The 72,089-nt window shown below is 34.4% G+C and overlaps 1 protein-coding gene, 2 long non-coding RNA genes and 3 pseudogenes across 3 annotated transcripts; 2 read left to right on the top strand and 4 right to left on the bottom strand.

Annotated features, from left to right (window-relative positions):
* Positions 1 to 4,030: 4,030 nt before the first annotated feature.
* Positions 4,031 to 9,702, top strand: LOC126733075 (uncharacterized). Its single transcript, XR_007659616.1, has 4 exons — positions 4,031 to 4,327; positions 4,912 to 4,972; positions 5,336 to 5,456; positions 7,519 to 9,702. It is a non-coding gene; the product is annotated as an uncharacterized LOC126733075 (long non-coding RNA).
* Positions 9,703 to 12,314: 2,612 nt separating this feature from the next.
* On the bottom strand, positions 12,315 to 18,054 carry LOC126704546 (protein NRT1/ PTR FAMILY 2.3-like; annotated as a pseudogene).
* A 319-nt stretch (positions 18,055 to 18,373) lies between these two features.
* On the bottom strand, positions 18,374 to 28,080 carry LOC126704434 (protein NRT1/ PTR FAMILY 2.6-like; annotated as a pseudogene).
* A 9,328-nt stretch (positions 28,081 to 37,408) lies between these two features.
* LOC126733071 (protein NRT1/ PTR FAMILY 2.6-like) lies at positions 37,409 to 40,884 on the bottom strand. Its single transcript, XM_050436197.1, has 4 exons — positions 40,731 to 40,884; positions 40,427 to 40,644; positions 38,954 to 39,495; positions 37,409 to 38,394 (listed from the first exon to the last, which is right to left on the bottom strand). Exons 1-4 carry the CDS (start codon positions 40,804 to 40,806, stop codon positions 37,554 to 37,556), a joined length of 1,677 nt encoding a protein of 558 aa, XP_050292154.1. The 5' UTR covers positions 40,807 to 40,884; the 3' UTR covers positions 37,409 to 37,553.
* Positions 40,885 to 42,603: 1,719 nt separating this feature from the next.
* Positions 42,604 to 44,431, bottom strand: LOC126714153 (uncharacterized). The gene is made up of 2 exons (XR_007651555.1): positions 44,124 to 44,431; positions 42,604 to 42,920 (listed from the first exon to the last, which is right to left on the bottom strand). It is a non-coding gene; the product is annotated as an uncharacterized LOC126714153 (long non-coding RNA).
* Positions 44,432 to 48,407: 3,976 nt separating this feature from the next.
* LOC126704358 (ribosome-recycling factor, chloroplastic-like) lies at positions 48,408 to 68,045 on the top strand (annotated as a pseudogene).
* Positions 68,046 to 72,089: the final 4,044 nt, after the last annotated feature.

Genomic DNA, 72,089 nt, shown 5'->3' with positions numbered 1-72,089 from the left:
GATTTCTTCACACTCTTTCACACACTACCCTTACATGATTCCCACCTAAATACAGGGTATCTAATTTCTAAATTACAAGAAAATTTGGTATGGAATAAAGCCAACACATGATTGAATAAATTCAACCTTACAGGAAGTGTAGAGAATCTACTTTTGATTGATTAAGCTGTGATAGATAGGCTATCGAAAATACAAATTCGATTGAACAAGCATTGGAATATATCGAAGGGTTGTTTTGTGGGTATAAGGGTATTTATAGTAGGGTGTATGAGCAATGCGAAGAGTTAGTTGGAACGAGTCGCGAGTTTGAGTCACGAGCTAATTGCCTGACTAGATTGGAAGTTTTGTCCTGTAGTGCTCTAACAGGCGTGACCCTTTAGCTCTCCCTTGAATTGCACACTTCTTGAGATTTCTTCACACTCTTTCACACACTACCCTTACATAATTCCCACCTAAATACAGGGTATCTAATTTCTAAATTACAAGAAAATTTGGTACGGAATAAAGCCAACACATGATTGAATAAATTCAACCTTATAGGAAGTGTAGAGAATCTACTTTCGATTGATTAAGCTGTGATAGATAGGCTATTGAAAATACAAATTTGATTGAACGAGCATTGGAATATATCGAAGGGTTGTTGAAAGATTCAGTTTCTTTCTCTTTGAGCTGCTACTTGGATTCTTAATCTTAATCTTTGATCACTCATTACAGATTCTATTAAGATTACAATGTAATAGAATTTGCAAATCTAAAACCTAACAAGTATATATACACCCTCTCATATATATATATATATGAGATCCATATATGCATCAATCCCACATATATGTGAGATAAATACATATATTTTTTGATACCGGATTTTGGCCGGCCCCGATTCACGTGTAAAAGCAAATGCCAAAATAAAAAAAAAAAAATTTGAAAAAAAGGAGCAAAATTACAAGTTTCAAAGCCAAAAGGGTAAAAAATAAATAAAACATGATCAGATAATGGATCAAAGGGTCATAACATTTAAAATCCCTTTTGATAGCAATTGAGGCCAAGACCCTAATGGGTATGGTAAAAAATTTGACTTTTTAATTTAACCGTCGGATCAAGCTGAATTTTGGGCCGTTTTGTAGGGCATATTTTTCCCTTCAAAAAGATATTTTACGAGCCAAAATCAGAGTCGAAACGGATGAGATGTCACCAAAATACCAAAAACCCTAATAAAATTGCACAATAAATTGTACTGATTAGGTAGGAATTGAAGCAATTCAGCTAAAACAACTTGAAGAATGAGATAGCTTGATCCCGATTAACTAATTCAATTACCCAAGTTGATTAATTAGGTTTAATGGATCAAAGGGTCATAACATTTAAAATCCCTTGTGATAGCAATTGAGGCCAAGACCTTAACTGGGTATGGTAAAAAATTTGACTTTTTAATTTAACCGTTGGATCAAGTTGAATTTTTGGCTGTTTTGTAGGGCATATTTTTCCCTTCAAAAAGATATTTTACGGGCCAAAATCGGAGTTGAAACAGATGAGATGTCACCAAAATACCAAAAACCCTAATAAAATCGCACAATGAATTGTACCGATTAGGTAGGAATTAAAGCAATTTAGTTAAAACAACTTGAAGAATGAGATAGCTTGACCCCAGTTAATTAATTCAATTATCCAAGTTGATTAATTAGGTTCAATTGCATGCAAATCGTGAAGGCGCCAACAAATCACCAAAAATACTAAGTGTAGCTAAAAATAAATTAGATACGGTGATTTGTTGACAAATGGGGAAAATCTCGCAAGGCAAAAACCCCATCGGGTGATTTTAAGGTCACCACTCCCAAAAATCCACTAAACAACAATCAAGCAGTTACAAGTATAAGAAATCTTACCAACTACTCTAGCCTATCCTGAAATACCAACATACAGTTGAATCTTTACTCTAATACCCAATTGGACTTGATCTTGTAATAGCCTTATTTCCTTTGATGCACAAACCTCTAATTTGTGACTAACCCTTTGCATGGATCCCAAGTACGTGACTAACTCCAGCAACTTGAACACATGTTGTTGGCTGTAAAGTTTTTCACTTTATCAACAATGAAGATTTGGAAGCACTCGATTACAAAACCCTATGGCGTACAAACTCAGTAACTTCACACAAAGAAAAAAAGTCTCTTGGTTTCTATATCTGTGTGTGATGGCCTTTAAAATAAGCCTTATATATGTTTAGTTGTGAGAAAAGAAATCCTAAACAAATACATAAGAATAGGCCAAATTTCAGATCTGGAAATTTTGAAATTGTAATTCTTGATAGATCAAGCTACTGTCGAGCTATCTGTCGAGCTAACTATCGAGCTTCACGTTAAGTCTCGATAGCAGGCATCTGTTGAGCTATCTGTCGAGACTTAATGAACAATTTTTCTTCACTTGTTTCTTGGACCAATCTTCATGTCTTTAATACTTGACTTGAACAACATGTTTCTTGAAGTACTAAACCCATATTTGATCTACCCAATTGCAAGTAAAGTGCATTTTGTCTAAGGATTAACCAATTATAACAAATATGACCCTAACAATCTCCCCATTTGGAAATCCGTGACAAAAACATAAAAAGAAATTATGAGAGAAGTCTAACACAATTATCCCATAATATACAAAAGAACATAAGTCTAACCCTAACACGAACTCTTGAAAAACTTTGCAAGAAGAGAGATCGTGGCATGGTAGACTTGCAACCTGTCTTAACTGAAACACTTAAACAAGATTCATCAAGGCATCAAGTGTGAAACATAGACAAGTTGTATACAAGAAGAAACATGTGTATAAAGATAGAAAAGAAACAACACGTGTGAGACAAAGGTGAAGAAAAACATACATCATCTCATATATATATATATATATATATATCAAAGAAGTACAATGTATGTAATAAAAGTGATCACAAGACCATGGTACATGTAATGAGAAATACATCAAAACCTCACTACATCCCTCAAAAACATTCTCCTCCTATCTAGTATGTCCTATGCTAGCTCTCCCCCCAACACCGAGACTACTTTCATCTACAAAACTACTTCCCCTTTTTGTCACGAGTGACAAAGGGTGTATCATTGAGAGGTCGTCATCTCATCATCATACTTTGAGCTAGAAGCATCATCATCATCATCTCCACCATCTAAAGAAGAAGACTCCTCAGCATGCTCTGGTGAAGGTGAGGGCGTAAAACCACCAAGTCGAGACTGGCGGCAAGCGATACGACCGATTTTGGTGTTCGTCTGACACATCTCATCGGATAGATGGTCCAGATGACTACCAAAATCAGCATGCATGTGTTGAAGCTGCTCCATGATGTCAACAAGGGAGATAGCGGCCCAAGATGAGGAAGAAGGGGCAGAGGAGGAAGAGGGTCGAAAGAAAGGGGCTGCAGGATTTGCTAGGGCTGCATCTATAGGCTTCACACACAGCTGCTTTGCAACAAGCTATGCTGCACTCCACCGAATAGATTCCTTACTAATGGCACCCATGACATAGAAGTGAGGAGTTGGGGGGGGGGGGGATAGTGATGTGCATGTGGATGAGGATACGTGTGATAGCCGAAGGAAAGATGAGCTTATTATGTGTAGCTGTGTCACGATAGCAATCTATAATAGATTCTATCATGTGTGATGGAAAGTCTATAGAAAGACCTTCCAAGAGGGAAAGAAGAAAACAAGCACAAGGCTCGGTGATAGTGTTATAGCGAGATTGTGGAGTAAGTACAAAGGTCATCACCATATTAAGAAACCTGACATTTGATGGAAAATTATTGAATACTCTGATAGTACCATAAATGTGTACTCCCCCCTCTCACATGAATTGTAGGTCCCACCGTAAATCTAATACTATATATAAAAGCAGAAGCCTTTCCTTACAATTAATGAGGTGTTGTCACGTTAGAGAAAAAGACCACTTAAAAAACAACCATGTATACAATTTATTCTTTAAAATATCATACGGTGCGTTTGGAAGACTCACTTTCATCAAACGTATATCTATAAAAACACCAAGCTGCTTATCCAAAAAAAAAAAAAAAAAAGCAAACCCTAAAACACAAAGCCATATTTCCTGACCGAAAGTTCAGACTCACTCTGACTTCCACCTCTTCGCTGCAACTCCATAGACACACAGATTAGAATACCGTGTTCCAGACCAACAAGCATACGAAAAAAGAAAATCCAAAAGGAAGCGAAAAAAAAGACTTTGTTCATCTTCTGCAACAGTGAAAACTGGAAAACTTTGTTTGTCCTCTGCAACAACAGGCGATTTAGAAGCGATTCAGAAGATAATTTAGAAGGTAGGCATGTTTTTTCCCCATTTTTTTTGTTTTCTATTCAATTAATGTTTCCAGGGTTTTGAAAAGGCTACATTTTTCCTTAATTTCCGACTTATTTTTACAATTTCTTGAGTTCTGTTTGTTTAATTGTTGTATTTTGTTTGGCAGTTTTTTTGGTTATGTTTTTGCTTTTTGAATCCTACCTAAATTTTAATGGTTGGTTATCTTTTAAACTTAATAATTTCATTATAATTTTTGTGTTTTTTGTTTTCTCTCTTACCTATTTTGTTATTTGTAAGGGGGAGTGAAATTGTGGAATTTTGAATATTTGCTCATGGTTATTTTTTGTTTTCCATGAAGAGTTTGTTAATGACCATATTTATGAGACAGATTCTTTAAGTGACATGCATGGTTTATGTGAAGGGAGTATTTTCCTGCAATTGCATTCTTCATATTTGTTTGGTTTTTTAATCTGCTTCTTCTACTGTTTTTTAAATTATTATTATATTTAGGGATTCTAATCATAGTATACTTTTGAAAGTTCTGTTATTGTTAGAACTTTAGTATGTGTGTAACTAACTTGATCCTATTTTTTGGTTCCTAAGTTATTTGGACTTTGACCACCAAAAATCTTGCTTCCCTCAACCGGTGGTACTCTGTTACCGGGTGAGTTTTCTTTTTTGCTTTCTTTGATTTTTGATTTTTGATTATTATAAATTTTTAAAAGAAAAAAACCAAAATCATGTGATAATTATGATTTATGTTTACTGCAATTTGGGTCCCTTGTCAGACTTAGACCGCCAAAAGTACTGGTATCAATAGATTGTTTTTTTTTTTTTCTATTTTTTAGATTTGGGTATGAAATGTTACTTTTGATTGAGCTTTTTTGTTGGATAGGTTTAGATTTGATTCGTTTTTGTTTTGGGTTTCTGGATTCTCTATCAAAATGTTTTTTTTTTTCTCAATTTTAAATATGATTTATTCTTTTGAAAGACTTGATTTTGATTTAGGGTTACGTTTTTGGTCCAGCACCACCCATCTTCAGCTCCATTTAATCATAGCATTGATGGTGATTTTGGTTTAGGGTTATGTTTCTCTGCTTTGTTCGTTGTCTGCCCCCATCACTTCTCTTCAACGTTGTATTCGAAAGGTACGCATGATTTTCTTGGAACTTCTCACTTGCACTTTTTATATATATGTTTCTTTAAATTTTAAGTTAATTAGTTTATTTAGTCCAAATAGATTTTGTAGCTATCTGAATTCTAGGCTGTACATGAACCACTAACACATGCAGAATCAAGGTTTGATTCATCGTGGTCCAAACCTTCATTTTTCATATTTAAATTTTCACTGAACTGCTGCATTACTTTTTACAATTCAACCCATATTTTCAATGTTTTCTTAGGCTTTGTTTGCAATATTTCTTTCATCTTTCTCTGCTGCAATTTAAAATTGCTATGTTTTTTTTTTTTTTTTTTTTAGCAATCAGAAATAATGGTTGCAATTATATGTATTGTCCTCTTTGCATTTTCACTAAGAATAGTTAGGTATACAAAAGTGCTCACCACAGCCAAGAAAGAGAACCGAAAATCCATAAACTAATACCAAAGCAGTAGTAAAAGTGTTAAACTTGAAACTAAAATCTTATGAATAGTGGAGCTAAGGAAGATGTTTTGCACAGATCATGCACCTGTAGACCAGTAAAAAATAGAGCACACCAGTTACACATCACACGCATGATACAATGCACTTGAAATTCCACTAGACATGAATTGGATCTTACCTTTTGCTGTAGGACTTTAAAAGTAGGAAGTAAGGCTACAACATTTGATGCAACAATAAAAATAATTTGTAATCTCTGCTCTAATGGTTAAGAGATGTCATTTTTTGGTTTCACATGCTGTGCAAAGCAAAAACCAGCTCAGCTAGATGATTTCATTATTTGGTTTCAATTAAAATCTTTGAACAATGGAAGGACATTCTTAAGTACGTAAAAAAAAAAAAAAAAAAAAAAAAAAAAAAAAAAAAAAAAAAAAAAAAAAGTTCCAATAAATCATTGAGGATGACTTTGAGATGAGAAAAGTTGCATAGATCACAATTATCTATAGAAACATCATGCCAAGTCAAATTAAATTAAAGGGAGTAGATATATCATAGTCTCTAAAGAGAATAATTGCATAGATCACTATTACCCATAGAAATCCTTGGCATGTTAAATCAAATTAAAAGGACAAGGAATATCATAAAACAAAAAAGAACCCCTTCCAACAAAAAGATGACTCAATTTTACATTTCTCTGGAGAATGTGAGAAGGGCTACAATGTTTCTAATTGTAACATTTTTAGTGGATGGACAATCCCCATCTCTTCTTCTGCCTAAAGAAAGAAAGAATTTAGATAGATATACAAAATTGTCACTATTGTTTCATCTTAGAGGCACCATATCACAATTCATGTAAGCGAGAAGTGAGATCAATGAAGATGTCTTCACTGCACGAAATTGTGAGACCACCCATTGGATGATCATACCCGAATTCTTCCTCAGCCTTACTTAGCAATTCTAGAAATGAAGGCTGGTTCAAGAATGATATAGGAATTACAAAGCGCCTCATTTCGCTCTCTTTAACATAAACTGCAATGTAGCCTTTTGGAACATCTATAGATGTTGAAGCTAATTGCTTTCTGAATGAGTTGGAGCGTCGAAGAATGTGCCTATTGCAACAGATTAGGCAAACTAATTCTTATATATATAAAAAAAAAAAAAAAAAAAAAAAAAAAAAAAAAAAAGAAAAGAAAAGAAAAGAAAAAAGATTAAGCAAACTGATTAGAAAGCATAGTAAAAAAAAAAAAAAAAAAAAAAAAAGAACAAAAAAGAGAGAATCCTAACAGTATATTTTATTACTGTAAAACTAAGTTATTAAATTGCTTTAGATAGTGCAGAAATTGACCAAAAACCAAAAGCAGAATCATTATATACAAAATAGAGCATAAAATATTACTTTATGTTGTTAAATTTGAGTTTGGTATTGATTCAAAATTTGTAATGTTTCATATATATAAAACTACCATGTTTTCTAAATTTTAGATAATTATAATTAATTATAAGACACTACATGTTTTATAGGATCTCAGTTTCTAGCACCTCATGTATATTGACTCTTATCAGGAATTCTATATTTATAATGACATATTTTCCCTCACATGTTAATTCAGATCAGTCATCCTTAACATATAAGACTTATGGCTACTATTTGAGAAGAACTACTGAATTAAATTGAAAGGTTAGAAAAGCCTAATTTTCCTTTGTAGCTATTATAGAATTTTTGTTAATGCCTGATTAAAAAAAGGTAGAACTAAAATAGTTTTGAATATTATCAAATATGGACTCTTTGATTCTAAAAATAAATGCTAAAACTTATTTCTTTCCTTTACCATGATATGATGGCAAAAAAGAAAAAAAAAATTAAAATGCAAGAGAAGCACGCCTAAAAAGATGAATGCTAATGTTTGAGAAACGATCCAAAAGAAAATGGCATGAAAGAAAAAATAGTTTACAAAATAAACCTACCTAGGCTAGGAAATTCAGGGGAATGGACATTGTTGAAAAAAAAAAAAAATAAAAAAAAAAAATAAAAAAGGAGGGATAGTGCAGCATTAACTCATGACTGCTTTTTGTTGTATTCACCTAGTACAAGTATGAACCTTTTTGCGTCAAGAGGTTCGCTTCTCTTTCTACCACTTTGTACTTATTAGTTCTTTAAACATTCTTTTTTAAAAATTTGAAAATAAAACTTTCAATTCACATATGATTATTAGATATTGATGTTGACATGGGCCATTCCTTTGGAGAAACTAAGTTGAACGTGAGTACGGATGATACTTTGGTAGAAGATGGGTCTAATTGTTGTGATGCTCCTCAAGGAATCCATGAATAAGAAAATGAGTGGTTGTGAAGAATTTCCAAGTAAATGACTTAACTAAAATTTACAAGGGGAAAAAAAAAACTTGGCTTCCATTTTTGTTCATGTTATTAATGTTGTTCCTATATTTTAAAATTCATATAGGAAAATTTACTGATCCTTGGAATTTTGGCCCACCTTCTTTTGTATGCATGTATTGCGGTTCAATTTTATGGTATGAAGAGAGAATAGTAAAATCTAAGAGGCCTAGGAACTCAAAATTCTCTCTCTGTTGTATCTATTTAATTGTTAGTCTCTATCTTTCATACTATTGAATACTTTGTTTTGTAGAGTTATTTTGGAACTCCGTGCATCCATCTTAATTTCACTAATTTTTGCTTATAGGCTCAGGTTGTTGTTTTTCCTATTAAATAAGTAGTTTTGTACTCAAAGTTGTTGGTTTGTAAGTGAATGGTTTGATTCAAGTGCTAATTTGAAGATTTTATTGATTAAGGTAGATCAAGATCTTTTTTTCATACCTAGGTGTGGGTAGACTCATTACATGAAGTTGAGTGTCTATGTGTTGAATTAGCAACATGTGGAGGATTTTTTATATTATTTTTAAAATGTATTTGAACAATGGTAATTTACACCATCTGTTTAGTGCACATTTTTTATAACCCGGATTTGTTTTCTTTTCTTACATGCTTGCTTTTTGTTTCCTTTAAAAAGATGCATGGAATGCCAAGTTGCCTTTGTTTTTTTTTTTTTTTTTTTTTTTTTTTTTTGGTTTTTTTTCCCCTTTGATGGTGATGATGCCGAAAATCGTCAGTAAACCACACGATACTCACGTGCTTAAGATGATACCTGCGAGACAAAAACAAAGAAAAACCTTAGGAGAGTACCGATGTGGTACCGGCCAAAGACCCTCCAAAGGTTAAGTCAGAAAACCTTTCACAACTCTAGAGTGCCAGAGTTAGGGTGAATTATGTGTACCTTGTTTTCTGAGAGCCTTTAGGTTTTTATAGTAGTGTAGAACCGACCTCTGTTTCTTGCGTAGGAAGGCGTTTCCTTATGGAGAAGATCATCATATGGGCGTATATTATGAGATTCTCCTCATGTTAGGATTCTATTCATATTGGGACACTATTGACTAGGGTTAATCGTGGGACACAAGTTGTTTCCAATTAGGATTACTTGGGGGTTACTTAAACCATGTGGATGCCACGTGGCCTTGAGACCCGTCCACCTTGTGTCCGCGCATCTTGGATCCGTCCACTGTTAGCCCACTAGTCTAGCACCGTCAGATTTATTTAAATGGACCCGTTGTCCCTAATTTTACCCTCTTCAGATGGAATGCCATGTCGTCTTTGGCAAGATGCTATATTGGATGGATGTCATCTACAAGAGTGACGTAGAAGGATATATTTAGTTATTGTTTTGGGATGTTATTCTATTTGGTCAAAGAGAACTTTTAAATCCTCTATTATTGTTGAGATTTGCATATTGTACAAATTTGTTTTACTGTGGTTAAAATAAGGTTAATTGATGCATTTTATTAGATATTATTATTATTGTAGATGTTTAAATGAAGTAGAGCTTGAACACTGACTGAACCCTACTGAATTGTTATAGTATTGTTAACTATTGTTTGTCCAAATTTATACGTAGTCTCTAATTTCAATGTTTTCTCTATTGTACATTTTTCCTTCTATGTGAATTAGATATGCCAATTGAAGAGTGGTTAATAGTATTGCTAACATATAATTTATAAGATTTCCAATTGAAAATCTACATTTTAAAGAAAGTTTGACTATGATGAGAACTATTTTGGTACTTATTTTTTCTAGCTATGATCACACATGTTTGGATTATGGGTCATCTTTGTTTACGATAGGTTTCGTTCCTCCATAACGCATGTCAGTAACATGTAAAATACTTTTTACATCATTTTATAGTTGTGAGCAAATTTAAGACTCCAACAATATTGAAATTCTTAAGATATCCTATAATGCCAAAGTAGGTATCTTAATTCTTTAATTTTTAGGTGGTAGTTCTAAATAAGTTGGCTTCCTGTCAAAATGATTGGATATGGAATTTTATGGTTGTGTTTTTTCTTTAATTCCTTCATCAAGAAAATGTTCAGTAGTTTTATTTTCACTGTCCAAGCATTTATATTCTATTTTGTGACTTCATTATTCCGCTCTAATATGAATGAGAATATTAAATTAAATAGTTAAAATTGAGTTTGGTGTTAAACAAAGTTCAAAAGTGATTTTATGGTTCATTTGTTTAAACACAACAAGCTTTTTTGGATTTTAGATAATTATAATTGTTAAGCTGGTATACATACAGTAAATGAAATTCAGTTTCTAGAGACTCATCCATTCTAAATACCTTTTTTCTTTCCACATGTTTTTGTAAAAGCATAAAGGCAGATAAGACAGATTATGATTTCTACAAAACATATAAAAATGGACATTCATTGTAATAATCACTTAAGCTATTGTGAAAATTTATAAATGTAACATTTCACTGAAATAGAAGCTTGGAATGGAACTTAGAGACAAATGTATCAATTATACTTATACAACTTAAAAAATTTATAATAACCTTTACGTTTATTTAAAAAATTTCTTTTATATTACAACACATATTGATGACATGCAAAGTCAAGAATATTTTAAATGACAACAACATAAATATAGGGTATTATATTGCATGTCTTATATGAAAGATAAAGGCCAAACCTATCAAAGAATTTTTATGGTGAGTGTTGTAAAGCTAACCCTAAATCATAAAATGACCCCGCGCATTGCGCGGGTTAAACATTAGTTTAATTAATGAGATCCACAGTTATGTGAGATGGGGGAGTACGCATTTATAGTATTCCAAGAGTACCCAATAATTATCCACATTTGATGGGCTGAATTAAATGTATATGACTCGATACTAATAAAATGAGAGAACTATATTTCTAAAAAATAAAATTTTTCGAAGATTTATCTTTCTTTTTTAATAACAAATAATAGTTTAAATATTTAGATATATGATCCCAAGTCAATAAAATATCAATCCACGGACAATCAACCCAATAGCAAAATGGAAAAATAAGGATGCAGGATCAATGAACCATGCATCAAAGCAAATTTCAAAACTGAGTTTGTCACGCTACATAATTTGATCCGCTATTCCACCCGGTGGCATTTTGATTCAATCTTTTTCGGATTCCTAAGAATCTAACTCAAGAAATGGGTACATAAAACAAGCCAGATTTTCTTTCACCCAGTAGCAATTGTCAATATACTGCATTGCGGATATATTTTGATGCCAACACACGACAATGATATGTGACCAAAGTATCTTATAAATCTTTTATTTATTTATTATTTTTTTATTACAATTTTAGGTTTTCTAGAAGACTAGAACAGATTAACCACAAAACGATGATAACCTCTATAAGCAGAGTGAGGGTTAATGGGTGTTTTAACTTAAAACACAAGATTATCTAGACCAGCCACACATAAATTGTAAATTCGGCACTTGGAGTATAGAATTTTAATAGAATTCAGTGCTCCAAATATCAGACTCAACACTAATCTGCAAACTCCTAAATAACTTCAAAGTGTCGAAAAACATAAAATTTTAAATTACCAATTTACTGACAATTCACTCAACCTTTGGAAAAATATTGAATTAAAAGTTAAAACTCCCAAATAAAATAATCCCCAATTAAAAGTGCAACAAGAGGGTACAGTATGTTATGTTAATTAGCAGCCACCTTATAATTTTTATAGCACAAGCTTTGGCTGTTTGGCATGAACTATTTTGATAGAGGTGTAAAGAGATGAGGAGGCCCAGGTCCTGAAAGTAATTTGTAGGATCAGTATCCACCTTTTCATTCAAGAATATAGGATGATTTGGACAATACCTGAAGGTTTTATTTTCTCTCCCTATTACTTTTCTTCATTTATGCAGTTGATAATTTTTTTTCGGTCATATAATTGAAGACAAAAGATCAATACAATCTCCATTATTGTTCAAACGAAAACTTGATATAAAGCGGCTACAGAAATACATTCAAGCCTCTAGCATTGTTCACCATGAGGATCACTTATTAGTACCAGAATTACTATCTTCACCCTTTTCAACGCTTTGATACTTATACAAAGAAGCGCAAACCAAGTAGTAACCAAAGTTGATCACTCACACCACAACTAACAACCAATACATATTATCTAGCCTCCCATTATTTATATTATTTGGTAACCATCCAGTGACCCTTTGGACAACATCAATCAAAGCGGTGCTCATAAAAAAAGAAACCCCGACAATTATTGCAATCATCGAAGCAGGACTGGCTCAACAACTTTGGAGGTCTTAGGCGAAAATTTTAAGTGAGGCATTTTTATTTATTTATTTATTTATTTATTTAAATATTAATCAAATCATATATATTGAATTTTTTTATTATTTAAAATCTATTTTTCTTGCTTTTTGAGATGCAAAATTACTAATTAAGTTTTTGTAATTTTTCTAAAGTTGTGACCACTTTAAAGTCTAAACCTACACAAATAAAAATTAATTTATTACATGGTTCAATAAATTAGTGTCCCTATAATACAAATGAGTTGATATAATACACATCAAATTATTAATTGGTATAATAATTTATAATAATTGATAAAGTGATAAAACATGTTGTCTGTGTGCTGCGCTTGTGCAGTGCAGATGTGAGATGTCCAGCCTCCTGTACTCCTATGGCTAAGTGTAAAAGAAAAAGACGTGTCCTATCATAGCAGAAAAGGGTCCAATTAAGAGAGGGGCAGAAAATGGTCGTATCATAGCAGAATTTTGTATCAATATTTTTCCAACCTATCCTATGACTAAAAAAGTGTCCCATCAATCAATTGTGCAGTGAAATAAACTAAAAATATATATAATTTAAGTTAAATAAATAGTAGACTCATCATCTTCATTTTTGGAAAGATAGAAAGGGGAAGAAAATTACCTTTGGTACGCTTCCCCTTTTCAATTTTAAATTTGTTGTGAATTGAAGGGAATCAACAAAGAAAATTTTCAAGCTAGACTGAATTTATGGAAAAAGATCAAGAATCAAGATGAAAATGAAGAAAAGAAAGGTAAGAATATAGATGGAGAGGCAGAGAGATAGAGAGATGAGAGATTTTTCTTTTGTTTTTGAAATTTATAATCTATATTTTAGCATATTTCAAGACAATTACATTGTATTATTAATGAATTTTTCTGGTATTAATTTTGATTTTAGCATATTTCAAGAATGAGTTAATAAAGTTGTCTCTTAAAATTTAATTTTGTTAGTTGAAGTTTAACTATTTTTGTCTTTTCCCTTTTTAATCTTCTGCATTTTAGGATACAATAGGGCCTTTTTAATGCATTTTATTGACCAATAAAAGTGCTTAAATTTTTTTTTAATTAAAATATATAGATAAACATATTATATATAATTTTATTTTTTACAAGTGGGGGCCTTCTTTTATTTGAGGGCTGATAGTTTTTAGACCCCTTAAACAATTGATTTAACCTAGGTAATTAGCCAAGTTGTTACTTAGTCCAATTAAACAAGTCTAGGTTATCACAATATCAAAGATCAAATCATGCAAAGCAGCAGAAAATAAATAATACAAGATATGATCACCTAGGAAACCAAACCGGTAAAAACCTGAGGAGGATTTGACCTAGCTATCCTCAAGGTAAACTTGAATCCACTATCTTGAAAGAATTGAAGTTCATACAATAAGACTTACAAGCCTCCATGCTCGACTTCTTATTGCTACCAACCAGTAGAACTTATTAACACGACCACGTGCAAACTCCGAATCCACAGACTCCTTCTTTTTTGGATTCACCACCAGATACAAGCACACCCGCTTATGTTTTCTTTAAGCTTCAATGGTAGTAACTGAATTGATCATCAAGGCGTAGATAAATATTCTCCTTGAAAACCCTAAGTTTGTGTAAAGGAAAGCTCCTCTAGATCTCACAAGAGATTTACACAAACCGCAATTATGAGCAACACTAAAACGTGGCTAGGGTTTGCCTTTTATACTTAGGACAAATAAGAAACCCTAAAAACGTTTTAAAACACTTAGGGCTGAGTTGGAAAAATCTGCAGAAAATCATTCTGCCCGAGCTTCGATTGATCGAGCCTGTCATTCGATCGATCGAGCCAGGCCGAAAGGCACAATGCTTTCCTGCTTTAACTCGATTCCAACTTTACATAAAAGAACAACTTTGAGTTAGACTAAAACACTTCTAAACATATTGTTTTGATCATGGTTTGCCAACAATACAAATTAGAGTTCTAAATACATAAAATCCTAAGACTTTAGAACTTAACAAGGGCCTTAGGCGATTACATCAATTACATCACCTATTGAGCCGGCCTTGCATCGTAGTTGCTATGCTTTTTAGTGTGGTAGGAAATTCTTTATAATATAATGCAACTTGTCTTTGGAAATGAAATGCTTTTCCAATGCCAAGCACAACTAGTTGTGGAATTAGCCACAAGGCTAGCATGGGCACTATGGACCCCAGCTGGCCTTGGAGATGGTGGGCTTGAGTTGTTTTGAGCCACTTTAATTCCACTGGTGCTGAAATTGTCATACTTAGAATGTTTAGCACGTGGCCTAATCCTATTTCTTGGAGGGGTGTACGAGACTTATGAGTCAACTTTTGCCACATTGGACATAAGAATCGATCAATAATGGTAATGAAAATGGCTGTGGTGATTAGACGTACCACTAGGATAGATCCAGCAGGAATTTCGAAATGAGGTCCAAGGTGGCAGTCCATGGTTAATGTAGTGACCCAAAAAAGGGGTCTTGCATTCCATGGAATCCCACATCGCCTAGGGAAGCACATGTGAATGTGTTTATAAGGAATGACCTCCCTTTAATGTGAAGAGGCTTTTTCCCCAACGCAACCTGGGGAAGAACAAAACCATGAGGGGTATGGGCCCCAAAGTGGACAATATCTACATTGGTGGGGTGGGGTCGTTGCAAATCTATAACGACCCCACCCCACCTATGTAGATATTGTCCGCTTTAGGGTCTCATACCCCTCACGGTTTTGTTCTTCCCCAGGTTGCGTTGGGGAAAATGCCTATACACATCAAATCCAACGTCTCCTTATGTTTTAAGTGCAGCACTATCAGTGGCAGCTCTAGGAATTTTGTTCAGGTGTTCATAAATTACACAATCTTATTTCTTTTTAGCCTTTAGGTAATTAGGTTTGATTCAATATTATTAATTCCATTCTATTCCGGACGTAATGGCCAAAAAATATCGTGCCGGTAAACAAACCGGAACAGTAATCCACTCTATTCCACTTCGGAAAAAATTTCGGGTCATTCTGCTCTATTTCTGGTGTTTCGGTAAATACCGGCCAAAATTCAAGATTCGGTCGGCATGAAGTTTGTGCTTAAAAAAAAAAAATTATTCTTAAACCAAAACAAATTTGCATTCTGTAAACCAAAAAACCTCAAAAGGAAAAAAAATGAACAAAGGTACCTGTACGACTAAAAAAAAAATCGTATCGAGAAATTTGAGACTCAAAACTTGAGAAGAGGCACTACCGCACTAGTACTAGTAGAAGACACAAAAATTATGAACAAGGAGGAAGACAAAACATAGATGTAAAAGTGTAGATGAAGATGTGATAAAATTTAAAAGTATGAAGTGTAGAAATCGAGGAGACAGAAGACGTGTGTGGTTAAGAATAAACAAGAAAAAATAATTAAAAATGAGAAGTAATATATGTTTAGTGAGGAAAAATAATACTGTAATAAAAAATAATAAAATGTTGAAAATTGTGTTGTATTGAGTTTTTCCTTTTTGCTTGAAAGACCCCAATATATTGTTAAGTTGCTCAAATTATGGACCAAAAATTAACTTTATTGGTATAATAAAAATTCAGGGTGGTCCCAATTTTTTTTAAAAGTAAATAAATATAAAATTTTAAATTATTATATATAATTTTTTAAGGTGGCGCCGCCACTGAGCACGATTGAGGAACCTACATTGAGAGTGTGTTTGAGTAGTGAAGTTAGTCAAATAAAGTTTTGGCTTAGAAAATGTCTGTCATACTATTATTATGTCAAATCAATTATGAAACTTGAGAATTCAAATGATCTCCGTATGCTTACAATTGTATGTTTCAAACTATTAATGGTCATCATCTATTTCAAGATATTAATGATTATCGTAAAAAAAAAAAAAAAAAAGGAGAGAGAGAGAGAGAGAGAGAGAGAGAGAGAGAGATCATTAAAAACAGAACACTAAATGGACAAAGTGTTCAATACTAAGAACACTAATTTTCATTCAAAATTCCCATGTTGCAATAATTATGTCTTATGTATTCAATAGATGCATCTTCCATTTCATTGTATATGAATTCTATAATCATGTGAGATTCACAAACTATTAGAAATGGATATATATTAGATGCATGAAACACATTCTCCTAAGATGGCACGTGTCAAGTATTTGTGGTAGTTTTATGTAATATTGATAATCGTAAAGTGACCAAGTTTACAAATGTTAATAACTCTATTTCAATTAATCCCAGAAAACAAAGAAAGACTCAACTTCCTACCTAAAACTCTTTTTAGGTGTTGCAGTTGCAGCTATTTCTGAGATTCCGTCATGTCTGTAGTAGTAATCTTCGATTTTGGATGAGTGGGGCACCTTCCATTTCTGAATTGTGGCAACAATGACATGAACTATACTTGTGAATGGGCTCTCTTTTGGCTTATCATGAAGGTAGAAACGGTTTCCCAATAAGAGAAAGGTCAAGCCAATGAAGTTACCAATCGCACATAGGCCAAATCCCAATTTCCAACTTACGTTACCCTGAATGTAGATAATGGCCATGGTGCTTACCACAGAGGCAATATAGAAAGTGAAGAAAAACCATTTAAAGAAAATCCCTTGATCCATGGGATTATTAAATTGATTTGCTCCCATAGTTGCTATGGTAAATCGTGTACCTCCGAATCCAATACATGCCAGGGCTAAACTTGTGTATAGGATCGCATATTGGAGTTTTGAGGGTGGTGTGCACAAGCTTGATCCATTATCACATGGTTGAGGTCTCAAATGATCAAGTGTTGCAGTCAAGGTTAAGAGAATTATGCCCTACAAAGGAAAATGGTTTGGATGTTACAGATGTAGGTTCCTTTGGACATAGGTTTTTTTTGCTTAAACTTATTTGTTTATTTGTTGAAAATGGATTAAAAATATTTTATTTATATTTATATAAAATGAGCAATTAAAAAGCTTATTATAAATAAATTAGGTAAAAATCTAAAAGAAAATTTTATTGCCAAAGAAAACACTCCAAGTTACAAATTGAGTAGTTAATTACTAGCAAAGTAAAGAGTATTACCAGCAAGAGATACAGGCAGAAATTGCAGCAACAGAGAAAAAAACCTAAGAAAGAGTCCGCAACAATTGCTCCAATGACCGGAAGCAAATTGGTGCAACCATTCGTTATGTTTGAAATCTGAGCAACATTTATGTTTTTCACATTGAACACCTGAATTAGATATACGATCAGGTTTGATATCCATCCCCCGTCGGCTCGCCTCCAAGTGTGAAGCCTGCCGCCACCCTTGCTTGATATATATATATATATAGAAATAAGAAACATATTGATCCAACAATTTCTGTGTTTTAGAGAGAGAGAGAGAGACCTATGGTGAAGGGGAAGGTGATCCAACCACCGCATTTGGTACCGGAGCTCGATAATTGGGTTTCTCTATCATCCATATTGCTGATTATCTTTTGGTTCCAAGTGATGGTCGATTTATGCTACTTGTGAATTGTTAACGTGTATAGTGTTGTGGGCTTTAGGCCCAACTAGATTACTTGTATAACACACATTCTTGCACTACACTCTTACTTGTATTGTACTCATATACCTCCTATATGAAGGCATTCATGTATATTCTTATATTTGAGAAATACAATACATTTATTCAGTATTTCTAACATGATATTAGAGCCATAGCTCTAATTTTCTTGTGTCTTGCAGTCTTGTTTAGTCGGTATTTTCCGCTGCCTTAACTTCTATGATCAATAAATCCTTTCAGTGCCCTCTCTCGACTGCTTCACCGCCGTCAGAGGTCCTCAGGGTCGAATCTCCACCGCCAAAAGCACCTCCTCCGCCGCTAAAACAACTGCCATCATCGGATTTGTCACCTTTGACCTCTGATTAGGACATAAGACATATCACCGTGTAGATTTTTAATCGCTCTACACATCACCGCCACAAACATCCACATCTGACCATCCACGCGCCGCCACGAGCTGGTCAACATTTCGGCAAATAATTCCACGCGCTTCACACGCCACCAGGGTAGCTCTAATCTTGTTGCCGCCGATGCCATCAGAATTGTCCTTCTCCAATCTGTATCATCGGAAAAGAATCGGCTTCATTGGATAGTCCACACGCCCTCACACGCTGCCCTAAGCTGCAGCGAAGTTGATCCACGTGCCTCATGCGCCCCACGCGTTGCTGGGTTACCTGTTAATGTCATTACTGCCACGTCAGCCCTAGGTGACATCATCTGCGGATGTCATCCATTGACTTCTCTCTTTTGACGGTTGACTTTGACCAGGTTTAACCGTTCACTTTTGGCCAGAGTTAACTTTTTGCAGTCCGGGTGCTCCTTATCTAGTTTTTTGTGTAGATTTCATTTTTGCAGTCCATTTTCGTATATCTTGCTTCTTAATGAAGAATAAGGACAGGTCTTCTTCTTGTTACGATAATCGTCACTGACAATCCAGCAAATGTTTTTGCAATTTTTGCAAATGTTTTGGCCACAATATTGAGACTTGCTATTATCGCAACAAATCAGTTATTTCAATTTCTGCTGCTACTGTTGCTAATACTGAGAGTGTCGAACCAATGGCTCCTGTCTCTACACAGTCTAAGTCTTCAGAACGCACTTTCACCATGTCCACAGATGACCTTAAAAATATCATTGCCAATGTCATTCGTATGATTAGTAATGCATCTTATTCCTCTTCTTTCTTAGCTTTATCTGGTATGTCTCCTTCCTCCTAGCTTATGGATTCTGCTTGTTGCAATCACATGACACCTCACTCGTCCTTATTTTCTGAACTTAAACCTACACCACACCCTCTTAGTATTCGCACAGCAAATGGTTCCACAATGTCTAGTCATAATATAGGTTCTGTTTCGACCTCTAACCTCTCAGTTCCTGGGGTCTTTAATGTTCCTGACCTTTCTTACAATTTATTTTCTATGGGACAATTAGTTGAGTTAGGTTATCGCATTATATTTGATTATTCTGGGTGTATTATGCAGGATTCGAGGATGGGACAAGAGCTTGGGACCGGTCCTAGAGTTGGGCTTATGTTTCCCGTGGACTACTATAGTTTCTTCAATTCCTTCCCTTGCACTTTGGCATGCTCGACTTGGTCACCCATCTTCCTCTCAGGTACAACAATTGGCTTCTAGAGGTTTGTTAGGTTCAGTGTCTACAGAAAATTTTGATTGTGTTTCATGTCAGTTAGGAAAACAACTAGCTTTGCCTTTCAATACTAGTGAATCAATATCCATTAATATCTTTGATCTTATTCATTCTAATATTTGGGGGCCTTCCTCTGTCTCTAGTATTGGTGGGTCTCGATATTTTGTTATCTTTGTTGATGATTACTCTCGCTATAGCTGGATTTTTAATATGAAACATCGTTTTGAATTGTTGTAAGTATATTCTAATTTTGCAAAAATGGTTGAAACTTAGTTTTCCAAACGCATCAAAATTTTTTGATCTGATAATGCTCTTGAATACACTCAATATGCCTTCCAAGCTGTTTTGCATTCCTATGGCACTGTTCATCAACTAACTTGTCCAGGTACCTCTTAGCAAAATGGTAGAGCCGAACGAAAACTTCGTCATATTCTTGACATTGTTCATGCTTTTCTTCTCTCTACCAAAGTTCCTACTCCTTTTTGGGGTGAATTTGCTCTTCATGCTGTTCATACTATTAATCGCATTCCAAGTCCTGTTATCCAAAATCAAACTCCATATGAGCACCTTTTTGGGTCACCTCCAAACTATCACCACCTTCGCTCCTTTGGATCTGCTTGTTTCGTTTTTCTTCAGCCACATAAGCATAACAAACTTGAGCCTTGGTCAAGGTTTTGTTGTTTTCTTGGCTATGGAAAAACTCAAAAGGGGTATCGATGTTATGATTCTGTCTCTCATCGTCTTCGTATCTCCCGCAATGCTGTCTTTTGGGAACATCGCCTCTTTGTCGAGCTCTCTCACTTCCGTGCCTCCCTATCTTCCTCCTCTGTCTTAGATCTATTTCCAGATGAGGCACATGATCCTCTTGTAGTTGCTCCTGATTCTCCTATAGACTTCTCTGTTCAACCACCAAATATCATTGATCCCTTTCCTAGTTCACCATTTAATGAACAGGTGGAAGATGAACAGGTCGAAGACGAGCTACCTAACCCCAACCCTGAGCTTGGGTCCCATGCTTCTACTTCGCCTAAAGATCTTGCACAAGACATTCCACCTCATCACTCAACTCGGGTAAGATCCATTCCTGCATATTTACTTCACTATCATTGTTACACTGCCCTTGCTACACTATACGAGCCTCACACCTATCATGAGGCTTCCATTGACCCTTTATGGCAGATTGCAATGAAAGAGGAACTTGATGCATTATTTAAAAACCATACTTGGGATTTGGTGACACTCCCCCTTAGGAAATCTGTGGTTGGTTATAAGTGGATCTATAAGATTAAGACTCGATCTAATGGGTCCATTGAGCGCTACAAAACTCGTCTTGTTGTAAAAGGTTTTACACAAGAGTGGGATTGATTATGAAGAGATCTTTGCTCCGGTTGCTCGTATCTCATCTGTTCATGCCCTCTTAGCTGTTGCTACTGCTAGTAAATGAGACATTTTTCAGATGGATGTCAAAAATGCATTCCTTAATGGGGATTTAAGTGAAGAAGTTTATATGTAACCTCCTCTTGATCTCTCTGTTGACTCCAACAAGGTTTGTCACCTTCGATGTGCATTTTGTGGCCTTAAACAAGCTCCACAAGCTTGGTTTGCCAAATTCAGCTTTACCATCTCTCGCTTGGGTTATATGGCCAGTTATTATGATTCTGCCTTATTTCTTCGTCGCACTGACAAAGGCACTATTTTACTTGTCCTGTATGTGGATGATATGATCATAACTGGTGATGACCTCAGTGGCATTCAAGAACTCAAGGATTTTCTCAGTCAGCAGTTTGAGATGAAAGATCTTGGACATCTCAGCTACTTCTTGGGTCTTTAAATCATTTATTCTATAGATGGACTTTATATTACTTAAGCCAAGTATGCCTCTGAACTCTTGTCTCGAGCTGGACTCACTGATAGCAAGACTGTTGACACTCTAGTTGAACTTAATGCGCATTTGACTCACTCAGGAGGGAAACCATTTTCTAATCCCTCTTTTTACAGATGCTTGGTTGATAGCCTAGTTTATCTCACTGTCACTCGTTCAGACATTTCCTATGTTGTTCACCAGGTGAGCCAGTATTTGTCTACTCCACGATCGACTCACTATGCTGCTGTTCTACGCATTCTTCGATACCTAAAAGGCACTCTCTTCCATGGTCTTTTCTACTTTGCTCAGTCTCCTCTTATTCTCCGTGCATTTTTTGATGCTGATTGGGCAGGAGATCCCACTGATCGCAGGTTCACCACTGGTTATTGCTTTCTTCTTGGTTCTTCTCTGATTTCTTGGCGAAATAAGAAACAAACTCATGTGACCCACTCCAGTACTGAAGCAGAATATCGTGCCCTTGCTGATACCACATCTGAGTTCCTTTGGCTACGATAGCTTCTCAAAGACTTAGGTGTGTCTACATCCTCTGCTACTCTTTATTGTGACAATCAAAGTGCCATTCATATTACTCACAATGATGTCTTTCATGAATGAACTAAACACATCGAGATCGATTATCATTTTATCCGTTATCATCTTGTCCATGGTACTCTCAAGTTGATCTCAATCTCCTTTAAAAATCAACTTGCAGATATTTTCACCAAGTCACATCTTAAAAGGCGCCTTCGTACTTTGGTTGATAACCTCAAATTGGTCTCACATCCATCTTGAGTTTGAGGGGGCTGTTAATGTGTATAGTGTTGTGGGCTTTAGGCCCAACTAGATTACTTGTATAGCATACATTTTTATACTACACTCTTACTTATACTGCACTCATATGTCTCATATACAAAGGCACTCATGTATTTTCTTTTATTTGAGAAATACAATTCACTTATTCAATATTTCTAACATGAATGTTATATGCTAATTAACAAAACCGTGTGAATAATTTCTAGATTCCTCTAGGACTAACTTTCCGTGGATTTTTTAGACTTTGAAAGTCTAGAGTGATTATCAGTGTCTTGGAATTTAGTATTCCGGTGTACCTACTAACCATATATTCTTGCCACTCAACTTCAAATGAATTGAAAGGCACTTATAGTTAATCGGTGCAAATGAAGCACGCTTACCCTTAATAGAATTTGATTTGGCCACAATATTGTTAACTATACTCTCTCACCCAAAAAAGAAACAAACTATAATTACTCAGTTTATCGAATATTAACAAAATGAGAGTGTAACCAATAATTACAACTTACTCTGCTAGTGCTATTTATATCTAGAACAGAGCATAACCGCCTAATCTAGCAAAAACAGAATTTTAACTTGACCAATTATATACATACACGTGGAGAAAGTTTGTTACAAGATAAAATAAAAATATCGCGTGCAATTTATGTGCTTCAAAAAGAACCAAACGACAACGTTTTGTCATCAACACGTGCATCACTTAAATTCTTTTAAGCTTGACGACGTCGTGTCATGTAGCTATGGATCCTTATCATACAACGACATCGTTTTTGTATCATTTTTCTTCTTTCCTTCTGAACTACAAGCCCGATATCTGCACTGTTCATGTCAAGTTTCAACAAAATTCAAACGCAGAGACAGAGAGATGCCAAGTATCCTCCAAGGTTTTACAATTGAACCATCCAATCCAAGATCTCCTTTTATTTTAAGTGCGGCATGATTGAAGAACCTGCATCAATTGATTGTGTTTGTGTAGCTTTTGTTAATTGAATTACATTTTGGCATATAAAATGTCTATCATGCTATTATTGAGCACGTTTAGTTGGCCATTTGAGCTGGGCAAATGCATATTTTTAGAACAAATTAAAATGTGAAAAAGCAAATCTTTGGCGGGACTTTTTTAAGAAGTTGGGTTTTAAAAATCAAGCAAAACTAGTTTTAAAATGGAAAGAAATACCTATTTTTCTTGAACACTATTTTTAGACAATGAAACACAATTTCTGTTTTCTCAACACATTTTATTGAATGCAGATTTTTGCAACAACCTATCCAAATGGGTTCATTGCATCAAATGAATTATGTAACTGTCAATTCAAATGATCTTCCTAAGTTTCGGATTTCAAATTTCAAAATATTAATTGTCGTCTTATTAAAAAATAAGACAGAACGTTCATTAAAAAATAAAACACTAAATGGACATAGTTATGGCCCATTTAATGTTCTAATTCTAAGAACAAGAAATTTGGTTCAAAATTCTCATGATGCAACAATTATATATTTTATGTATTCAATATATGCATTTTCTATTTTATCAGTGATACTCGATTTATGGAACTTGTTAATGATATATGCCCACAAAACCACATGAATAATTTTCAGACTCCTATAGTACTTAACCTTCACTCCTCAAAGAAAATCAATTAAGAAAATCCAGGCATGGCTTAGTGTGATTTTCTAAAACTAGGAAAATTGATTATCAGTATCTTGTAATTTACAATTAGCTTAATTGGTAAAGTCTCTAATGATTGAATAAGAGATTTGGAGGTTCAATTTCTGTTTATACCAAAAATCGATTGGTATTTTGATCTGATAATAAAAAATTATTATCAGAAACACACTACAGTTTATCCGAGCAAGTGAAGCACGCTTGCCGTAACCGAATTTGATGAGGACACGGTATTGTTAAATGAATATATCTTATAATTATGAATATATTGTATAATTATGAAGGGGGTAGAATGATAATTTAATATGGCATAGTCACCAAATCCAAAAACGGTGAGACAGAGAGATACTTTGTAGTTTGCAGTCAAGGACTCAAGGTAATATATATAAATATATATATATATATATATTTTTTTTTTTGAGAAGCTGTCATGGTATTATTGATTGTAACTTATCCATTCATCAAAGAAAGCAATTGAACAGATTTTTTTTAAATTTTTTTTTTTTTTGAGAATCAGTGTAGTGCCTTTTATTTAAAGAAGAACCAGCAAACATCAGAATAGTCAATTGGATCCAATTGACGTTGATTAAATTCATTGGACCTTCTCTAAGTAGCCATCTTATATAGCACAAGCTTTTACATTATCCCATAAAATAAGTTTTTAAATGTGTTTTTTCATTTTTTTTTTATTAGAGGGGTAAGTAGATGAATAGTGCTGAAAGTAATTTGCTGGTTTAAAATCCTCCGTTCAATCAAGAATTCATTTGTTTAGATAATGGGATGGTTTGGACAATACTTAGGAGTTTTGTTTTCTAATTACTTTTGGGTCGGGTTAATGTATGCCCTTAGGGCATACATTAACAATCTATTTTAGAAAAAATTTTATCGAAAATTGATAGCTTTTTCGATTCCGATAAAAAATTTCCTAAAATGGTTTACTAACATATGCCTTAAGGGCATACGTTAATGAAACCCATTACTTTTTTCATTTATTAAGTTGCAAAAATTTTTCCCGAAGAAAAAAATAAGTAGAATGCAAACATCAATACAGTCTTTTTTATTATAATAAAACTGGACATACAACTATCATAAAACGAGAATAATGATAGAAATATAACATTTTTCACAATTGTTGACACAATCTGTTATAATTGAAACAACATCACTTCCATCTTGGTTCATCATTGATCTCACTTTTATTATGCATCTATCCAAATAGTCAATGTCAACAATTGTGAAAAATACTATACCCTAGGCCTATTATTATAGAAATACATGTGAGCTTTTATCATTGTTCACTATGAGAATCACTTATTAGTGCCAGAATTGCTCTCTTCTCCCTTTTCAACATTTTGATACTTGTATAAGGAAGCACACCAAGTAATAACCAAAGTTGAGCACTCCCCCCACAACTAACAACCAATACATGTTATCTAGCCTCCCATTATTTATATTATTTGGTAACCATCCAGTGATCCTTTGGACAAGATCAATCAAAACTGTGTTCATATAAAAAGAAATCCCCACAATCATTGCAATCATCGCAGTTGTTTCTTGATAATATAATGCAACTTGTCCTGGGAAATGAAATGCTTCTCCAATGCCAACCAAAACTAGTTGTAGAATTAGCCACAAGGCCAACATGGGCACTATGGCCCCAGGCTGGCCTTGGAGATGGTGGGCTCGGGCTACTTTGAGCCGCTTCTATTCCACTAGTGCTGAAGAAGTCATACTTAGAATGTTTAGCACATGGCCTAGTCAGGGGCGGAGCCAAAAATTTTTGTTTGGGGGGCCAAGTTGCAACACTAATATATTTATCAAGACAACCTCATACACACATAAACACACATGCTTTTTTTATTATATACACACACTTTTTTTATTTGATAAGTTATATATATACACACATCCAACAAAAAAAGAGCTTAATATTTTTAATCAAAATTATGTTTGATGGCTATCTTTCATAAAATTAATAAAATACATTTTCACAATTTTCATAGTGAAATTCTTAAAAAGTTTCATTTTCTATAAAAATTATCAAATTTTATACTAATGTAAGTAAAATTATTCAATTGAACTAATGTTATTTTCAAAAACAAGAATGATCCAAAACTTGGAGGAACAAATTAGGCTCCAAATATATTTGAAACTATTTTGCTTTGACCCATTATGTGGCAACTAAAGAGACATTTCATGTGTAGTTTTAGTGACAATAATTTTATAATGAGTCAATGACTTGTTAATCGCCACATAACAGGTTGAAAAAGATAAATTCAAACATGTTTGGTGTAAAACTTTTTCAAATATTTAACAGATATAAAAGTACATTTTACAATAAAAAATAGAATTGCAAAAAATAAAGTTGTCTCTATAACTATTAGACCAATTATTTTTTTTTAAAGCATCATTGGACTAATTCAAATACTTAGGGGGGCAACTCTTAATTTTGTAAACTAAATTTTGAAAACATTAAAATAATTTTATATATATTTAAAAAAATTTCAAAATTTTGGGGGGGCCATGGCCCCCCCACCCTTCAACATGGCTCCGCCCATGGGCCTAGTCCTATATGTTGGAGGGATGTGGGAGATCTATGAGTTAGCTTTTGCCACAGTGGAGATAAAAATCGATCAATAATTGTAAGAAAAATGGCCGTGGAGATTAGGCTTATGACTAGTATAGACCCAACAGGAATTTGGAAATGAGGCCCAAGGTGTCGGTCCATTGTTAAAGCTTGGATTACTGTCAAACTGGCTTGGACTCCGATTGGGGTACCTGAAAATATACTTGATGACCATAATGGGAAAATACTAAAAAGGGTTTTGAGATCTTCTACTTGTTGTACTGTGCATATTTTCCAAGGTTTTGCTATTAAACCATCCGATCCAATATCTCCATCTGTTTTAAGTGCGGCACGATTAAGGAACCTGCATCAAGAGTGTGTTTAAGTAGTTTTGTTAGTTGAATAAAGTTTTGGCTTATAAAATGTCTGTCAGATTATCATTATCTGAAATTAATTATCAAACGTGAGAATTCAATGATCTCCATATGCTTACAAATTTATATTTCAAAATACTAGTGGTCATCATAAGAAGAAGGAAAAAAAAAAAAAAAGTTCATTAATATGGTGTTCAATACTAAGAATACTAAATTTCATTCAAAATTCTCATGTTGCAATAATTATATGTCTTATGCATTCAATTCAATAGATGCATCTTCCATTCCACAGTATATGAACTCTATAATCATGTGAGATCCACGAACTATTAGAAATGGATGTATACATATATGCATAAGATACTTTCCCCTTATTCTAATGTCAAGTATTAGAGGTAGTTATATGTAATATCAATGATTGTAAAGTGATCAAGTTTTCAAATAACAATAAGTAAATTTCAATTCATCCCAAAAAATAAGGAACGAATCAACTTCCTACCTGTAGCTCTTTTTGGGTGTTGCAGTTGCAGTTATTTCTGTGATTCCATCATGTCCGTAGTAGTAATCTTCGATTTTGGATGAGTGCTGCACCTTGCACCTTCCATTTTTGAATACTGGCAACAATAACACGAACTATAGCTGTGAATGGGCTCACTTGTGGCTTATCATGAAAGTAGAAACGGTTTCCCAATAAGAGAAAGGCCAAGCTAATGAAGTTAATAATCGCACATAGGCCAAATCCCCATTTCCATCTTACGTTACCTTGAATGTAGACAATGGCCATGCCGCTTACCACAGCGGCAATATAGAAAGTGAAGAAAAACCAGTTTTAAAAAATTCCTTGATCCTCAGGATTATTAAATTGATTTGCTCCCATAGTTGCTATGGTAAACCGTGTACCTCCAGATCCAATACATGCTAGGGCTAAACTTACGTATAGGATTGCATATTGGACTTTTGAAGGTGGTTTGCATAAGCTTGATCCATTATCACATGGCTGAGGTCTCAAAGAATCTAGTGCTGAAGTCAAGGTTAAGAGAATTATATCCTGCATAGGTAAATGGCCTAGATGTTAAGATGCAGGTTCCTTTGGATGTAGTTTATTTTTTAATTTTTTTTAATATTTGAAAATTGATTAAAAATAATTTATTTATATATAGATAAAATTGATTAACTACTCAAATTTACAAATTGAGTAGTTAATCGTAAATGGAAAAGGAAAGTAAAGGCTTTTACAACAACTACTCCAATCCTATCACATGGCTGAGTTCTCAAAGAATAGTGCTGAAGTCAAGGTTAAGAGAATTATACCGTGCAAAGGTAAATGGTTTAGATGTTAAGGATGTAGGTTCCTTTGGACGTAGTTTTTTTTTTTTGTTTGAAAATTGATTAAAAATAATTTATTTACATATAGACGAAATTGATTAACTACTCAAATTGTAAATTTGAGTAGTTAATTGTAAATGGAAAGGAAAGTAAAGGCTTTTACAACAACCACTCCAATCCTATCACGTGGCTGGGGTCTCAAAGAATCTAGTGCTGAAGTCAAGGTTAAGAGAATTATATCCTGCAAAGGTAAATGGTTTAGATGTTAAGGATGCAGGTTCCTTTGGACGTAGTTTTTTTTTTTTTTTTTTTTTTGAAAACTCATTAAAAATAATTTATTTATATATAGATAAAATTGATTAACTACTGAAAGTTAAAAATTGAGTAGTTAATCGTAAATGGAGAGGAAAGTAAAGGCTTTTACAATAACCACTCCAATCCTATCACATAGCTGAGGTCTCAAAGAATCTAGTACTGAAGTCAAGGTTAACCGAATTATACCTTGCAAAGGTAATTGGTTTAGATGTTAAGGATGCAGGTTCCTTTGGACGTAAGTGTTTTTTTCATAATAAATTATTGAAAATTGATCAAAAATAATTTATTTATATATATAAAATTGATTAACTACTCAAATTAAATCAAAGAACAAAATATGTTTTTTCAATTGATTCATCATTTCCAACCATTTTCTTTTAACACGGTCTTTGTCAGACTGAGCAAAATTATCTTGGAAATATTTTCTCTTGGTTTTGTTTGAAGCAAGCATAAACTCATTGTACAAAGAATCCCAATTAATTTCAAAATCATCATTTAAAACAGTCAAAACTCTTAATTGATTTTGGTAAACAGGAGGAGTTTCAATAGGAGAATCAAAATCAGATGGAGTAATAGAAACAGTATCTTCCTCATCATCATTAGCAGTTTTACTAAATGGAGTGGAAGTTTCAGGTTTAGTTGAATAGTAAACAGAGCTAAATTGGGATTTATCACTTGAAATACCTTTTAGCTTTAAATCAGAGGATGTTTCCAAATTCTTTTTCAAAAACTCATTGATCTCGTGATCTCTTTTTGAAATACTTTCAGATCCAGCAAAGGAATGTCTTCCTTCGTTGATCCTCAAAGGTGGATTGTTTTGAAAACTTATTTTAACAGTACCATCAAGATATTGTTGAATATGGGTGAGATCAAGTTCATCAAAAATGGGTTTAGCAGGAGGGGTTTCTTGTTCTAACAACCAATCCTTAGGAAGTTTAGCATCTTGCCATTGAATCATTTTCGGAACTTGGATTTTAGCATCAGGAGTTGAACATTTAATTAACATGGTTTTACCTGAAGGTTCTCTAGGCATTATAGCATAAGGATTCATTTGAGGAAGCAATTAATATATCACCATTGGAGTATGTCACCTCCGCCGGGACATCTCCTTGAAGGGATGTTGATCCACTGGGTTTTACATCAGAAGATGCGCCTTCATGCATTTTAAAAGGTCGTCCCGCTGGGAACCTTTTGCTTTGGGAATAGTCCTGTGCAGGAGCTTTTCCCTTGTTTTTCCTTTCCATGATAATCCACTTACTAGTGGTATAAATATGAATATTAATATTATCCCACTTATTAGTGGTATTTATCCACGCATCATTATCCGATTCCTACAAAGAATCATTAATATTGTTAGGATAATGGATAGTTTTTAACATTTTGGTGTTATGAAAATTACCTTTAAAATCATCAGAATTCATTATCAGTTCTTGAATAAGGTCATTCATGGGAGAGTCTTTTTATAAGACAGATTATCAATATCAATTTCAAACTTTGAAACAAATTTGAATTTTATTTTCTGTCCAAATGGATCAGTAGTAATTCCATCTTCAACAAGAAATGGATACAAAGAGTTAAATTTGAGTAGTTAATCATAAATGGAAAGGAAAGTAAAGGCGCTTTTATATCAACGTACTCACGCGCGTGCTTAGAGGCTTTTCTATTATTTTAGGAAATAATTAATAATTTGCATCTATTATAAATTACAATTACTATATTTTCTAATCACAAAAATAGCTAGGGGTGTGATGAGTGTTTTGGGGTTTATGCCCTAGAATCCAATTTATTGGCATGTCATAAATAATTAAATTATTTAATTATATGAGACTATTTATTAATGAACTAATGAGACATTATCTTAGTCCATGAGATGCATAGTATGTGATTTAGTCACAGAAAATAGAAATCACAAGTTCTTTGTAAACTCAGAATTTTAGTTCGTAGTCGGTTATGAAATTGGACGTTTTATCTACGAAAATTATAACATATCAACTAAGATGATTTGTCATGATTATGGAAGTGAAGACTTTTAGTTGATATATTGATATATTTTAAGAGTTAAGATATATTGAACTGAACCGCTGTGAGATTTATTATTGTCCTAACGACTGTCAAATGAATAATAAATCTCACATTTTCTATTTATATCAACTCTAAATCCTGAGAGAATAATTAACTTGATCATAAGGTGTAGGTTGTTTTGATATATCAGGAGTGAGATCTATAAGTCACGATCAAAACCTCAGTATGTTGGGCAGCCGTATTTAATGTTGATGAAACATATATTCTCCAGATGAAATTCATAATCTCTTAACGGAGATATAAAATATTCTCTTGAGATAAGTTTAATGAGTTTGGTTATTCAAAGTGTTAGGCCCAACCAATTTAATAAGGAGTTACTAAAGTATATATTTATGAAATTGGATTTCATAAATATATAATGAATAACATAAAAAATTAAACCGGGTACTCAAGAATTAAGATGTCGTAATCTTCAAAGTGACAGTCTATATTCATGACTTTGTATTACTACAAATATTTTAATGAAATAGTTGCATGTATAATAAAGTCTTGGGATATAATTTATTAATAAGGCCTAGAGTGCAGTTATATTCTTATAGTAGTATTAAATATAATTAATGGTAACTTTGAATTTATCAAGAGTTGACAGAAAAGCCCAAGACCCATTGGAGCTAGAGTCTTATTAATTTGTTCCTTTTGGTTCCATCTCAAGTCACAAACTAAAACCCAATTGAGTAGGCCTAAAAGGCTAACCCAATTAGATAATCAGTTTTTATTTAATAAGAGTTATTAAATAAGATAACTACTAAAGGTAGTTAGAATGTACATATGATTAAAAGAAAAGAAAACAGTTTTTCTCTACAAGGAGAAAAAAAATGATTTTTCTTTGAGAATCAATGTACAAAAGGTTTGATTGAGAGACTACACTTCTTGGGCACTATGTGGAATTGAGATGAAGATTAAAGGTATTCTCAAGTCTTGGTTTTGAATTTCACTGCATCAAGGCCTGCATTCTATTCTTTGTTTTAGAATTCAAGATTACATGTTATCTTTCATGAATGAAGTATATCCTTTTTTATTGCTTCCGTTGTGTGTTTTGTATGAAATACAAAGCCATATTTTCTAACAAAGTGGTATGCGTTTATACCAAATATTAAATTATTAACCTTTCTCCACATCAAAATTTTTTTTAAGGGGCTTCTCTTGTTTGGACCAGATTTTTTTCCCAAAATACCCTCAACACTCTTAAGTTTAAGTAGAAACAAAACTAAAGAATAGTCCGGTAAAAATACATGTCTAACTTGCACTAAAACATTGCATACAAAATAGTATTTCATACCCAAAAACTACTTTGAATAACTCCACTCTTCACGTCTTTTGCAACTTCAGAAACAACGTTGTGAAACTACAGAACTTTTGGGAAACTGTTACTACCGTTACTTTTGGGAAACTACAGAACTTGCAAACTGTTACTACCTCACCCATTCAATTTCTCTTCCTTATCCATTGGTTATAATATTTTGATTATTTTCCCTCCTCATCCTAGGTATGAAATACTCATACACAATTCTCATCTACTACTGCAATTAATTTTTTTCAATGCCTTTTATAAACTTTTTCCACTTTATTGCGTTATAGGTTATGTGCCTTTGTCACGTTTAAAGGTTTTTTTTTTTTTTTTTGCTAAACTGTTTGTCACGTTTAAAGTTATAATTTATTCTTTGTGTTGCTTTTATTCTTCTTATAAAATAATTAATAAGATCTTTTATTATCATCTCTTTTTGGATGTGCAGAGACATAGATAGAAGTGTGCATAAAGTGTTGTTTACGATGGGTGAAATAAAGGTTCATTAAACAAACACCTCGAGTTGAGGAAGTCCAGTAGGATTGCGAAGGAACAGATGAATGGTTGGAGAAAGTCGAATGGTGAGGTTGAGATCCTTCTTTACCGAGACAATGTTTGTTTAAGAAGTACTTCCTTCACTCATGTAGTGGAAGAGATTCTAGAGAATGAATCAAATTTTTTTTTTTTTAAATAATCTTGGATTTTGACAAGTTGATAATTTATATTTTGCATAAATGGATTTTGACAGGTTGATAGTTGTTGGAGGTTGTTTTTGCACGTAACCACGTGTTTTCTGCTAGAGGTGTGACTTTGCTAGACCTGGATTTGTTTTGGGGGAGTCCAATCTGGAACTCGACATTGGGCCACATAGACCAATGGCTTCCCAATACATTTTTAAGCTTACAAAATAGATAAAGCCCAAAGTCCATATCCAGCTATGGTATGTAGTCCATATCCAGCTATGGTATGTAGTTCATGTCTAATATAATAAGGTATGTCCAGTAATGGTCTATGTCCAAATAAGGTATGTTCAACAATGTTTTATATCCAAATAATATATGTTAATCGGTGGTATATGTCCAAATAACATATGTCAAGCAGTGGTTTATGTCCAAATAATATATGGGCAACAGTGGTAGATCAATTTATTAATATGCATGTTCATTAATGAAGTATTAGTGAGACCATGTTTTATTAAATAGTGAGATGATATTAAAGTAACTTGCATCCAGCAGTGCAATAGTAATGAGTTAATGTATACTTAATAATGTAATCTTGAGGATAGAGAGATTTTGACTTATCTTGCATATTTCTGACTCTAGTTGTACAACATCACTTTGTTTTTTATATGATTTGTGGCTCCAGTTGTATAACGTTAGTGAGCTAATAACATTCCAATGACAGAATAATATGAGTACAACAGTGCAATGATAATAAATCAAAACATACTCAATAGTATAATCTTGGAGATAAAAATATAATGACTTATCTTCATAGTTTGTAACTCCAACCATATAATAGCAGTGGACTTATAACATTTTAGCAGCATGATAAAATGAGTCCAACGGTACAATATGATATTATGAGTCATTTCATGGTGACTTCATGATTAAAGGGGGAAAATGGGTACAACTGGAGGAAGAGAGAACATGTCTAGCCGTGTGCAGAGATTGGTTAAGTTTATCCTCTTTATCATGCACTTAATTGATTTTCCTCATACAGTACTCTTTTAGTTTTTAGTTAAATATAAGTGTTATTGCCTCCATAAGAAGAACTTTTAGTATTAGAAATTTATGTCATTTATGAGAATGACTCTAATATGAAATCATTGTGCCTTCTAAGAGAAGGACTTTTAGTCTTTAATGTTTATATGGCTTCCATGACAAAGGGCTTTTGTAATATGTATGTTCTTGGAAAAGTGTTTGGTATCTTTTAAGATGTATGGAGATGGTAAGAAATATATAAGTTTTGTGAGATATGGTGTTTGTAAGATAGATTAGAAATATATGTGAGAAGTATGTGTGGATAGTTTGTGACGAATGTGTTTGTAAAATATATGGAAGTATGAGATAGATAATATGAAGGTTAAATATAATAAATACATGAGCTTATAGTTGCTGCTAGAGTTGTTTTTTGTGTTATGACATTAGTTATGTTGCTTTCTAAGAAGAGAGGTATTGTAAGAGAAATAGAGAAAGAGATGGAAATGTGTTTATGGGCAGCAAAATGATGATATTTCAGAATAATCGAGTGTGGGAAAGATGGGTAATGGATAATGGTGTGGTGTAATAGGCATGTTGTAATGGAGTTATCTAAGAAGAGATATTTTTGTAAGAGAGATGGAGAAGTATTGAAATGCTTAGAAATATAGGCAGCAAAGTGAATAAAGTTTTAGAATAAAGGGGTGAGAGAGGAATGGATAGTGGTTGTGTTAGTGAGTAGCTTGGTCCTCTTTATATAGAGCTAAGTATGTAACTAGATTAGAATTAGTTGAAGAGAAATTTAGCAAATAAGGAAAAGTCTTTGACAAAGTAAGTGGTTTCATTAATGAGTTTTTGTTTTTTAGCCAAAAGAAGAAAGTTTGAGACTTTAATGCTACTGGAGCTGTTGTTACAGCTATCAATCACAATTGTCAGCTCTACAGCAGTAGTTGCTGGATGATGTCATTTGAATGACATCTTCTACTAGAGGAAAATATTTGGCATTAAATTCATGGTTTGGTTGAAAATGGTAAGATAACCTTTATGAGACCTTTCTATTTCTGATACTGCAACTGGAGGCTAAGAATCTTAGCTCAAAATGGTAGGATTTCTTTTATGGGATCCTTACTTCTTTTGGTATAGCAAGTAGTTGCTGGGATTGACCATTAATGGACAAGTGATGTCATTTTAGGACATGTGTCAACTTCCTAAGTTGTTGTTGGAGCTACTGCAACTTGTACTGGAGCTACTGTAGCTTGTGTTGGAGCTATTGCAGCTTCTACTAGAGCTGTTGTAGCTTCTGCTGGAGCGCTTGCAGCTTCTGTTGGAGCGCTTGCAGCTTCTGCTGTAGCTGTTGCAGCTTCTACTGGAACTATTGAAGCTTTTGCTGGAGCTGTTGCTAGTATTTTTGGCTAAGTTTCCTATTTTGGAAAGTTATATGTTTAGTCTATGGTTTTATTACAATATAATTTTGGTAAGCAATAAACTAGTTGGTTGATATTTGATGAAGTTTTAAAAATGTAATTATGGTTCTTTGTGTTTTGACCAAATCTTGGAGAGATAGGAAAGCATTTAATGCTAGATATGAGATATTAATATAGATTTAGCCATGTACTTGAGATTAATTTAAATGAAAATAATAATATAATTAATATGAAATTATATAATTACATTTTTAAACTTATATTATATGATGGACATTAATTTTTATGTAAAGAGCATGGAGAGTTTTATCATTTTAAGTGTTATGTGATATGAGAAGCTTACCAAATGTTACCTATTGCACACTGACTCGTTAGAGTTTAGGGAATTGGGGAAGACATGCCAAGCAACATGTTTTCTTTTATCAACTTTGAACCACTGGAGCTTTACTGAACATATTTCTTGGCCCTCCAAACCACAACTTCCAAAATTCCCTCGATGAGACTCATGAACTTGGATCATGAGCCAAAAATGAGATTATGTGCTATGAGCTTGAGCCATGGGATTTGACGCCTTTTTGTGTAAATATGAGCTCTTTTTGAGCTTTAAAAGAGATTTTTCTAAAATCCATGATAACGTTGATGTGGTGCAAGTTGCCAATGAAATAAAGGCATGTAGTGTGAAAATTTATCCTCAACAATAGTTTAATTCAATTGGAGCAAAAATGAGTTTGTATTGTCACTCTTTAAAGATAGTTTATATTTTGCGTAAATGAATTTTGACAAGTTGATAGTTTGTGTTTTGCGTAAATAGATTTTGACAAATTGATAGTTTAATTCAGTTGGAGCAAAAATGAGTTTCCATTGTCACTCTTCATAGAACTTATTTGATCGAAAATGGAAAAAAAAAATACAAAAAAATGATTGTCATGAAAAAACAGATTTCCAAAAATATAACCATTCTCGAAGAAAAAAGAAAAAAAAAATCCATTAAGAAAAGCCGAGTTTAAAAAAATACGACCGTTATAATAAGATGATTATTTAAAAATGACGGTTGGAAACAAATAATAAAGAAATATTAAAAAATAATATTTAATTAAAGTAATAAAATAATAGAATTTGGGATATTAAGTGTGTTGTAAAGTGGTATGCTATAATAGATGAGAACAAAACTTAGGTACAGTATCTTGAGTGTTGTTTTTTAGCTTCACCTCTTAAAATTCAATCATGTGGCCACTTAATTAAAAAGTACACTTTCATTCTATGAAAAAAAATCAATATTACAGAATTTTAAGAGGAGAACCTAAAGAACAATGCCTAAGTACTATACCTAAGTCTTATCCAATAAATAAAGTAACTTTTGAGATAATAAAAAGAGGAGAATCTAAAGAACAATGCCTAAATACTATACCTAAATTTTATCCAATAAATAAAATAACTTTTGAGATAATAAAATGAGATTTTTTTAGAAACCATGCAATGCCTTTACTGTGGTTTTTTAAAACTAGGAAAATTGATTATCAGTATCTTGCAATCTAAAGTACCAGTCTAGGAAAATTGAGTACCTGGTATTGTTAAATATAAATATGTTGGAAAACTATGAAGGGGGAGAATGATAATTTAATAAGGGCATAGTCACCAAATCCAAAAACGGCGAGACAGAGAGTTGCTATTTTTGACTTTGCAGTTTGCAGTCAAGGACTCAAGGTACTATTTTTTTTTTTTTTTTGTTTGAGAAGCAGTCAAAGTATTATTGATTGTAACGTATCCATTCATCAAAGATGGCAGTTGAACAGTTAGTAAAGTTACTTTGACGTTTATGGTGCAAACATCAGATAAGTCAACAGGATCCAATTGACGTTGATTAAATTCATTGGACCTTCTCTTAGTAACCATCTTATATAGCACAAGCTTTTACATTATCCCATAAAATAAAATAAGCTTTTAAATGTGCTTTTTTTTTTTTTTTTTTGGGAAGGGTAAGGTAAGTAGATGAATAGTGCTGGTTTAGATTCCTCCGTTCAATCAAGAATTATTTTGTTTAGATAATGGGATGATTTGGACAATACTTAGGGGTTTTGTTTTCTTATTACTTTTTTTCATTTATTTAGTAGCATAATTTTTTTCCGTAAAAAAAATAAAAAATACAAACTTTAATACAGTCTCTTTTACAATAAAAATTGACATACAGCTGTCATAAAATGAAAATAATAATAGAAATATAACATTTTTCACAATTGTTGACGCAATCTGTTATAATTGAAATAACATCACTTTTTATATTGGTTCACCAGTATGCATCAATCAAAATAGTCCATGTCAACAATTGTTGTTTCTATATCCAAGGTCTATTGTTATAGAAATACATGTGAGCCTTTATCATTGCTCACTCTGAGAATCAATTATTAGTGACAGAATTGCTCTCATCTCCCTTTTCAACATTTTGATACTTGTATAAGCAAGCACACACCAAGAAATAACCAAAGTTGACCACTCCCCCCACAACTAACAACCAATACATATTATCTAGCCTCCCATTATTTATATTATTTGGTAACCATCCAGTGATCCTTTGGACAAGATCAATCAAAACCGTGCTCATATAAAAAGCAATCCCTATAATCAAAGCAATCATCGCAGTTGATGTACTTTTAAGTGAAGTAGGAAATTCTTGATAATATAATGCAACTTGTCCTGGGAAATGAAATGCTTCTCCAATGCCAACCAAAACTAGTTGTGGAATTAGCCACAAGGCCAACATGGGCACTATGGCCCCAGGCTGGCCTTGGAGATGGTGGGCTCGGGCTATTTTGAGCCGCTTCGATTCCACCAGTGCTGAAGTAGCCATACTTAGAATGTTTAGCACATGACCTAGTCCTATCTGTTGGAGGGGCGTAGGAGACCTATGAGTCAGCTTTTTCCACATTGGAGATAACAATCGATCAACGATTGTAAGAAAAATGGCTGAGGAGATTAGGCTTATGACTAGGATAGATCCAGCAGGAATTTGGAAATGAGGCCCAAGGTGTCGGTCCATGGTTAAAGCTTGGATTACTGTCAAGCTGAGTTGGACTCCTATTGGGGTCCCTAAAAATATACTTGATGACCATAATGGGAAAATCCTAAAAAGGGTTTTGACATCTTCTACTTGTTGTACTGTGCATATTTTCCAAGGTTTTGCAATTAAACCATCCGATCCAACATCTCCATCTGTTTTAAGTGCGGCACAATTAAGGAACCTGCATCAAGAGTGTGTTTAAGTAGTTTTGTTAGTTGAATAAAGTTTTGGCTTGTAAAATTTCTGTCAGACTATCATTATGTCAAATGAATGATCAAACGTAAGAATTCAAATGATCTCCATATGCTTACAAATTTATATTTCAAAATACTAATGGTCATTATAAGTAGATAAAAAAAAATATAGAGTTCATTAAAAACAGAACACTAAATGGACATGGTGTTCAAGACTAAGAATACTAAATTTCATTCAAAATTCTCATGTTGCAATAATTATATGTCTCATGCATTCAATTCAATAGATGCATCATCTATTTCACAATATATGAACTTTTTTTTTTTTGAGGGGGAATATATGAACTTTTTAATCATGTGAGATCTACAAACTATTAGAAATGGATGTATATATTAGATGCACATGATACTTTTCCCTTATTGCACATGTCAAGTACTAGAGGTAGTTATAGGTAATATTGATGATTGTAAAGTGACCAAGTTTTCAAATAATAATAACTAAATTTCAATTCATCCCAAAAAATAAAGAACGACTCAACTTCCTACCTGAAGCTCTTTTTGGGTGTTGCAGTTGCAGCTATTTCTGTGATTCCATCATGTCCGTAGTAGTAATCCTCGATTTTGGATGAGTGCTGCAGCTTCCATTTCTGAATAGTGGCAATAATAACACGAACTATACCTGTGAATGGGCTCCCTTGTGGCTTATCATGAAAGTAGAAACGGTTTCCCAATAAGAGAAAGGCCAAGCCAATGAAATTAGCAATCGCACATAGGCCAAATCCCCATTTCCAACTTACGTTACCTTGAATGTAGACAATGGCTGTGCCGCTTACCACAGAGCCAATATAGAAAGTGAAGAAAAACCAGTTAAAAAAAATCCCTTGATCCTTGGGTTTATTAAATTGATTTGCTCCCATAGTTGCTATGGTAAACCGTGTACCTCCAGATCCAATACATGCTAGGGCTAAACTTGTGTATAGGATCGCATATTGGAGTTTTGAGGGTGGTGTGCATAAGCTTGATCCATTATCACATGGCTGAGGTCTCAAGGAATCAAGTGCTGAAGTCAAGGTTAAGAGAACTATACCCTGCAAAGGTAAATGGTTTAGATGTTAAGGATGCAGGTTCCTTCTGACATTTTTTTTTTTTAAATTTTTTTTGAAAATTGATTAAAAATAATTTATTTATATATATAGATAAATGAGCCTTTAAAAAGCTATGCATGAATAAATTAATAAAAAATCTTAAAGGAAAATGTTTTGCCAAAGAAACACTCAAGTTTACAAATTGAGTACTAGTTAATCGTAAATGGAAAGGAAACTAGAGTATTTTACGACAACCACTCCAATCCTATTAATTATTATTACCCCACCATCATTGTCTCAAGCAGGCCTATAGCCACAACTCTACAACACCATCTGCAACAACTCTTATCATCATCGCCTCTAAGGACACCACTCCACAATCACCAACATCATCACCTCATCACCGCCACTACCACACCACACCACCTATGCTACTATCACCACCACCATCACTTACGCCACATCAGTATTGCCCTCATTACTACAACCGTCACTATTATGTCTATATAAAATATTAATAATTTTTTTGCGAGTAAAACAATATAAATTATTTTTGGAGTTGCAACCAAATTCATCATTTGTTTTTAAAAATATCTTTGGCCAATAGAAACAAAGCAATAAGTTCGTGTTCTTCAATATTTTTTGAGGAAAGTTAAAGAATATGAAGTTCAATCACTTCCTCATTACTTCGAAAAGATATAGAAGAGGATCAATTTTTACATCTACCAAATAATGAAATCATCTGTCAAAGTAACCATAGACTTGCAAACGCACAAAGAACATAAACTATTCACAGTCGAGAAAAATATCTGTCAATCAATTATATTGAAAAATTAAATATAACTCGAGAAAAACAAACAACAGATAGTCTAGCAAGCAAACTACACACAACAGACATGCATCTTGCAAGTTGCAACCCAGTGAAGAGTATTACCAGCAAAGAGATACAGGCAGAAACTGCAGCAACAGAGAAAGTACCAAAGAAAGAGTCAGCAACAATTGCTCCGATGACCGGAAACAAATTGGTGCAACCATTCGATATGTTGTAAATCTGAGCCGCGTTTATGCTTTTCACATTGAACACCTGAATCAGATATACGATCAGGTTTGATATCCATCCTGCGCCTCCAAGTGTGAATCCCGCCGTCGCGCCTGGTTGATATAAATATTAGAAATAAGAAACATATTGATCCAACAAATTCTGTGTTTTAGAGAGAGAGAGAGAGAAAGGGAGAGACCAATGATGAAGGGGAAGGTGATCCAACCACCACGTTTGCTACCGGAGCTGCATATTTGGGCTTCTCTACCTTCCATATTGCAAGTCAACTGTTAATATCATACGAGATTGTCGTTTTTTGCTACCTTGTTATATCTAACAAAACAGTACGAATATAAATGTTCAAATTTCTGTTGGACAAACCTTCACTCCTTGCCAAAGAAAAAGATTTAAAAAATCAATGCGTGGCCTACCGCGGGTTTCAAAGACCAGGAAAATGTGAAATGATTATCAGTATCTTTTACTATAATGTTCCAGTCTACCTACAAATCACATTCTTGCCACTCAGAAAGGCACACTATAGTTTATCGGTGCAAATTAAGCCCGCTTGCCATAAGCGATATTAACGAGGACACGATATATTGCTTAATATATTGGAAAATTATAATTTAATAAGGGCATATATAGTCACCAAATTCAAACGGAGAGAAAGGGAGATGCCAGCCAAGTCCACCATTGACTTTGCAGTGATCATGGTACTATTGACTGTTAGTTATCCATATTCATCAAGAAAGCAATTGAATAGTTAGTAAAGTTACTTCGACAATTACGGGGCAAACACCAGATTTGTCTACTGGATCATCCAATTGAAGTTGATTAATTCCATTGAACCTGCTTTTAGTAACCATCCTATATAGCACAATTTCTTATGTGTTCCCATAAAAACATATAAAAAGTAAAAAATTAAAATAAAAGGTGTTCAGAAAAATTCTATATAAATTTAAATAAATTTTATCAAGTATAACGAAAACACAACTATGTAAGAACACAAGATTTATGAAAAATCATTTCTTCTTAAAAGAAAAAATCATGGGACAACTTTAAATAATTTCATTATATTAATTATTAAATAGAGATTACAACGTTTAGAGATACAACTTAGAGTAAAAAATAACTCTCTTTTTCTTTTTACTCACTATGTATATCTCTCACTTATAATTTTCTCTTACTCTCTGTGTTTTTCTCTTTTGCTTACTCTCTCTCACGTAGTTCTTCAAAGATTGCACACTATCCTCACTCTTTATGGACTTCATAGTTCACACCCAAATGACTGAATGAATTCACTTTATATTTCTTCAGCTTTTTCTTTCTTCTCTTGCTTGTAGGACACGCACAAGACAACACACACCTCTTCAGAGCATCCACAGTAGTGGAACTTAAAATTTAGCTATTTGGCACCACAAAAAGTTACTTTATTTATTTTACCTACTCACTTTACAAAACATCCAACAGCAGTGGATCTATTTTAGTTTTCAACACAATAAAATAATATATCTACTACAATAAAGTAATATATCCAGTCCAATATAATAATATCTCCACTACAATAACCAACAATCACAATCACCACAACCGCTACTGCTACCACTACTGCCGCCACCATCACTGCCACCCCCACTATCGTCGCCGCCAACTCTTCCATCGCCGTCGCCGCCAATTCTTACACTACCGCCCCCACCACCACCGCCGCTGCTACATGATAGCAAATAATCGTCTAGTGTTAACAAGTGATTTTTTTAACCCCAAATTATACTTATAAATTTTTTTTTACTAAAACAATTTCTCAATCATCATGATAGCAAATAATCATCTAGTGTAACAATAATATTTTGTTTTCACCCCAAATTATATATATACAAATTTATCTTTTGACTAAAAAAATTTCTCAATCGTCATGATAGCCTATTATTGTCTAGTATAACAACATTATTTTTTTAAAAACCAAATTATACATATACAAATTTATCTTTGACAAAAATAATCATCTTAATTGTCCGGAAGCAATCTTAGAACAATGTGAACTATGAAATGGAAGAACTTTATAAGAAAACATATAAAATAGAACACATATTATAGTTGGAACAATGTAGTCCATAGATTACTCACATACATAACTCAAACCAAATTACAATAAAACTCACACACTCGCACAAGTTCCTATGACTCATGCTTCTGAACATATAAAAAAGGAAGTTCCTATGACTTGCCTTGCAATTGCCATAAATGTTCAATGAGGTCCAACTGGAGTTGAGAATGAATTTCTCGGTCTCTAATGTGTCCATAACTCTCAGTGTATGCCATAAATCCATCACTTTGTTAAGTCTCTACGTGACTCCATAAAATTAGAAACAGCAATATACTTCCAAGCAAACTAAAAGTAAAGACCAATACTGTATAAATTAGAAAGAAAAAAAAAATGTAAACTTCCCTGCACACAGAAAATTCCCAAACTAACATTTATAACAAAACTTAAAATACTTAGAAGTATAACAATAGAACATGATTATGCATACTTAATTTGACATGTAGCTTAATGCCACTGATAAAGAAAACAACAAATTCACTTTTGAGCATCTCAAAACCAAACTAACAATTTCTCATCATTAAAACTAGAATTCATGATTCAAGTTTGTTTGTAAGAATTTCGAAATCAAAAAATCAATTCCTCATAAATTAATTCCAAAGATTCACCAATCATGAAAACCAACATGCACCAAATTGTGATTTCATCACACATCATGAGCAGTTAAGACTTTACATCTTAAGAAGTGACTTACAGCCACTATATATAAGACAATACCAAGACTTTATTATATTTGTTGGGAAGTAACCCACCTCAGCATGTATTGTTTGCTTCAAAGAAAAAGCTGGAGCCAATATCTCCTTTCACGGAAAATGAATAAATGCACAAACTATTTGACCAATTCTACAACTTGCGCTCATTTTCATATTTTAGCTTTTAAAGAATTTATTTATAGAACAATGACATATATATATATATATATATATATATACCAATCATAAATTATTCTATAGTTTTTTATTTATTATTTACTAAAAAGGAACCAAAGCCACAATTACATGCCATGTGAAAGAAAAAAAAAATCTAATAATTAACACTAGCAATCATGCAATTTGATTGAATTGTTCTTTATTTTACACAGAATCAATAGGAGATTTGAAATCAAATTCCATGCCTTGTTGAGACTATTTAAACTAAGAACCGACAATATTTTTTAACAATAAATTTCAACCCACAATATTATTTACTTGCAATTACTTACCATTGAGCCAAAATTCGTGAACTATGCAAATAAATTAGAATCAACAAACTGAAAATCAGCAAGAAGCAAAAACAGAAATAAAAAAAATTGTAGAGCCTTCCTTGAACACAGAAAATTCCCAAACTAACATTTAAAAATAAAAACACAAATTCCTGCAAACAGAAAAGTCCCAATACATTCCAATCCTCAGCGATTTATCATTAGATTCAACAAATATTATAAATTTATCATTCCAATTACCCAAATAAAAAATCCCAAGCATGTAGATAAAGAAGACAAAGACAACTCACCTGAAGGTGAGTTGGGTCGGAGGTGTGGATCTGCAGCGGCGGTGGCGGGACAAAGAGGTGAGAGTTTAGAGGTGAGAGTTTGAGAGAGTAGAGAGCATCAGAGAAGGCCGAGATGGGTCGAAGGAGTGGATCGGCGGTAGATCAAAGGCGTGGGTCTTAGGCGTAGATCGGCGGCTTGGGGCTTGGTTCAACTTAGGAGTTTGACGAAGTGGGTTAGCTGGTGGGTCGGTGACAATGAGTTTCGGTGGGCCGGTGATGTTGAGGATGAGCCGAGCCAACGACGGTGAGATAGAGGGGTGAGAGTTTGAGGGAGTTAAAAGTGTTTTGTTTGAGGGCTTGCCCATTGGAGAATAAAAGAATAGAAAAAAACAAAGGAACAAATATTATTTTAATCAGTTTTGGAGAATAAAAAATGATTTTTTCTTTTTAGCTCTCAGTTACAGTGCACAGCCATATATAATTATGCACTGTAGCAATGAAAGTAAAAATTTTACCTTTAGCTCCACTATTTCAACCCTCTTTTTTATATGTAGTGGTGCTTTTTAGCTTTTTAGCACCACTATTGTTGGTGCTCTCATAAATGTTGCTTGACTTTTGTGCATAATAATAGATAAAAAAGATATCTTCTATTCTTCTTTTTGGCAAGCTTCTCCGGCAGGCTCATTTCAAGAGCCTTGACAAAAGTGTAGGCTAGACCCACGCTGCAATGCACCCAACAAGAAGTAGATGAGGAGTGCTGAAAGTAAGGGCCCGTTTAGTAATGGTGTTTAAGTATTGTGAAAATACATGTGGGTGAAAAAGTGTTGTGGAAATACATGTTGTATTGTTTAAATAACAAAAAATTGTTGTCTAAACAACACTAACAAACATGCCCTAATTTGCTGGTTTAGAATCCTCCATTCAATCAAGCATTCTTTTGTTTTGATAATGGGATGATATGGATAATACTTAGGGGTTTTGTTTTCTTATTACATTTTTCATTTATTTAGTTGCTATTTTTTCCCCAAAAAATAAAATAAAATACAAACATCCACACAATATCTTTTATTGTTCACAATAAAACTTGACATACAGTTGACATTATTTGTTACAATTGGAACAACATTAATTTTATCTTGATCAATTACTAATCTCACTTTTATTATAAACTAATCACAACGATCCATGTCAACATACTACAAAAAAAATGTCTATTAGCGACCAAGAATTTTTGACGGACCCAAAAAGCCCTCTCAAAAAATCTTATTTGTGATGGCAAAATAAAGCCCTCGCAAATACTTGGTAAAATGTGAAATATTTGTGACCAATAAGAAAAGCTGTCGCAATTATGTGTTATAGCCATCACAAATACTAATATTTTGGAGGGAAATTTTCCCTCCATATTATTTGAGAGGGACAATTAAAAATCTCTAGCAAAAAGTGTATTATTTGTGACAGTTAAAAAAAAGCCGTCACTAATACTAAATTATTTGCGAGGGTTAGGATCGACCTTCACAAATAATCATTAAAATGTCAAAATTTTTGGAGGGAAATGTTCCCACCAAATTATTTCCAAGGGACAATAAAAATCCCTTGCAAAAAGTTTATTTTTTGTGTGGGTTAAAAATATGCTCTTACTAACACTAAATTATTTGCAAGGGCTAGGATCGACCTTCACAAATAATCATTAAAATGTCAAAATTTTTGGAGGCAAATGTTCCCACCAAATTATTTCCGAGGGACAATAAAAATCCCTTGCAAAAAGTTTATTTTTTGTGTGGGTTAAAAATATGCCCTTACTAACACTACATTATTTGCAAGGGCCACGATTGACCTTCGCAAAAAATCATTAAAATATTAATTTTTTTTGGAGATAAAATTTATTCTAAAATTCAAAGAAAAATAAAAAGTAACTTATAAACATATAGAACTTTGTATTCTTTAGATGAACCTTTTGTTTACAGTCTAAAAAAAAACTTTTATATACATCTTATTTAATAGAGGTCTGTCCTTATTTTCTAAATAATTGTACCCATAAAAAAATGATAGCACTTTCAACTTCAAAATGGTAGCCTAAAATTCAAGAATTTCAGCCTTTTGTACTCTCTCTCTCTCTCAAGTGAATAAAAATTTCTTCTAATTAAAATAATGCATAAAAGATGAGTTTATAGATCAAATGGTAAATTACATCTAATTAGCATGAAAATTGGCATGCATGTTAAGAACATATAGAACATGTAATCCAATGGTTGGATTTTCAAAATATGAATTCAATAATAATTTATTGGGTGATGTATCATTTTTTAGAGTTACATCATGTGTAACTTGAACCCAAACTCTATATTTCTTAATTTGATGTGAATTTTGATAAATCCACCGTTAGATTACATTATCTTCATATATTGTTCATGATTATAAAATTTCAAGATGATCAAATATTAATTGCCATGTCATCAATCATATGTTTAAATTTAAGCTTTTATAGTTTAAAATAATGCATAAAAGATGAGTTTATAGATCAAACAGTAAATTACATCCGATTGGCATGAAAATTTGCATGCATGTTAAGAACATATAGAGCATGAAATCCAACAGTTGAATTTTCAAAATATGAATTCAATAATAAGTTATTGGGTGGTGTACCATTTTTTAGAATTACGTCAGGTGTAACTTGAACCCAACCCTATATTTCTTAATTCGATGTGAATTTTGACAAATCTACCGTAAGATTACATTATCTTCATATATTTTTCGTGCTTACAAAATTTCAAGGTAATCAAAGATTAATAACCATGTCATCAATCAATTGTCTAGATTCAACTTTTAGTAGTTTTAAATAATGCATAAAAGATTAGTTTATAGATCAAAAAGTAAATTACATCCAATTGGCATGTATGTTAAGACCATATAGAACATGTAATCCAATGATTGGATTTTCAAAATATGAATTCAATAATAAGTTTTTGGGTGGTGTAACATTTTTTAGAGTTACGTTAGGTGTAACTTTTCTTAATTTGATGTGAATTTTGACAAATCTACCATCAGATTACATTATCTTCATATATTTTTCATACTTACAAAATTTCAAGGTGATCAAAGATTAATAGTCATGTCATCAATTAATTGTCTAGATTCAAGTTTTAGTAGTTTAAAATAATGTATAAAATATGAGTTTATAGATGAAATGGTAAATTACATCCGATTGGCATGAAAATTGGCATGCATGTTAAGACTATATAGAACATGTAATCCAACGGTTGGATTTCTAAAATATGAATTCAATAATAAGTTATTGGGTGGTGTAACATTTTTTAGAGTTACGTCAGGTGTAACTCAAACCCAATCCTATATTTCTTAATTCGATATAAATTTTGACAAATCTACCATTAGATTACATTATTTTCATATATTTTTCATGCTTACAAAATTTCAAGGTGATCAAAAATTAATAGTCACGTTATTAATCAATTGTCTAAATTCAAGTTTTTGTAGTTTAAAATAATACATAAAGATGAGTTTAAATATCAAATGGTAAATTACATCCGATTGACAATGAAATTGGCATACATGTTAAGAATATATAGAACATGTAATCCAACGGTTAGATTTTTAAAATATGAATTTAATAATAAGTTATTGGGTGGTATTATATTTTTTAGAGTTATATCTGGTGTAACTTGAACCCAACCTTATATTTCTTAATTCGATGTAAATTTTGACCATTCAATTGGTCTCAAATTTTACCAATACCAATATGTCACCATACTCTTCAATCCTAATGATCAAGATTTGAACATGAATTTCACCAAGTCCAATAGTATCGGGACCATCTATTAAGTTTGATCAGGTTTGACCAACTTTGACTAAACTTTGACTGCGCATTTCTCTAAATCCAACCGTTTTATTGTAACCATAATTTACCAAAATGAACCTTTCATTACACTCTTCAAATCTAACGATTAGATTTCAAATCTAAGAATGACACGTGATGGACATGTGTTGTGTATGTATATGACTATATATATATTCTCTCAATCTGACCATCCAATTGGTCTCAAATTTTACCAACATCAATATGTCACCATACTCTTCAGTCCTAATGATTAAGATTTGAATATGAATGTCACCAATTCCAATGGCATCGGGACCATTTATTAAGTTTGACAAACTTTGACTAAACTTTGTCTACGCATTTCTCTAAATCAAATCATTTGATTGTGACCATGATTTACTATAATTAACCTTTCATTATACTCTTCAAATCTAATAGTTAGATTTCAAATCTAAGTATGGCGCATGATAGACATGTGCCGTGTACTTGTATGGTTATGTTTACTCAATCTAACTATCCAATTGGTCTCAAATTTCACCAACACCAGTATGTCACCATACTCTTTAATCCTATTGATCAAGATTTGAATATGAATTTCACCAAGAGTGGTCTCGGGACCATCTATTAAGTTTAACTGGGTTTGACCCACTTTGACTAAATTTTGACCACGCCTTTCTCTAAATCCAACCGTTTGATTGCTATTGATCTAAGAATATGAGTTATATATTTTGAAGAACACAAAGAACATAAACATTTTCTTCCAAAAAATTAATAATAATGAAAGGAATAAAAAATTAATTTAATTATCTTATTTCATTTATAAAAATTTTAGAAATTGAATTTTGTTATAATTTTTATGTGATTATTTATTTAAATGTTGATGTGAAATTTTTACTAGGCTATAGCAATATTTTTATAACCTGTTGCAATAGTTATTAGATAAAACATTTTTTTTTATCCTAAAAGTTAAATTTTCCCAATTTTTTTTATCCTTCACACAAAATTTCTCACACGCATAAACTTTTTTTTCCCAAAATATTCATTCGAAGCTCTTGCTCCTTTGACTTGTACATCGCTATGGCCTTTAGATCCATCAATTTGTACTCCCTAAAATTCATTATTTTATTACTTAAGCTTTATTATTATTATTAAAGAAAACTCTAATTATATAGCCTTAAAAATTAAAAAAATTAAAAAAAAAACTCAATAGGACAAGCTCTCCCCCCAGATTTTTTTTTCTTCCCGCAAAAATTTTCCCCCAATTTTTCATTTCCCACTTTTTTTTCTTCTTTTGTTGATTCAGCGTGTTTCTCTTCCTTCTTTCTTTTCATTTCCCACTTCTCTCTCCCCTCACGCCGCCACCCCTAGCCATTGATCTGCTCTCTCTTCCATCACGCCGGAGTCACAATCCCAGCCACCACTGACTTGTAAAGCCCCTCACAGCCCAATCGATTTCAGGTTGTTCAGGTAAGCTGAAAAACAGCATTGTCATCTTCTTTGAAACATACCCTAATACTTTTCATTTCAACTTTTATTTATTCTCATCATCATTATCAACTATCAATTACCGTAGATTTATTATGTTGTTCTTTTATTTTATTTTTTTTTCTTATTCTTATCAATGCCATAACATATAGAGTTTAACAATATTATCTTTTTTTGTTTGATGTTTCGAGTGCCCACATGTTGTTTGTCAAACAACACTGGAAGCCATCATTCCTCTACAGGAAATAGTTTTTCAGGTTTAAAACCGGACAGGTTTTTATTGCTATGGGTATTTACTGCAAATTTGTAGCATCAATTGCTTTAATTTCTCTTCTTCTTCTTCTTCTTCCTTTTTTTTGTTAATTTAATATATATATTCTCTCAAATGTACTTATCAAAAAAAAAAAAAAAAAAAACTCAAATGAGGAGAAGTTCCAAAATTTCAAGCTGATTCTAGCATTGCAATAGTTTTTGGTGGTTTAGTTTTGCAATAGTTGTCATTTCTGCATATAGCATAATTTCTCCTATAAGTGGCAATCAATGGGAGCTTTTCAGAAACAAATGTATGGGGGAGCCACCTCATCCATTGCTTAATATGACATAGTATTTTGGGTCAACTTAAAAAAAAAAAAAAAAAAAAAAAAAAAAAAAATCATAGGTTTGCGTATGTGGTTCTATAAAAAAAGGAGGTGACTTTTGCAAAAAAGGTTGCAGAAGTGCAAAATCATCACTTGTAATTTATTAATGGTTAAGTAATTACCTTTATTTTAGAGTAGCTATAACCCAATGCTTTTCTAGGTGGAATATTATTGAAGTCCAGTTAGCTTGAAGAGCATAGCTCAAATCAGTACTCCCGATGCAAGTTCTCTCTTGGTTCAGCCGTATGACAAATCCAGGTATTCTATAAACTAAAGGACATAAAATGGTTGTTGAGGAAGATCGAAACATTCTCCATTTACTTTTATGTGATAAATACATGTATACTAGTAAGTAAGAACAAAGACTAAAATTTTCTCTGATTCTCGTAAATTAATATGCTAGTGAATCTTCCATAAATTTTTGACAACCAAAGGTGACCTAATTGTCCAATTATGTTGAGTTATAGAGCATTGACATCTTGTATTGTAGGACTGGTCCATGAAATCTTTCCTATGATCTCTCTTTGACAATCTATTTTACTTTTTGATATGTTATGTTTGTCAGCTTAAAGGCTATAGAGAAGGCCATAGTGGGCTCTGATCTTGGTATGACTCCAAACAACGATGGAGAAGTGATAAGATTGACTCTCCCTTAACTTACATCATAAAGGAGGAAGGTATAGTCTGTTGGCTTTGATCCCTTTGCATGTAATTCTATTTTTTTTTATGCCATAGGCCCATAAGTCTATTTTCTATATCCAATTAATATGAAATCTCAGTTGAAATATTACTTTTACCTCTTTGTTCTTCTGATTTTTCCTGGATGTTGGTGCTATACTGCAGTCAATTCATTCCATCTTGTGTTGCTCCTTGGAGCTCAATATCCTTACTGTCTCACATGCACGACATTTTTGCATCTAACATATAATGTTCTTTCTGCATGTACATTAACTTCAAGTACCATGCTTTGAAATGAGTTAGATGATTGAATTATATTTAGACTTTCTGTACTTTGTCATGAGTCATGACTTGAGCTTTATGTTAGTTGTTTGGAATTAATCACATGAGGCCTGCTCTACTGTTCTGCTTCAAAGGTTTAGTTCTTCTAAAACTTTTCTCGGTTTAGCACTTGTTTTGTGATATGTTTTTGTATCCTTAATAATTATTTTATAATGAATTTACATGCAAAAAATGCTTTATATTCTTGAAAATAATGGTGGTTAGTAGTAATTGATGAAAGAAATTCTACTTTCTGTAATTTGATATAAATTAAAAAAAAAAAAAAAAATATATATATATATATATATATAGACACACATTTCTTTTTGAAGATGTACACTATGAAGTGAAGTTCCTTAAAGCATGCTTACAAAGAACTTCCACTTCTTTTTTCTTTTCTTTTCTTTTTATTAATTTATTTTATTTTAATCATTACAGGAATTCTTAAAAATAGTAGCTAAACTGGCTAAAGAAGGGAAGGTACAGTGGCATTATCTTTGGACAATTTAAAACAAAAACCTGCCACTGTTTTTAGTAAATTCATTAGTATTAAAATTGGGCTTAGGTGGATATGCGTAGCATTGTCAAAATAAATCAGATCTCATGAAATGCCTCTAATTCATGTTTATGTTGTTCCCCTTCTTCTGCCTTCTCCTCCTGTCTTCACTTGCCTGAAATTTTTTTTTTTTTTTGGGGATAAGTAATGAAAAATATGTTAAAAATGCAAAAAGAGTGTCACCTAAGTGACACTATTTTTTTGGGTTGAGAAGTTAGACATAATTGGCCTGTAACATTTTTTTTGGGTTTGTAACTTTCTTGAAACACATGGGAATTCATCCAATGTCTGTATTTGACATGGCACTGTACACTTTACCAAAGTGCATGAAAGTTAAAAAACGTGTACAAAACACATTTGAACGTTTAGATCCCCAAATTACAACTTAACCAATACAAGTAATATGTCAAACAACTAGTGTGCGGAAACTTAACACATGCTATAATAAGAAATAGGTTAAAGACTATCTAAGCCATAACAAAATAAAACCACAGCAGATAATAAAAAGGCAAAGATAGAGAGGAAGGAAGATGCAAACACAAAGACAACACGCGATGTGTTATCGAAGAGAAAACCGAAGTCCTCGGCGAAAAACCTCTCCACCGCCCTCAAGGCGGTAAACAATCCACTAGAAAATACAGTTGGGATACAAGGACAGCAATAGACCCTCCAAGCCTAATCTACCCAGTGCACCTAAACCTTCCAAGCTTCTTGCTCCAACGAGGTTGCGCCGAACCTTTTTCTTTTCTAGCTTTCTGGATTCCGCTACTAGACCGTAGCATCAACCAATGAAGATTGGTTCCTTCCTAACTGCTTCCCAGAAATCCAAACAACTGTCTCACAGTGATGATGATGGTGAGAACCAGGTTTGGTATAATGCCTCTCAAGAATTTGACAATGGAGAGGAAGAGAGTAGAGGAATTTGAAGAGACTCTAAGGTATAGATTGTGGGTGAAACAATCTTGTTTTTCTTTAGGGTTTCTCTTTCAAAATTCTCTCTGGAAGCTCTCTTTCAATCGTGGGTAAAATGGGTATTTATACTGGAGTGGGAGAGGAATGTGAAACGTCAGGTTTTACAAAACAGGGGCGGCTCGCGGCTTGACCTCGCGGCTTGACTAAGTCGCGAGATCCAGTTGCGAGTTAACCGTATGGCCAGTTGTCCTGTTTTGTCCTGTAGTGCTCCAGCTAGCATGATTGTTCATCTTCCAGCATGCTTGGCACGTGTGCTGCTTCTGACGGCTTGCAGTCGCGAGTCACCCGCGAGTCCCAGCCGCGAGTCTCTGTTTTCTTGCACACTCTTGAGCAAACTTCACTCTATCTCACTCACTACCCTTACAACAAACCCACCTAAATACAGAGTTACTAAATGTTGAATTACAAGCAAATTTGGCACGGAATAAAGTCAATTAGATGGTTGAATAAATTCAACCTTACAATCTCTCCCTTTGGCTATTCCGTGACAAAATCCTAAAACAGACTCTAGACTTAACATGTGAGTTGGGAACAGTTGAACAAAACTCACTTACACTTAACTCTAGAAGCTGTGAAGCACTTGAATCATATGAACATAATACTCCTGAAACACAACAATACACCATGATCATTGTAAGCAGAAAATTATAAGTGCATATGAAACAGGCAATATGTGATCAAGCAAAGATGGAGTTAAGAAACAAACCATGGCTTGATCAACCAAGTGAACACCACAAGGTAGTGATCATAGTGCTCATTCACACTTGGAATAAACACAAGGACATACAAGTTAACAAGCACAAGGCAAGACACTTGTATGCTCAACACTCAACCAATGCATAACACACAAGGCATATGCATCTAGGAACAATCCTACAAGGGCACAAGAGTGACAGTACATAAACCAAAATGCAGAACATTTAGATTAAAGTACTGATTTCAACATAGCATAAAGGCTGCATTAAGCAAGGTACATACCATAAAGCCTACAACTATGCATAAAACATTAACCCTAAAAGCTTACAAAAGCACAATATATCAACTTAAAGAGAAAATTGAAACTGAAGAAGAATGTAAAGACACTCCCCCTTAGGTAATATCTTCCCCCTCTGATCATGCCTATCACTTCCCCTTTTTGTCATGGAATAGGCTAGTCATCCTCTTCCTTCAAAACAGCTGGGGATAAAGGTTTGTCTCAAATCCTCCAAATCTACAAATCGTTCTTGAATAATTCCTGCTTTCATGAAGTTATCACTGTATCTCTCAAAATGATGAACTGACCTAAATAGTTTAGAATCCATTTTCAATCTTTTGTCAGCCTTCTTTGCAGGAGTTTTCTTCTTAGGAGGTGAGGGAGCCATCTGTGAACAATCAGAAGAGGCCACAACAATATAGAGCAATATATGTGTAGAACTAGTCAGTACCATGTAATTAACAAAGAGATTTCATCCATACAAATGAACTTGGAACATTTAAACACAAACTACTTAGATCAAACACATGGATAAACAAGCCTAAGATAGGAAACACATATAAAAGCAACAGATATAGAAACTATCCTAAAGGCAGATATATGTCAATGAGACAGATAATGAAAAATGATATGGCTCATAAACAGCATTGTGAAGCTCACATATGCTCCCAAAAGATTTACACAATAGAGCATGCATATTTAGCACAGTAAAACTCACAGCCTCAAAAGGAACAATTTGAAACAACTCAACAGCTCAAAGTTCAGATAAAATAAAAGAATCACTTAGCTAAGCACAGGATGAAGAGCAATAAGGAAACAACTAAGATCAAATCAAATTCTAGCAGCAGCATTCGCAAGCTAAGCATGAACAAGGAGCAAAATCCGAAACACAAACCCATTTCTAAATCACAAACATATGCGAAAAATCAAAGGGAAAAGCACAAAATCAAGTAGAAAAGAGTGCAAAACTGAAAACCCATACCTGTGACTTAAAGATTTTGAGCTACAAGAATGCAACAATGGAGATTGGAAATGGGAGCACGGAGTGTTTGGGAGGGAGATAGTTTAGAGAGAAGATGAACAGTCACAAATATTCGAGGGAAAACTGAAAAAGATTTAAAAACTGCTCTTATTTCTGCAAAACACGCGTTTTTCGCGACTTGATTAAGTCGCCACACAGTCGCCAGCTCAAGCCGCCAAAGCACTCAAGAACAAAAATTTGAAAAATTTTTCTAAGTGTTTTTCGCAACTGGAAGGTCTACTCGCGAGCTGAGCCGCGAAAATCTCTGAGTGAACCTCGCGACTGGACCTTCCACTCGTGAACAAGTCGCCAAAAATGACCAGCGAAGATGCGACTGAGGCTCGCGACTTGACATACCCGTGACTGAGCCGCCAAAATAGGGCAAAACAGGATTTTTGAAATTTTCAGATTTTTCAAACAAAATACTTTCCAAAAACACCTAAAATACTCAAAAATCTTTTTGTGCTTGAATTAACAAAGATTGAGCATGTGAAAACACATTTCATCAAGTACAATCACACAAATGAATATGACATTTATTGAACATAAACTTGTGTGTTGTGTGTGGATATCAACAATGAGATAGTCCTTCGTCTAATGTGAAGCTTCAATGATCGATTCAACCAAGGCATACATAATTAGCACTAGATCATATGACCTATCTCAATTATAGAAATATGTATATATGACCTCCCACAAAACTTGATAACATGACTTGGAGTTTTACATTTTACTCCACTTTTAATCATAACATTTGATCTTTTTGATCTTTTGAGGCAATCACCTCTCATTGTGAGAGTGATATTTGACATTTCACTTTAATGAACAAGCCTTTGGCTTTTTGAATAGACATTCACTTTAATATAAGGTCGCTTACCCTTTTTCCTAGTCAAATACTAGAATGTGCGACAGGTTTTTGCAGCTCAATATCTCTTTTCATTTGGAGATTTACATTTGGTGAGCTCTTTTTAGCAGAACAAAAATAAAGAGTGGGAAGATATATAGACACAAGTCTATGCATGTTTCAAGATCAACATAACTATTCACTAATCATTCATGACAAGTTTGAAGATCTATTTACAACAATCACATAGATTTCAAGATTTTTCCCACAGTGATATAAGTGCATGAAAACAAGCAATGCTCGAAAATGCACAAAGCCATTAGCACAAAGGTACAAGACAAAACAAGTTTTGAGACAAAACTCAACAAAGTCAATCAAGCTTTTTGATTTTCTAATTTTTTATGTGATTTTTGGATTTTTGACACAAGAAACAAAAAGATTGATAAAACAAAATTAAAAATATTCACAAGTAGACAAGCAAACAACCAACATAAAAAACAGCAAGCAAACCAAACAAACATTGTCACAAAGCATAGGAAGTATTAATGCATGGACATGTTGTAATGCTTATGCATGAGTACCCTTTTTCACCCACACGTCACTTGCGTTTGGGGTGATTTCCTTATAGGATTGGGTACGGGAGTTAGGGCTTTCAAACCTTCGTGAGAAGCTTTCCAAGCAGTTGGTGAATGCACCAATCATCTTCATCACGTTCATCATTCCGGGATCTCCATTTTGATCTCTAGATTGATCATCATTCCGGGATCTCCATTTTGATCTCTAGATTGATCACCTGCCCAAATTCTCCTATCATTTCTGGGTCCTCCTGACCTTTGAGGAGTTACACTGTTCTTTGCTCTCAGCTTTTGGCAATTTGGTTGAGTATGCCCTTGAAGTCCGCAATAATGGCACATATAAGTTCCTCTAGGACCTCTTTGTGGTCGTGGACATGACTTGGCACGAGATTCAGACCTGCCCACAGACTGATTACGGGGATTCAGCATCCGTTGGTTCACCACATTCTTCTTCTCCTCCACCTCGAGTTTCACCAGTAAGGTCAGCTACAACTGGATCTTTGGCCTTTACAAACTTCACTTCTTTAGTGACATTTCCAGATGAACTACTTCCTCCGGTATATCCCAATCCGAATTTGTCTGAAAAGCTCTTTTGAGATGATATAACATCATTTAGCTTCTTGGTGGTGACCCTCTCTATTTTAGCATTCGCTTGCACAACCTCATTCTCAAAAAATCTCACTTGTGTAAACTTCGGACAACTCACCATTCAGTGTTTCTATCTCACATTTGACCTCCCTATATCGAATTAGGAGACTTTTGTAGTCCTCCTCAGCCTTCTTCATTTTTCTCACAGCAGCCTTGGCCACCCTTGTGTACTCACCCGACTTCTCCAAGAGTGAGTTATAATTCTCTTGAAGATTTGCTGTGCTTTCATCTTCTTCAGCATCTGATTCTTCAACAATTCCTAGTGATTTATCATCACTATGTTCTCCAAGGTCTCGTACAAGCAGATTCAACTCATCTGAAGACTTAACATGAGTAATAGTTATAAAAGCCGAATAGTTCCCCTCTCCATCACAGCTCTCTTCAGATTCTGAGTCAGACGAATCCGAGTCACTCAAGGTCGTGGCATACACTTTACCTTTCGATTTCAGATAATTCGGACATTCCTTCTTAAAGTGTCCATGCCCGTTACATTCGAAACAAGTGACACCTTGTGTGGGTTGGGATTCTTTTCCATCTTTCTTTTTGAATTCCCTCTTCTCCCTTCCAGAACTTTGGAATTTTCTTTTATCATCAAATTTGCCATAATTTTTGAATTTCAAGAACTTTCTGAAATTTTTGACAAGGTATGCAACATCTTTGTCAACCACATCTTCTCCCGATGAGTCTTGATCTTCCACCTTCTCATTAATGGTCTTTAGAGCAAGAGATTTACTCTTCCGTTGATTGGGCAGCGACATCTCATAAGTCTGCAGAGAACCAACCAGCTCCTGTACTTTGATGTCATCAATGTCCTTGCTCTCTTCAATTGCTGTCACTTTAGCACGAAAACTTTCCGGCAATGATCGAAGGATCTTCCTTACAATCTTTGAGTCCTCCGTTTTCTCTCCCAAGTTGAACTTACTGACCATCACCTCATTTAGCTTCCCATAGAAAGAGTCAAAAGACTCATCCTCACTCATTTTGAGCTCCTCAAACCGAGTGGTCAGCATTTGCAACTTGGTGTCTTTCACTTTCTTCGTGCCTTCATAGGTGGTTTCCAAAATCTCCCATGCTTCTTTGGCAACGGTAATATGAGAAATCCTGTGAAATTCATCTGGAGACACACCACAGAAAATAGCATTGAGTGCTTTACTGTTAGTATTAGATGCAGCAAGTGTTGCCTTATCCCATGTGGATTTGGCTGCCTTAGGTTTGGTCCAACCAATCTCAACAGCATCCCAAACGGATTCATCAATAGAACACAGAAAAGCTCTCACGCGAACCTTCCAAAAAGCATAATTACTACCATCAAAATATGGAGGTGCATTTAGGGATTGAGACCTATCCATCTTAAAAGGGAGTCAAGGATCACACAATGGTAATGAAACCAATAGCAGTGTACCCGCTCTGATACCAAATGAAAGTTTAAAAACGTGTACAAAACACCTTTGAACGTTTAGACCCCCAAATTACAACTTAACCAATACAAGCAATATGTCAAACAACTAGTGTGCAGAAACTTATCACATGCTATAATAAGAAATAGGTTAAAGACTATCTAAGCCATAACAAAATAAAACCACAGCAGATAATAAAAAGACAAAGATAGAGAGGAAGGAAGATGCAAATACAAAGACAACACGCGATGTGTTATCGAAGAGGAAACCGAAGTCCTCGGCGAAAAACCTCTCCGCCGCCCTCCAAGCGGTAAACAATCCACTAAAAAATACAGTTGGGATACAAGGACAGTAATAGACCCTCCAAGCCTAATCTACCCAGTGCACCTAAGCCTTCCAAGCTTCTTGTTCCAACGAGGTTGCGCCGAACCTTTTTCTTTTCTAGCTTCCCGGATTCCGCTACTAGACCGTAGCATCAACCAATGAAGATTGGTTCCTTCCTAACTGCTTCCCAGAAATCCAAACAACTGTCTCACAGTGATGATGATGATGGTGAGAACCAGGTTTGGTATAATGCCTCTCAAGGATTTGACAATGGAGAGGAAGAGAGTAGAGGAATTTGAAGAGACTCTAAGGTATAGATTGTGGGTGAAACAATCTTGTTTTTCTTTAGGATTTCTCTCTCAAAATTCTCTCTGGAAGCTCTCTTTCAATCGTGGGTAAAAGGGGTATTTATACTGGAGTGGGAGAGGAATGTGAAACGTCAGGTTTTACAAAATAGGGGCGGCTCGCGGCTTGACCTCGCGGCTTGACTAAGTCGCGAGATCCAGTCGCGAGTTAACCGTATGGCCAGTTGTCCTGTTTTGTCCTGTAGTGCTCCAGGTAGCATGACTGTTCATCTTCCAACATGCTTGGCACGTGTGCTGCTTCTGGCGGCTTGCAGCCGCGAGTCACCCGCGAGTCCCAGCCGCGAGTCTCTGTTTTCTTGCACACTCTTGAGCAAACTTCACTTTATCTCACTCACTATCCTTACAACAAACCCACCTAAATACAGGGTTACTAAATGCTGAATTACAAGCAAATTTGTCATGGAATAAAGCCAATTAGATGGTTGAATAAATTCAACCTTACAGTGCACATATTCTAAAAATGTATATGTTTATTAATCTTTGGTTATAGACTGTAAGGTTGAATTTATTCAACCATCTAATTGGCTTTATTCCGTGCCAAATTTGCTTGTATTTCAGCATTTAGAAACCCTGTATTTAGGTGGGTTTGTTGTAAGGGTAGTGAGTGAGATAGAGTGAAGTTTGCTCAAGAGTGTGCAAGAAAACAGAGACTCGCGGCTGCAAGCCACCAGACGCAGCACACGTGTCAAGCATGCCGGAAGGTGAACAGTCATGCTAGCTGGAGCACTACAGGACAAAACAGGACAATTGGCCATACGGTTATCTCGCGACTGGATCTTCTGACTTAGTCAAGTTGCGAGGTCAAGCCGCGAGCCACCCTTGTTTTGTAAAACCTGACGTTTCACATTTCTCTTTCACTCCAGTATAAATACCCCTTTTACCCACAAATGTAAGAGAACTTTCAGAGAGAATTTTGAGAGAGAAATCCTAAAGAAAAACAAGATTGATTCACCCACAATCTATACATTAGAGTCTCTTCAAATTCCTCAACTCTCTTCCTCTCCATTGTCAAATCCTTGAGAGGCATTTTACTAATCCTTGTTCTCACAATATCATCACTGTGAGAGAGCTGTTTGGATTTCTGGGAAGTAGTTAGGAAGGAACCAATCTTCATTGGTTGATGCTACGGTTTAGTAGCGGAATCCGGGAAGCTAGAAAAGAAAAAGGTTCAGCGCAACCTCATTGGAGCAAGAAGCTTAGAAGGCTTAGGTGCACTGGGTAGATTAGGCTTGGAGGGTCCATTGCTGTCCATGTATCCCAACTATATTTTCTAGTGGATTGTTTACCGCTTGGAGGGCAGCGGAGAGGTTTTACGCCGAGAGTTTCGGTTTCCTCTTAGATAACACATCGCGTGTTGTCTTTGTGTTTGCATCTTCCTTCCCTTTTATCTTTGCCTTTTTATTAACTGCTGTGGGTTGCGTTTTTAATTTGGCTTAGATAGTTTTTCCAATTCCATATTATAGCTTATGTTAAGTTTCCGCACACTAGTTGTTTGACATAATGCTTGAATTGGTTAAGTTGTAATTTGGGAGTCTAAACGTTCAAGGGTGTTTTTACACATATTTGAACTTTCAATTGGTATTAGAGCAGGTACACTGTTATTGGTTTCATTACCATTGTGTGATCCTTGACTCCCTTTTGAAATGGATCGGTCTCAATCCCTAAATGCATCTCTATATTTTGATGGTAGTAATTATGCTTTTTGGAAGGTTCGCATGAGAGCTTTTCTGTGTTCTATTGATGAATCTGTTTGGGATGCTGTTGAGATTGGTTGGACCAGACCTAAGGCAGTCAAAACCACATGGGATAAGGCAGCACTCGCTGCATCTAATGCTAATAGTAAAGCACTCAATGCTATTTTCTGTGGTGTCTCCAGATGAATTTCACAGGATCTCCCACATTACCATTGCCAAAGAAGCATGAGAGATATTGGAAGCCACCTACGAAGGCACGAAGAAAGTGAAAGACACCAAGTTGCAAATGCTGACCACTCGGTTTGAGGAGCTCAAAATGAGTGAGGATGAGTCCTTTGACTCTTTCTATGGGAAGCTAAATGAGGTGGTTGTCAGCAAGTTCAATTTGGGGGAGAAAATGGAGGATTCTAAAATTGTAAGGAAGATCCTTCAATCATTGCCGGAAAGTTTTCGTGCTAAAGTGACAGCAATGGAAGAGAGCAAAGACCTTGATGACATCAAAGTACAGGAGCTGGTTGGTTCTCTTCAGACTTATGAGATGTCGCTGCCCAATCAATGGAAGAGTAAATCTCTTGCTCTTAAGACCATTAATGAGAAGGTGGAAGATCAAGACTCATCGGGAGAAGATGTGGTTGACAAAGATGTTGCATACCTTGTTAAAAATTTCAGAAAGTTCTTGAAATTCAAAAATAATGGCAAATTTGATGATAAAAGAAAATTCCAAAGTTCTGGAAGGGAGGAAAGGGAATTCAAAAAGAAAGATGGAAAAGAATCCCAACCTACACAAGGTGTCACTTATTTCGAATGTAACGGGCATGGACACTTTAAGAAAGAATGTCCGAATTATTTGAAATCGAAAGGCAAAGTGTATGCCACAACATTGAGTGACTCAGATTCATCTGACTCAGAATCTGAAGAAAGCTGTGATGGAGAAGGGAACTACTCAGCTTTTATGACTATTGCTCATGTTGAGTCTTCAGACGAGTTGAATCTGCTTGTACGAGACCTTGGAGAATATAGTGATGAAAAATCACTGGGAATTGTTGGAGAATCAGATGCTGAAGAAGATGAAAGCACAACCAATCTTCAAGAGAATTATAACTCACTTCTGGAAAAGTCGAGTGAGTACACAAGGGTGGCCAAGGCTGCTATGAGAAAAATGAAGAAGGCAGAGAAGGATTACAAAAGTCTCCTAATCCGATATAGGGAGGCCAAATGTGAGATAGAAATACTGAATGGTGAGCTATCCGAAGCTTACACAAAAGTGAGATTTCTTGAGTAAGAGGTTGTGCAAGCAAATGCTAAAATAGAGAGAGTCACCACCAAGAAGCTAGATGATGTTATTTCATCTCAAAAGAGTTTTTCAGACAAATCCGGATTGGGATATATCAGAAGAAGTAGCTCATCTGAAACTGTCATTAAAGAAGTGAAGTTTGTAAAGGCCAAAGATCCAGTTGTAGTTGATCTTACTGATAAGAAGCTTAAGATGAAGGAGAAGAAGAATGTGGTGAACCAACGGTTGTTGAATCCCCGTAATCAATCTGTGGGTAGGTCTGAATCTCGTGCCAAGTCACGTCCACGACCACAAAGAGGTCTTAAAGCAACTTATGTGTGTCATTATTGCGGACTTCAAGGGCATACTCGACCAAATTGCCAAAAGTTGAGAGCTAATAATAGTGCAACTCCTTAAAGGTCACGAGGACTTAGAAATGATAGAAGAAATTGGGCAGGTGAACAATCTAGAGATCAGAATGGTGATCCCGGAATGATGAACGTGATGAAGATGATTGGTGCATTCACCAACTACTTGGAAAGCTTCTCACGAAAGTTTGAAAGCCCTAACTCCCGTACCCAATCCTATAAGGAAATCACCCCAAACGCAAGTGACGTGTGGGTGAAAAAGGGTACTCATGCATAAGCATTACAACATGTCCATGCATTAATACTTCCTATGCTTTGCGACAATGTTTGTTTGTTTGCTTGTTGATTTTGCTGTTGGTCGTTTGCTTGTCTACTTGTGCATACTTTTAATTTTTTTGTTTTTGATCAATCTTTAGCTTCTAGTGTCAAAAATCCAAAAATCACATAAAAATTAGAAAATCAAAAAATTTGATTGATATTGTTGAGTTTTTGTCTCAAAACCTGTTTTGCCTTATACCTTTGTGCTAATGGCTTTGTGCATTTTCGAGCATTGCTTGTTTCTTTGCACTCATATCATTGTGGGAAAAATCTTGAAATCTATGTGATTATTGTAAATAGATCTTCAAACTTGTCATGAATGATTAGTGAATGGTTTTGTTGATCTTGAGACATGCATAGACTTGTGTCTATATATCTTCCTACTCTTTATTTTTTTTGCTAAAAAGAGCTCACCAAATGTAAATCTCCAAATGAATAGAGATATTGAGCTGCAAAAGCCTGTCGCACATTTTAGTATTCAACTAGGAAAAAAGGTAAGCGACCTTATATTAAAGTGAATGTTTATTCAAAAAGCCAAAGGCTAGTTCTTTCAAGTGAAATATCAAATATCACTCTCACAATGAGAGGTGATTGTCTCAAAAGATCAAAATGATCAAATTTTATGTTTGAAAGTGGAGTTAAATGTAAAGCTCCAAGATGTGTTATCAAGTTTTGTGGGAGGTCATATATACATATTTCTATAATTGAGATGGATCACTTGATCTAGTGCTAATTGTGTATGCCTTGGTTGAATTGATCATTGAAGTTTCACATTAGACTAAGGACTATTTCATTATTAATATCCACACACAACACACAAGTTTATGTTCAATAAATGCCATATTTATTTGTGTGATTGTACTTGATGAAATGTGTTTTCACATGCTCAATCTCTGTTAATTCAAACACAAAAAGATTTTTGAGTGTTTTAGGTGTTTTTGGAAAGTATTTTGTTTAAAAATCTGAAAATTTCAAAAAACCTGTTTTGCTCTGTTTTGGCGACTCAGTCTCGAGTAAGTCAAGTCGCGAGCCTCAGTCGCGTCTTCGCGGGTCATTTTTGGCGACTTGTTCGCGAGTGGAAGGTCCAGTCGCGAGGGTTACTCAGAGATTTTCGCGGCTCAGCTCGCGACTCCCTCACGGGTAGACCTTCCAGTCGCGAAAAACACTTAGAAAAATTTTTCAAATTTTTGTCTTTAAGTGTTTTGGCGACTTGAATTGGCGACTTTGTGGCGACTCTCATCAGTCGCGAAAAACGTGTGTTTGGCAAAAATAGGGGCAGTTTTTAAATCTTTTTCAGTTTTTTCTCGAACTTTTGTGACTGTTCATCTTCTCTCTCAACTATCTCCTTCCCAAACACTCCGTGCTCCCATTTCCAAACTCCATTGTTGAGTATTTTCTACTCAAAATCTTCAAGTAACAGGTATGAGTTTTCATTCTTGAACTCCTTTCTACTTGATTTTGTGTTTTTCCCCCTTGATTTTTCGCATTTGTTTATGTTTTTGAGATGGGTTTGTGTTTCGGCTATTGCTCTATGTTCATGCTTAGCTTATGGATGCTGTTGCTAGAGTTTGAAATTATTTTAGTTGTTTCCTTTTTGGTCTTCATCATGTGCTTAGCTAAGTGTTTCCTTTTATTTTATCTAATCTTGAGCTGATGAGTTGATTCAAAATGTTCCTTTTGTGGATGTGTAGTTTACTGTGCTGAATGTGCATGTTCTATTGTGTAAATCTATTGGGAGCATCTGTGAGTTTTACTATGCTGTTTATGAGTCATGTCATTTTCATTCCATTGTATGTCTCATTGACATATATTTGTCTTTAGGATGTTTTCTATCTTTGCTGATTTAATTAATTCTCCCCTGCATTCTCCATGTTGTTCTTGTGTTTCCTCTTTTAGGCTTGTTTATCCATGTGGTTGTTCTAAGTAGCATAATGTTTAAGTGTTCAAGTTCATCTGTGTGGCTGCAATTTCTTTGCTAATTACATGGTACTGACTAGTTCTACACATGTATTGTTCTATGCTGTTGTGGCCTCTTCTGATTGTTCATAGATGGCTCCCTCACCTCCGAAGAAGAAAACTCCTGCAAAGAAGGCTGACAAACGATTGAAAATGGATTCTAATATGTTTGGGTCAGTTCAACACTTTGAGAGATACAAGGATTTCTTCTTGAAAGCAGGAATTATTCAAGAAAGATTTGTAGATTTGGAGGATTTAAGAAACTCCTTTATCCCCAACTGTTTTGAAGGAAGAGGATGGGAAAAGCTTTTGAGTGATCTCCCTGTAGTGTGTGACCCCTGATTGGGGAGTTTTATTCAAATGCTGTGATAAGGGAGAATGATTTAAGCTGCTGGGTTAGCGGTAAAGAATTCACTTTGGATGCACATGTCATTGATGATGTGCTAGGGCTTGAAGGATTAGAAGATCAAGAGTTGTCAATTACAAGGATAGGATTGTATCTATTGAAACTGTTCAACAAAGGATAGGTGGACAGAGGGAAGGGAAATGTCTGAATACCACAGCTTTTCTAGTGGACATGAGGTGTCTAACAATAATCATGATGTTTAACCTCTACCCCATAAAGAAGTTGACTACAATCAACTGTGCAAGAGCAATATTTCTGATGGATCTTAAAGAAAAGACATTCATTGACATCAGTTCCCACATATATGACACTAGAACAACTTCTAGGCCAAAACTGATCTTTTCTAGTTTGCTACTGAGGATCTTTAGAAAGAAGGGTGTTCCAATCCCTCAAGACATCAGTCCCATGTCCATACCCTCTGCAATTAACAAGCTTACCTGCAAAAGGATAAGTGTTAGGCTTCCAAGAGAAGAAGATGAAGGTGATGAAGGAGAGGGTGTCCCAATGGAGACTGAGGCAGAGGCAGCAGGGCATGCATCAACCTTAACACCCAGGAGGAGTGGCAAAAGGTCTAGAGCATCAACTTCTTCAGATACACCTCCAGATGCTTTTCAAATCATTCTGGAACGACTTGATGGGATCAGAGGAGTCCAGACTGAGCACTCTGAGAGGATGAGAGCCATGCAGGACCAGATTGATATTTTGTCTGCAAAACTTGACAACTTCACCACCCAGCATGGACAGTGACCCTTTGGCCATTCCGGTCAAAAAGGGGGAGATGTTTCTTTCTGTTGTTGATGAGATTGTTGATGAGAAGCAGAAAAACAGCTCTTAAGGGGGAGTAATGTGTTGAAGGGGAGTTGTCAAAATCAGAGACTTTGTTTATATTTGCTTATGTTTTGGATATTTAATGTTTATATGGGTTTGATACTGGTTTTGATGTATTCTTGTTTCTAACTCATAACTTACAATCTTGGTTTAATCTTTTATATATATTGTTGATGTTATTCAGGTTATATTGTGTTTTGTTGATCTTGGTTTAATATTGTGTTTGTACCCATGTGCTTATGTAAGCTTTTAGGGTTAATGTTTTTATGCATATTATGTAGGCTTTATGGTATGTACCTTGCTTAATGCAGCCTTTTATGCTAAGTTGAAATCAATACTTCTATCTAAATGTCTTGCATTTTGATTTATGTACTGTCACTCTTGTGCCCTTGTAGGATTGTTCCTAGATGCATATACTTTGTGTATTATGCATTGGTTGAGTGTTGAGCATACAAGTATCTTGCCTTGTGCTTGTTAGCTTGTATGTCCTTGTGTTCATTCCAAGTGTGAATAAGCATTATGGTCACTACCTTGTAGTGATTACTTGGTTGTTCAAGTCATGGTTTGTTTCTTAACTCCATCTTTGCTTGATCACATATTGCCTGTTTCATATGTATTTCACGATTTTCTGTTTACAATGATCATGGTGTATTGTTGTGTTTCAGGAGTCTTATGTTCATATGATTCAAGTGCGTCACAGCTTCTAGAGTTAGGTGTGAGTGAGTTTTGCTCAACTGTTCCCAACTCACATGTTAAGTCTAGAGTCTGTTTTAGGGTTTTGTCACGGAATAGCCAAAGGGGGAGATTGTAAGGTTGAATTTATTCAACCATCTAATTGGCTTTATTCCATGCCAAATTTGCTTGTATTTCAGCATTTAGAAACCCTGTATTTAGGTGGACTTGTTGTAAGGGTAGTGAGTGAGATAGAGTGAAGTTTGCTCAAGAGTGTGCAAGAAAACAGAGACTCGCGGCTGCAAGCCGCCAGACGCAGCACACGTGCCAAGCATGCCGGAAGGTGAACAGTCATGCTAGTTGGATCACTACAGGACAAAACAGGACAACTGGCCATACGGTTATCTCGCGACTGGATCTCGCGACTAAGTCGCGAGGTCAAGCTGCGAGCCACCCCTGTTTTGTAAAACCTGACGTTTCACATTCCTCTCTCACTCCAATATAAATACCCCTTTTACCCACGAATGTAAGAGAGCTTCCAGAGAGAATTTTGAGAGAGAAACCCTAAAGAAAAACAAGATTAATTCACCCATAATCTATACATTAGAGTCTCTTCAAATTCCTCTACTCTCTTCCTCTCCATTGTCAAATCCTTGAGAGGCATTTTACCAAACCTTGTTCTCACCATATTCATCACTGTGAGAGAGCTGTTTGGATTTCTGGGAAGCAGTTAGGAAGGAACCAATCTTCATTGGTTGATGCTACGGTCTAGTAGTAGAATCCGGGAAGTTAGAAAAGAAAAAGGTTCGGAGCAACCTCGTTGGAGCAAGAAGTTTGGAGGGCTTAGATGCACTGGGTAGATTAGGCTTGGAGGGTCTATTGCTGTCCATGTATCCCAACTATATTTTCTAGTGGATTGTTTACCGCTTGGAGGGCGGCAGAGAGGTTTTACGCTGAGGGCTTCGGTTTCCTCTTCGATAACACATCGCGTGTTGTCTTTGTGTTTGCATCTTCCTTCCCTTTTATCTTTGCCTTTTTATTAATTGCTGTGGGTTGCGTTTTTAATTTGGCTTATATAGTTTTTCCAATTCCATATTATAGCTTATATTAAGTTTCCGCACACTAGTTGTTTGACATAATGCTTGAATTGGTTAAGTTGTAATTTGGGGGTCTAAACGTTCAAGGGTGTTTTTGCACATATTTGAACTTTCAAATACCAATACATAGGCTATGTTAAAGTCACTAAATTTGTCCTCTTGAATACCACCTTCCCCTAAATTGTTTATAGGTGGCATTGAGGAACATAAGAAGAGATGCTTTAAAAGCCTGCGAAAAACTTGAGAAGGTTTGAATCCCTTAATCCTCTGCCCTGCTTTTTTCACTCTCCAATAATTGCTTTTTTGAGTCCAACCCCCACTCTCTTCTTTAAAAGTCCTTTTCTTTGCTTTGCTTTACCATGCAGGAGAAAAAGCTCTCTGAAGACATTGCGAAGGACTTGTCAAGTGATTTGTAGGTAACTTGATGCTTTTGAAACTTCACAAACATGGGATCAACTGTATGGAGCTTCCCCTCATTTAGCATACATAGGGACCTGATCTAGATAGGCTTTCTTTTGTATTAAATAGTAAGATCACATGCTTTTTGTATGGAGCTTCCCCTCATTCATAGGAAGACTAGTATAGATCTTGTCATAATTCTAGTTGTTTAAGTTTAAAACAAGGTTTAATTTCAAGATTTCTTTGTATATTCTATATTTTAAAGTTTGAACTTATATGAATTTTTATCTTTCAATTGATCAATTTTTAGTAATTATTGTACTATCGAAACATGATAGTAAAAAAAAAATGATATAAAATAATTAAAAATAAATAAATAATAAAATATTTCAAAAATTATATAAAATATTATCACCGATGACATAAAAATTTGGTCATAAATAATTTTATAATGACGACAAAGTCTCTTGCAATTTATAGAATAGCGATATCACTTAACACATTGCCAAAACATTTTAAGCAATAGCTAAATGTTGTCACTATTATTCCTAACTAATTATAAGGGGTTAAAAGCCCTCACAAATAAATTTTAGCGACGGCATTATTTGTCTCTAAAAAGTATGTCGTTAATTTGAAATTCGCAAAAAACTAATTGCGAGGGTATAAAGGTCCTCACAAATAGTTGTTAACGACGACTACTCGCCCTCGCTAAAAATAAGTCGTCGACTTTTTTTGTTGTTTGGTAATATATTTGTGAAGACGAATTTGTTCAGTAACGACAGTAAATTGCCCTCATAAATTATCTATTTGCGAAAGCATGGTCGCAAAATCTCTTTTAGTAATAATAGCAAATACGACGGCCTTCGAGGGCCACATGCCCTCGCTAATAGTCTTTTGTGACGATATTTGAATTTTTGCGAGGGCATTTTAGCCTCGCTAGTAGACTCTTTTCTTGTAGTACAATTATGAAAAATATTTTGCCTTAGGCCTATTACTATACAAATACATGTGAGCCTCTAGCATTGTTCACTATGAGAATCACTTGTTAGTGCCAGAATTACTATCTTCTCCCTATTCAACATTGATATTTGTATAAGGAAGCGCACACCAAGTAATAACCAAAGTTGAGCACTCCCCCCACAACTAGCAACCAATACACATTATCTAGCCTCCCATTATTTATATTATTTGGTAACCATCCAGTGATCCTATGGACAAGATCAATCAAAGCCGTGCTCAAATAAAAAGAAATCCCTATAATCATTGCAATCAACGCAGTTGATGTACTTTTAAGTGACGTAGGAAATTCCTGATAATATAATGTAACTTGTCCTGGGAAATGAAATGCTTCTCCAATGCCAACCACAGCTAGTTGTGGAATTGTTTTGAGATTATCGTAAATGGAAAGGAAACTAGCCACTCCAATACTACTAATCATTATTGTACCACCATCGTTGTCTCAAGCGCCCCTGTTGCCACGACTCTACCTCACCATCTATAATGCCACCATTCATCACTGCCTCAACCGTCACCCACCATACATTCACCACGACTATCATCTCATCATCACCACTACCACACCACCTCTACTACTTGTAGACACCTCATTTTGTACCCCGTTAAAAAATTTTGGTCTTCAGCCCCAATGATGAGCTTGGCATATGTCAACCAAGAGTAATTGAAGAGTTCACAATAGTTTGGAAGTAATCACAATTCAAAAGAGCTCAAATCGCTTTAAAATCGATACTGAAAAATTATATTTACTCACTATTTTGACCATAACTTTTGATCCATAAAAAATTTTTGAGTGAAATTTATTTCATTGGAAAATAGACATCTTGGGCTTCAATTTTAACACAAATTTTTCCTAATTTGGATTTATATTGAGTAAGTTATGGCCGTTTGAAGTTGGGTCATCAGAGTTGTCAGATTCGGGTTTTGGGGAATGCATGCATACACATGAACCAAGCATGCATACGCATGCCCCAACCATGTGTACACAGGGTCATTTCCAAAAGCCCTGAACTTCAATTTTAGGGGCCTAAAATATCATTCTTTGATATAGGCTGGCTCCTAGACCCTTGGGAACATCCAAAGACCATTAAAAAGCCTCAAAAGCCCTAATTTTAACTTATAAATACTCATCTTATGTCTCCAATCAAAACCTTAGCTAGAGAGAGTTATTTTTTAGCCTCCATCTTCTCTAAAACCCTATTTTCTCTTTTCAAAACCCTAGGGCAACAACTAGCACGTTTTTTTTTACAAAGATTCAAAACCTTTTTCTAGCATAAAAAAAAGAAAAGTGAAAACTTGTTCTTAATTGGATTTCTCAAAACCTTTTCAAAACATTTTGTTCTTTAGTTGTGATTACTAACTATTTTTGTGTTCTTTAATTATTCTTGCTCTCTCAATCTAATCTTTGTGTTGTAGGTACTGTGGGGTCAGTTAAACAATCTAAAATCCGTGATTCTAAAGCAAGGTGAGCCTTTTTCCCATGATTTTTCACTTTGTTACATAGGATTCACATTAGTTTCTTAACATAGTTTTTACATTTGTTTTAAAACACCTTTTAGTCCCTACATTTTCAGGCGATTCCCATTTTAGTCCCTACATTTTATTTTTACCGCTTTAATCCTTATCCTAAAAAATGCTTCTTGTTTTGGTCTTTGTCGTTACATTAGAAACGGAGAAAGCTGACGTGGCAAACGGCAAGAATAAATAATACTAAATTAATGTCCACGTGGCCTAAATTAATAATAAAAAATGTTTTTTGGCATTAAAAAATGCCACGTCAGCATCTAAATAAAAAAATTAATTTATTAATTTTAACTAAATAAAAAAAATTAAAAACAGAATTAAAAACTAAAAATCATATGAATTGAGATCTAACTATGTCTTGAACAAGAACAACAAGAACACAAACCTAAACCCAAAATTTTTTTTTAAAAAAAAACCTAGATCTAAGGCGTCGACGTAATCTTCAAGATTGCGGACGTACCGGTCCGATTCAAGGACTTCGAGGTGGAATTCAATGGAGGTGTCCTCCAGGCCCATGAGAATCTCGGCCTAATCCAAGATCCAGTTACGGCCGCTCCATGCCCGAGGCATAACGTCCTGGATCCGAAACCGGAGCAAATCACGCCGACTTTGCCATTGTATTTCATCATCTTCCTCTCTCTCTTGCCAATCTCGATTCTCTTGGTCCTCATTATCAGATGAGCGATCTTTGTCCTCCTCTTCATCTTCATTTCCTTCCTCTTCCTCTTCCTTGTGGTTCTGAAACTCGGTGTTGTTTGGATCTTCATCCTTTTCATCGTTATACCATCCATCAAGCTCAATCCTGAGGAAATCGTCGTCAAGCGAATGGTCACGAGGAGGAGGCGGAGGCGCATCTTCATCACGCGTTGCCTGCACCATCAAGCGGAGAACCTGAAGGAATTAAGAGCCGAAGGTTGGATTTGGGTTTTTTTTTTTTTTTTTTTTTTTTTTTTTTTTTTTTTTAATTTCTGGGTTTTTGTTCTTGGATCTGGGTTTGTATTCTTGTTGTTCTTGTTCAAGACACACTTAGATCTCAATTCATATGATTTTTTGTTTTTAATTTTTTTTTATTTAGTTAAAATTAATAAATTAATTTTTTTTTTAATTTAGATGCTGACGTGGCATTTTTTAATGCCAAAAAGCATTTTTTTATTTTTAATTTAGGCCATGTGAACATTAATTTAGTATTATTTATTCATACCATTTACCACATGAGTTTTCTTCGTTTCTAATGTAACGACAGGGACCAAAACGGGAAGCGTTTTTCAGGATAGGGACTAAAAGCAGTAAAAATAAAATGGAGGGACTAAAATGGGAATCGCCTAAAAATGTAAGGACTAAAAGGTTCTTTGTGCCTTTGTTTTATTTGTTTTGTTTGTTGATCTTAATTCTTTTGATATGTGTTAATATTATTTTGGGCTGATTATAATCTGTTTTTGTTATTCTTGTTTTATTATTTTGGTTTTATGTAAAGCTTAACATGTTTATTTATTTTATGTTAGTTTAGTATACTTATTGATTTTTTTCTTGATTATTTGTTTATATCGCTTTGTTTTGTTTCCTTTTATGTTAGTTTAGTGTTTAGGGTTTTAACATGCTTGTTTAATTTCTGTTTTAATATTTTTGTTTAATTGAATCTATAAAAATGTGATTTTATGCAGATCTGTGTTAGAGGATGTGTACGCATCATCAAGTATGCGTGCGGATGGTTTCAACCATGCGTATGCATAGTTGAGTATGTGTATGCACCCCGAACTTATATTAGGGTAAAATCTTGTTTTTATAATTTTAATCATTTTTCACATGTTC

Source organism: Quercus robur, chromosome 1, assembly GCF_932294415.1.
Source record: "Quercus robur chromosome 1, dhQueRobu3.1, whole genome shotgun sequence".
Taxonomy (NCBI): domain Eukaryota; kingdom Viridiplantae; phylum Streptophyta; class Magnoliopsida; order Fagales; family Fagaceae; genus Quercus; species Quercus robur.
This window is presented reverse-complemented; position numbering and strand designations above follow the sequence as displayed.

Excerpts from the sequence above, each read along its gene's own strand:
- LOC126733071 (XM_050436197.1), bottom strand. The coding sequence starts at position 40,806 with ATGGAAGGTAGAGAAGCCCAAATATGCAGCTCCGGTAGCAAACGTGGT. Across the intron at positions 39,496-40,426 it reads CTGCCTGTATCTCTTTGCTG|GGTATAGTTCTCTTAACCTT; the intron begins GTAATACTCTTC and ends TTACCTTTGCAG. Across the intron at positions 38,395-38,953 it reads ACACCCAAAAAGAGCTTCAG|GTTCCTTAATTGTGCCGCAC; the intron begins GTAGGAAGTTGA and ends CTCTTGATGCAG.